Source organism: Prionailurus viverrinus, chromosome C1 (assembly GCF_022837055.1).
Source record: "Prionailurus viverrinus isolate Anna chromosome C1, UM_Priviv_1.0, whole genome shotgun sequence".
Classification (NCBI taxonomy): domain Eukaryota; kingdom Metazoa; phylum Chordata; class Mammalia; order Carnivora; family Felidae; genus Prionailurus; species Prionailurus viverrinus.
Genome location: NC_062568.1, coordinates 196,190,465 through 196,257,571, shown reverse-complemented (window position 1 = coordinate 196,257,571; position 67,107 = coordinate 196,190,465). Strand labels below are relative to the sequence as shown.

The 67,107-nt window shown below is 43.4% G+C and overlaps 1 protein-coding gene across 14 annotated transcripts; it reads left to right on the top strand.

Annotated features, from left to right (window-relative positions):
• Positions 1-19,603: 19,603 nt before the first annotated feature.
• SRRM1 (serine and arginine repetitive matrix 1) lies at positions 19,604-52,266 on the top strand. Of its 14 annotated transcripts, none has more exons than XM_047870579.1 (18): positions 19,604-19,622; positions 22,990-23,079; positions 23,333-23,455; positions 25,581-25,751; positions 26,345-26,460; positions 27,778-27,981; positions 28,611-28,805; positions 29,382-29,501; positions 31,358-31,632; positions 36,777-36,857; positions 38,115-38,201; positions 40,959-41,103; positions 41,494-41,535; positions 45,498-45,608; positions 47,669-48,133; positions 48,708-48,903; positions 50,408-50,617; positions 51,431-52,266. In XM_047870579.1, the coding sequence occupies exons 3-18, from the start codon at positions 23,339-23,341 to the stop codon at positions 51,533-51,535; spliced, it is 2,640 nt and encodes an 879-aa protein (XP_047726535.1). In that variant the 5' UTR covers positions 19,604-19,622; positions 22,990-23,079; positions 23,333-23,338; the 3' UTR covers positions 51,536-52,266. The 14 variants fall into 14 exon arrangements, with proteins under 14 accessions (XP_047726535.1, XP_047726527.1, XP_047726525.1 ...); XM_047870571.1 differs by lacking the exon at positions 19,604-19,622 and adding an exon at positions 19,963-20,114 and having other exon boundaries at positions 31,358-31,626; positions 38,118-38,201; XM_047870569.1 differs by lacking the exon at positions 19,604-19,622 and adding an exon at positions 19,963-20,114 and having other exon boundaries at positions 31,358-31,626.
• The last annotated feature ends 14,841 nt before the right edge of the window (positions 52,267-67,107 follow it).

The following is a 67,107-nucleotide window of genomic DNA, read 5'->3' as shown; positions in this document are numbered from 1 at the left end:
CTCCTCTGCTTACATCAGCACTCACTTCCTGCTGCTTGTACCTAAGTACTGTGTGGCTTACTCGTGGCCACCCACCTCGGAAGTGGCTGGCACGAGGACCCAGGTCTTCAGAGCTCTCGCTCCTTCCTTACACATGCTTCCGGCTGAGGCTAAGTGATCAAGGGGTCCACAGAGTGCTATGTAGACAGGGTAGAGTTGCCTCCGATTACACGTATCTCGGAGACTTTGTGACTATCAACGAGGAAGTATTTAAAAGGACCTGGAAGAATGGGTAGGATTTTTTAAAAAAATTTTTAATGTTTATTTATTGTTGAGAGAGGGGGAGAGAGAGCTGGAGCATGGGGAGAGGCAGAGAGACACAGAATCGGAAGCAGGCTCCAGGCTCTGGGCTGTCAGCCCAGAGCCCAACCCATGAGCCGTGAGATGGTGACCTGAGCCAAAGTTGGACGCTTACCTGCCTGAGCCACCCAGGTGCCCCCGTTACCATTTTTTAAATAACAGCTTTATTGAGATGTAAGTTGCATGCCATCAGGCTTACCCTTTAAAAATATACAAGTGGGTGGTTGTGAGTGTATTCACGGAGCTGTGCGGCCATCACCACGAATCAAATTCCAGAACATTTTCATCACAAGCTCCATACCCATTAGCAAATATTTCCCATTGTCCCCTCTCCCCAGACCCTGACAACCACTAATCTACGTTTTGTCCCTATGGACTTTCCTATTCTGGACATTTCACATAAATGGAGTCATATCATATGTGCCCTTTCATGACTGGCTTCTTTCACTCAGCTTAATGTTTTCGAGGTTCATCCATGTTGTGGCATGAAACAGGGCTCCATTCCTTGTGGTGGATGAATTTTATGCCATTATACGGCTATACCACAGTTTGTTTATCCATTCTCCAGTTGATGGACGTTTGGATTGTTTCTACTTTTTTTGCTATTGTGAATAATGCTGCTGTGAACATTCATTTACAAGTTTGGTGTAGACGTGTCATTTCTCTCGGGCATTTACCTTAGCGGTGGAATCGCTGCATTATGGGATAACTCTGTTTAATCTTTTAAGAGAATGCCAAACTTAGTTTCTGCAGTACGTTTCCACCGGCACTATGAGGGGTCCCACAGCTCCACATCCTTGCCAACATTTTATTGTCCATCTTTTTTTTATTTTACTACAGCCGTACTTGTGGTTGTGGAATGGTATCTCATTATGATTTCAACCTGAATTTCCCTAATGACTAATGATGTCTTAGTTTAGATTAATGGTGTCTTTTCATATGCACATTGGCCATTTTATATCACTTGTGAAGAAATGCCTCCTCAAATCCTTTGCCCATTTTTAAATTGGGTTATTTGGGGTTTTTAAATGAATATTGTTGACCTTTAAGAAATCTTTATATATTCTGGTTACAAATCCCTTACCAGATATATGATCCGCGATCGTTTTCTGCCATTTTGTGGGTTGCCTTTTCACTTTCTTTAACTTTCACGTTTGTAGCACAAAAGTTTTTCATTTTGATAAAACTCAATTTATCTTTTTTTCCTGTTGTCACTTGTGCTTTTGGTATCGTATTTAAGAAACCACTGCCTAACCCAAGGTCATGAATACTTACTCCTATGTTTTCTTAGAAGAGTTTTATGGTTTTAGTTCTTAAATTAATGATATGACCCAATTTGAATTAAGTTTTGTATATGGTGTGAGACAGGTATTCAATCTCATCTTTTGCACATGGCTGTACAATTGTTCCAACGCTATTTGTTGCAAAGACTATTGTAGCCCCATTTAATTGACTTGGTATCCTTGTCAAAAATTAATTGACCATAAATACAAGGGTTTATTTCTGGACTCTGAATTCTATTTCATTGATCTATATTTCCATTCTTCTGCCAGTACCACACTGTCTTGATATGTAGCAAGTTTTGGAATCTGGAAGGGTGAGTCCTCCAACTTTTTTTTTTTTTCTTGCCCAAGATATTTTGGCTATTTTTTTTTCTTGCTCAAGATATTTTGGCTATTCTGGGTCCCTTACATGTCTACATGAATTTTAGTATTAGCTTGTCAATTTTCCAAAAATGGCAGCTGAGATTTTGATAGGGACTGCATTGAGCTTGTAGATCATTTTGGGGAGTATTGCCATCTTAATACTATTAAATCTTCTGATCCATAAATATGGGATGCTTTTCCATTTATTTTGGTCTTCTTTAAATTTTTTCAATGAAATTTGTAGTTTTCGTTGGGTAAGTCTTACACTCATTTTGTTAAATTTATCCTAGTGTTTTATTGTTTTTGATGCTATTATAAATGAAATTGTTTTCTTAATTTCCTTTTTGGGTTGTTAATTGCCAGTGTGTAGAAATCCAACTGATTTTTTGCGTGTTGGTTTCATATCCTGCAACTTTGCTGAATTTGTTTATTAGCTCTGATAGTGTTTTGTGTGACACCTGTAGGGTTTCTACATATAAGATCATGCCATTGTGAATAGAGATCATTTTATTTCTCCCTTTACAATTTGGACGCTTTTCATCTCTTGTTCTTGCCTAACTGCTCTGGTTAAAACTTCCAGTACTATTTTGAATGTAGGGATTGGGAGCAGACATCTTTGTCTTCTTCCTGGTCTCAGGGGGAAAACAGCCAGCCTTTCACCATTAAGTATGATGTTAGCTGTGTTCATAGATGGCCGTCGTTACATTGAGGAAATTTACTCGTATTCCTAGCTTAAGTATTTTTATCAGGAAAGGGAGTTGAATTTTGTCAAATGATTTTCTGTATCTGTAAGATGACTATATTGTTTTTGTCCTTTATTGATATGGCATATATACTACATTGATGGATTTTCATATGTTAAACCAAACTCCCATTCCTGGAATAAATTTCAATCGTGGTGTAAGATCCTTTTTATATGTTTGTTGCTAGATCCTTTTTGCAGTATTTTGAGAATTTTTGCATCTGTATTCTAAGAGATGTTGTCTATAATTTTCTTCTGGTGTCTTTGTCTGTTTTGGGACCAGAATAATACTGTCCTCATAGAGTGAGTTGGCAGGTGTTTCCTCTTCTGTTTTTTGAAAGGGTTGATGTTAATTATTTAGACATTTGGTAGAATTTACCAGTGAGGACATCTGATTATTTGGGTCTGGGCTTTTCTTTGTTGGAAGTTGTTGCTGTCATTTTTTAATTACTATTACTAATTCAATCACTTTACTTGCAGATTTATTCAGATTTTCTATATCTTCTTCAGTTTGGTAATTCATGTCTTTTTAGGAATTTGTCCATTCCCTCCAGGTTAGCTAGTTTGTTGGCATACAATTTTTTATAGTATTCTAATTCTTTTTATTTCTGAAAGATCAATAGTGATGTTTCCTCTTTCGTTTCTGATTTTAGTAATTTGAGTCTTTTTTTTTTTCTTAGTCAGTTCATCTAAAGGTTTGTCAATTTTATTGATTGTTATAAAGAACTGACTTTTGGTTCTGTTGATTGTCTATTATTTCTCTATTGTGTCTGCCTTGCTAATTCCCTTACTGGTGTGTTTGAATGAAAATAAGTTTAAAAAAAAAATTTTAACGTTTATTATTGAGAGACAGAGGGACGCAGAGCATGAGCAGGGGAAGGGTAGAGAGATGGGGAGACACAGAACCTGAAGCAGGTTCCAGGCTCTGAGCTGTCAGCACAGAGCCCGACCCGGGGCTCGAACTCACAAACCGCGAGATCATGACCTGAGCCGAAGTCGGTCGCCTAAACAACTGTGCCACCCAGGCGCCCCTAATGAAAATGAGTTTTTAACGTGAATGATAATTTACCAGTGTTTTCCTTTTTTGTATCCTGTTTAAGGACCTTTTGTATCCTGTTTCAGAAATCGTTGCCTACCTAAAGGTTTTGAAGATTTTTTTTCCCCATACGTTTTCTTCCAAAAGTCTTAGTGCTTTACTTTTCCTATTTAAATATACAGTCCACCTGAAATTGATTTTGGTGTGTGTGCAAGGTAAAGTCAAGATTCACTTCTTCCATATAGACGTCCTGTTGACCCAGAAATGTTTTTTGAGAACACCATTCTTCCCGTGCTTTACTGCAGCATGAACTTTCTCATGAATCAAGGGACTGAGTACATGTGGTTTGGGTAGGAATTTTATGGACAGGAATGGTCAGGTAGGGGAAAGAAAAACTTGGGAGTCAAGGAAGACTGTTCAGTTCACTTGCTCTTTCTTGATTGCTTGCATTCATGAGTCCATAGCAGAGCCTGGAGATCCAGCGGTAAGCAAGGTGGATATGGTCCCTGACCTCCCAGAACTTACTGTGTAGCAGGGAAGACAAACAAGCAAACGAATACAATTTGGAACCACCAGTTTTGCGACAGGAGGAATTTCAGGGTTTTATAGAAGCCTCTCGCTGGAGTACCTAGTTCAGCTCGGAGTTTGGTAGGTAGGGAGCAGAGCTCCCCAGAAGAAATAACATGTAAACTAAGAGCGAAAGATTGAACTGGAGTGAGTCCAGGGAAGAGTGGAAATTTAGAAAGAGAGAGCGAGAACCCTGCTGCAGAGAAGCTTTAGCCTAGCACAGGTCCAAGCGAGCAGTGGGAGATGGGCGGGGAAGAGAAGAGAGGCTCCAGTATGAAGGATCTTCAATGCGTGGTTATTTTATTTTATTTTATTTTATTTTATTTTTAATTTTTTTCAACGTTTATTTATTTTTGGGACAGAGAGAGACAGAGCATGAACGGGGGAGGGGCAGAGAGAGAGGGAGACACAGAATCGGAAATAGGCTCCAGGCTCCGAGCCATCAGCCCAGAGCCTGATGCGGGGCTCGAACTCACGGACCGCGAGATTGTGACCTGAGCTGAAGTCGGATTGCGTGGTTATTTTAAAGGCAGTGGGGAGCCACTGAAGGTGCTCGAGCATTGGAGTGACAAGATCAGATCTGTGCTTTCGGGAGACTAATCCTGCTATAGTGTGCAGAATGGGTTGGCGTGGGAGAGACTGGAGGCCGGGAGAACAATTTCGAGCCCATTGCAAGAAGTAACAGGCGCATCTGTGTATCTGTTAGTTTTTAAATGCTTTTTCTAAATAGCCCTCTAATTGTAAAGCTTTGCGCTTTTCCCTTTTTTAAGTAGCTCTTCGTGGGTGTGCAGTAACCCAACAAAAATGTCTCCAGGAATTGCCTGGGGCCCACTGGATGGGAGCACACAGCAGGGGCATTGTGTCAGCTCTGTAGCCTTTTGTCCCAAGACACCCATTCCCTGCACAGAAAATTTCCTGGCAAAGAAGAAAAGTGCTGTGGTTGAGCAGATAGTACTGTCCCGGACTCTGACAGTCAGCCCACGTTCGGGTGAAGCAGGTAGAAACATGACTGACCTTCAGATCTCTAGTGATATGAACCCCTCGGTCTGGGGACAGCCCAGGTACTGTCAGAGAGCGTTTCCTCCCTGCTCAAAATCTCCTCTTGAATGAATTTTAGTGGGGCCCCTTCAAGAATGCTGTGATGCCTTAATGGATCTCCAAGAAATGTAATTACCAACTTATTCCTTCTTTGCAGCTTTCCAGTTCTTGCCTTGGTAGTCACTTGAAAGTAAAAGAGATTTACAAAAAATATTTTACACATTTATTTATTTCTGAGAGACAGAGAGAGACAGAGCACAAGCAGGGGAGGGGCAGAGAGAGAGAGGGAGACGCAGAATCCGAAGCAGGCTCCAGGCTCCGAGCTGTCGGCACAGAGCCTGAAGCCCACTTCAGAGTCTGTGCCTCCCTCTTTATCTGCCCCTTCCCCGCCCGTGCTCTCTCTCTCAAAAATAAATAAACATTAAAAAAAATTGTTTTAATAAAAACAGAAATTATCCTTGCCAGATCTACTCCTTGTTCATCTCCTCTACTCACAGCAGGATGAGGGATGGCCTATCACTCCTTCCTGCTGGAAATACTTTCTCACTTGGCCCCCAGGACCCTTCCCTCTCTTAGTTCTGCCCTCAGCGACCATTCCTTCCCCATCTCCCGTGCTGGCTCCTCATCACCTTCCTTCCTTCTTCTTCTTCTTCTTCTTCTTCTTCTTTTAATGTTTATTTATTCTTGAGAGAGAGAGAGACAGAGAGACAGAGACAGCACAAGTGGGGGAGGGGCAGAGAGAGAGGGACACACAGAGTCCGAGCAGGCCCCAGGCTCTGAGCCATTAGCACAGAGCCCGATGCAGGGCTTGAACCCACAAACCATGAGATCATGACCTGATCTGAAGTCAGGCGCCCAACCGACTGAGCCACCCAGGTGCCCCCACCTTCCTAACTTCTGAATGACGAGCGCCTCAGGGCTTGGTCTCAGACTTCTTTGCCGTCTGTCCTCACTCTCTTGGTGACTTCCTCTGATCCCGTGATGTAAGTACCATCTATATGCCGCAACTCTCAACTGAGCATCATCGGACCTCTCCCCAGATTCTAGACATAAATGGCCAACAAACCACGTAATAGCGCCACTTGGATATCTAACGCGTATCTCGAGCAGCCCAAAGCAAACTCTTGCTTTTCCACCTAAAGCTACTTCTCCCCAGTCTTTCCCATCCTGTGAAGAGCAACTCGGTTCTCCCAGTTGTTCAGGCCCAAACCCTCAGCCACATCCCTGATTCTTTTCTTTCTCTCACACCCACCCATTAATAAATCATCTGCTCTATTTTTAAATTGTGTATCTTTTCCCACTTTGCAACTTGTCTTTTTCCTCTTTGTGGTATCTTTTGATGAACAGACTGTAGTCATATTTATCAATGTCTTTTTTTTTTTTTTATGGCTAGCACTTTTAAAACCATCTTGTTTCAAGAGGTATTCCCTATCCCTAGTCCTTAAAGATACTCTCCTGAAGCTTTTTTTTTCTTTTCTCTTCTTTTTTTTCTCTTTCTTTTCTTCTCTTCTTCTGTTTCTTTTCTTTTCTTCTCTTTTCTTTTCCTTTCACCTTTGACATCTTTTCCATAACCCTACTCTAAATCACCATCACCTCTGTCCTGGGTCACTGTAATAGACTCCTCCCTGCTCTTCTGGCCTCTAGTCTTGCCTCTGCACAGTAACCACGATGATCTAAGCTGGATCACTTCAGTCCCCTGCTAAAAAGCCTCTAAGGGATTCTCATTTCATTCCAAGCAAAATCCCGGCCACCGTAACCTCTCTCACTTCCTGTAGCTCCCTCTCTCACTCCACTCCAGCCACACACTGATCTCCTTAATGCTTCTAAAACATGTCAACGGGGCGCCTGGGTGGCGCAGTCGGTTAAGCGTCCGACTTCGGCCAGGTCACGATCTCGCGGCCCGTGAGTTCGAGCCCCGCGTCGGGCTCTGGGCTGATGGCTCAGAGCCTGGAGCCTGTTTCCGATTCTGTGTCTCCCTCTCTCTCTGCCCCTCCCCCGTTCATGGTCTGTCTCTCTCTGTCCCCAAAATAAATAAACGTTGAAAAAAAAAATTAAAAATAAATAAATAAATAAATAAATAAATAAATAAAACATGTCAAACACACGCCCGTCTCAGGACCTTTGCACCTACTGTTCTCTTTGCCTGGAATTCTCCTCCTCCACATAGCCACAGTGTGGCTCCTCCTCTCAAAGCAGACTCAAAGGTCACTTTATCAGAGAGGACTTTCACGGCCACCCTTTGTCAAAACAGTACATCTTGTTCATCAACAGTGTACGTCTCGTGCACCTCATTAATTCTTCCTGATTATCTGTCTTCTTGCAATAGAAGCTCCATAAAAACCAGAATTTTGTTGTTTGCTGCTGTGTTCCCAATGTCAAGGGTGGTGCCTCACATAACAAATAATAAAAAAATACTTAACGAATCCATAATTGAATGAATGAATGTGCCTTAAAAAAAATACAATGTTCTTTTTTTTTTTTTAAGTTGTATGTATTTATTTTTTAAGAGAGACAGAGAGAGGAGCAGGGGAAGGGCAGAGAGACAGGGGACAGAAGATCTGAAGCAGGTTCCAGGCTCTGAGCTGTCAGCACAGACTCTGACACAGGGCTCGAACTCACGGACTGTGAGATCGTGACCTAAGCCGACCTCACGGACAGCGAGATCATGACCTGAGCTGAAGTCGGACGCTTAACCCACTGAGCCACCCAGGCGCCCCTTCTCATCCATCATCTACACAGTTTGCCTCCAGATCCAACTACACACACAAAATAAAAGAAACATTCTCAAATATACACCCTTACTCATCTGTATGTGAGGTCTTTTTGGTATGGGGGTGGAGAAGGGGGAACATTTTTATGCCTTGGCGTAGAATTGCTGAGTCATAGAACACACATTATATTTAATTTGACTAAGTACAGCCAGAAGGCCTTCCTTTTAGAAAGGCACACAGTTTATACCTCCAGGTATAAACAGGGAAAAAGCACACATAGTTTCTACCTCCATCAGCAACTAGTGGAAAACACCCTGTTTCCTCCATATCCTTATGGGCCCTTTGAATTATCTTGGGTTTCTAATTTTTTGGCAATATTATGGTTATAAAATATTATCTAATTGCTGCTTTAGTTTGGATTTCTCTGATTACCAAGAAAGGGCACTTAGAGTTTTAGTTCTAGAATCTGTGATATTTTAGATTTTGGGGGGGGTGGGTGGGTGGGGAGGAGTTCAAGTTTTTAGACACTAATAAAATTGTTTAAGTCATTTATTCACCTTTACCACCCCCCCGTATATGTCATTGATTTCTTCTGCATTCAGTTCTCTTCTTTAGGAGTGATTTCAAAGAAGGTTTTTATGTGGCAACATTTCTGAGGCCCTGAATAAATATTTATTTTACTCGAGTATTTAAATGACAGTATAACTAGAGATAAAATTCTAGTTTCAGAGTTCTTTTCCTCCATTACTTTGGAATATTACTCCATTGTCTTTTTGCATAGCAGCTCTTAAGAAGTCCTTCTGTCAACAATCTAACCATATTGCCAGGAGTTTCCCCCACCCCCGCCATACTGTGTTATATTTGTAAAATACCAAATAAAATATGTAACATTAAAAAAAAATGGCTCTGAACACACTCCACTCAACTCCAGAGTTGGAGCATTACCAATACGGTTTAATCATTTACTTCTGTGTTCTTTCCCTATCTCCTCCTCCATTCTGACCCCGGGGGGAACCACTTTCCTGAACGTTCTTCACCTTAAAAATAATTTTGTCGTAAGGGCATGCTTCCCTGAAACAATACGTTGTTGAATTTTGCTAGCTTTTTCTTTTCTTTTTTTTTTTTAATGTTTTTATTTATTTTTGCGACAGAGAGAGACAGAACATGAGCAGGGGAGGGCCAGAGAGAGAGGGAGACACAGAATCGGAAGCAGGCTCCAGGCTCTGAGCTGTCAGCACAGAGCCCGATGCGGGGCTCGAACCCACAGACTGTGAGATCAGGACCTGAGCCGAAGTCGGACGCTTAACCGACGAGCCACCCAGGTGCCCCTTGCTAGCTTTTTCTTTTCATTTTTTGATAAATGAGCTCACACTGTGCATAGTCTTTTGCAACTTGTTTTGTTTTTTTCAGTCTCAATTTAATTTTTTTAATGTTTATTTATTTTTGAGAGAGAGAGAGAGAGAACAAGCAGGGGAGGGGCAGGGAGAGAAGGGAACAGAGGATCTGAAGCCAGACACGGGCCTAGCGGAAGACGGACACGCGACCGACTGAGCCACCCAGGTGTCCCTTTCCAGTCAATTTTAAAGTTTTACCTATTTTGTGCCATGCACCTGTACTCCATTCCATTTCCTTTGAAATTCCATTTTAAAAACATACTGCCATCTATTTATCCATGATCCTGGTGACAGACACTTATGTGATATCCGGTTTGTTGCCAGTAGGAAAAATACCACTTTGCATATTTTGCACATGGCCCCGGTACACACATGCACTGTTTGGAGTGGAAATGCTGGGTCATGGGGTTTGCACATCTTTGATTTTATTCGATAATGCCAAATGACGGATAGTATTTCCCAGTGTGGGCACCGATTTACTCTCCTGCCTGTAGAATATGAGAGCTCCAGTTAATCTGCATCTTCGGTAACACTTCGTATTACCAGACTTCTTAACGTGGAAGTAGTCCAGTCCATATCAATTGGCATCGTGTGATCTTGATTTGCTTTTCCCAGATCGCTAAAGAGGTTGATAGACTCTTCTGTGGAACGCTGGCCGGTTCAAGACTTTGCCCATCTTTCCATTGGGTTGTCGGCTTTTTGCTTACTGGCGTGTGACCGTTTTGAAAGAGTGTATTCTACCTCCGAATCTTTTTTCAGTTACAGTGACATTGTCACAAATGTCTTCTCCCGGTTTGCAACTTGTCTTTTTTACTCTGTGGTGTCTTTGGACAAGCTTTAAAGTCAATGGACATTTTAAGAATTTAAGAACAAAAAGTTGGCTTTTAATTTTTTTGTAAATGCTTGTTTATTTTTCAGAGAGAGAGAGAAAGAGACAGAACGTGAGAGGAGAGAGGGAGAGGAGCAGAGAGAGAGAGGGAGACACAGAATCCAAAGCGGGCTCCAGGGTCTGGGCTGTCAGCGCAGAGCCCGATGCGGGGCTTGAACTCACGGGCCATGAGATCATGACCTGAGCCAAAGTCGGACGCTTAACTGAGTCAGCCACCCAGGCACCCCAAGTTGTTGCTCATTTTAAATGAAGTCAAGAATGATTTGAATCACTGATCGCTTAGGGCCACTACTGCCCTGATGGTCCAGGGCCCGACACAAAGAAAATTCACCCAAGCCCCTCTGGCTTTCCCTTCCTTTCACCCGGTTTGGGCGCAGACTGGGAGGCATTTGATGACCGGCTACATTCCCTCCTCCAGCTATTTGCTTAAACGCCTACAGATAGGCCATTAGTGATGTCGTGGTCCCAACTCTCAGCAGACAGAACAAACCCTAAAAGTGAGTTCTGTCGTATGCGGGCTGTGTGATTTTAGGTAACGCACTTCTCCTTCCTGGGTCTCCTTCTGCTCATTTCTACAATTGGGATAGCGATGTATTAATTTTCAAGAGCTGCTTTGAACCACAGAAATTTATTTTCTCACAATTCTGGAGGCTAGAAGTACAAGGTCAAGGTGTTAGCAGGGTTGGTTTCTTCCGAAGCCTGTCTCCTTGGCTTGTAGATGGCCGCGTTCTCCCTGCACCTTTGCATGGTGTTCCTGTCGTGTGTCTGTGTCCTGATCTCCTCATGTAAGGACCCAGTCGTATTGGATGAAGGCCCACCTAGTGACCTCACTTTAACTTAATTACCTCTCTAAAGACTCTATCTCCAAATACAGTTATGATGCACCAAGGGGTGAGGACTTCAACATGTGAATGTGGGGTAGGGGGACACAATTCAGCCCGCAACAGCCTACTAGGTATTATTGTTAGGACTGAGTTAGCTAATGCGTTTAAAGCGCTAATGATGGGGTTTTTGGGGTGATGGTGGGGGTTCGGAGCTGACGGCCAGGAAAGAATTCTTGAAGACGTCTTTGGTGCAAAAAGGTGATTTTATTAAAGCACAGGGGATTGGGGCGCCTGGGTGGCCCAGTCCATTGAGCGTCCGACTTCGGCTCAGATCATGATTTTGCAGTCTTTGAGTTCGAGCCCCGCATCGGGCCTTGTGCTGACAGCTCAGAGCCCAGAGCCTGCTTTGGATTCTATGTCTCCCTCTCTCTCTGCCCCTCCCCCGCTCATGCTCTGTCTCTCTCTCTCTCTCTCTCTCTGTCAAAAATAAACATTAAAAAAAAATTTTTTTTAAAAAGCACGGGGGACAGGACAGAAAGAGCTGCACCAAGGCTGTGAAGGGTGACTGACTACACACCTTCAGGTTGCGAGGCGGTTACGGATAGCATAAGTCTCAAAGGAATTTTGGAAACAAGGTTTCCAGGACCTTGAGGGGGTAGGTGTTGTTAGGAAAATGTCATTTATTACTGTTTAGTGAAACCTCAGTCATGAGACCCTTCAGATGTATATCAGGGGCCATATGCCTGGAGTATAATTGCCAATATATACTTGGGGGCTAACGATAAAGGAAGTTTGCAAAGGAATTTTTATGTGTTTAGGGACACTCACGGGATCCTGGGGGCATCAGGATAATGTTAAGCCAAGATTCCCTTTTGCCCATAGCAAGGTGTCATCATCGAGGCAGCTGAGCTCCTAGAGGGAGGTCACTCTGCCTGTTTCAAGGACTCCTCGATGGGCTGTAGGCAGTAAAGGAACTTAATTTTTCATTTGCCTTTGCTTCTCCCATCACCGTAGCAAGCACCTAAACCCCCTTCCATCTTGATGAGGGTGATATGAGGCCTCCAGGAAACGGAGTCTACAGGTTTCTGGAGAATAGGCTATGGATAAGATTGTCCTTTTCTTGCCGTTTACTAAGTTATCCATAAACTGAAGGAGACTTCCGTCCTGCGTGACTGTGATCTCTGACGCGGGATCGTGGGGCAAGCTGAGGGCAAAGTACAGGCTAAGAGCACCTCCCCGCCAACACCAGGTGGGATACATGTGATATTCCTCAGACACTCCTGGCTGCCCAAGGACAGGGGAAAGGAAAGAAAGTAAATGGTTGACTGACTCTTTTAAAAACATGCCAACACAGGGGCACTGGGTGGCTCAGTCCGACTTCGGCTCAGGTCATGACCTCACGGTTCATGAGTTCGGGCCCCGAGTCGGGCTCTGTGCTGACAGCTCGGAACTTGGAGCCTGCTTCAGATTCTGTGTCTTCCTCTTTGACCCTCGCCCACTCATGTCTGTCTCTCTCTGTCTCTCTCAAAAATAAACATTAAAAAAATTTTTTTAATAAAAAAATAAAAATAAAAATAAAAGTAAAAATTAAAATTAAAATTAAAATTAAAATTAAAATTAAAATTAAAAAAATATGCCAAGGGGCGCCTGGGTGGCGCAGTCGGTTAAGCGTCCGACTTCAGCCAGGTCACGATCTCGCGGTCCGTGAGTTCGAGCCCCGCGTCGGGCTCTGGGCTGATGGCTCAGAGCCTGGAGCCTGCTTCCGATTCTGTGTCTCCCTCTCTCTCTGCCCCTCCCCCATTCATGCTCTGTCTCAAAAATAAATAAAAAAAAAAAAAACGTTAAAAAAAAAAAATAAATAAATAAAAAAAAAAAAATGCCAACACAGGGGCACCTGGGTGGCTCAGTCGGTTAAGTGTCCGGCTTTGGCTCAGGTCATGATCTCACAGTTCGTGAGTTCGAGCCCCACCTCGGGCTCTGTGCTGACAGCTCCGAGCCTGGAGCCTGCTTCGGATTCTGTGTCTCCCTCTCTCTGCACCTCCCCCGCTCATTCTCTCCATCTCTCTCTCTCTCAAAAAATATATAAACATTAAACAATTTTTTTTTTTTAATATGCCAACACAGTGCCTGAATATAATATCTGTGGGGGAACTTTCTACGGGATGGAAAGCAAAGCAGGCAGTTACACTGTTTTTATTACATGTGCCTGTTGCTGTTATCTTTCTGGCTATATTATAAGCTCCCTGAGGACTATCTTAAAACTTCCCTTGTTATACCCACGAACTACATGGTGAGCACATAGTCAGGGCTCAGTAAAAACCAACCAAACCAGTTGTCTTTATGATAGTTTACTTCCTTCTGAGAGGATAGAACGCCATCTAGTGAATCTTGTATTAGACTCAGAAAGTGAGATTCAGAAAATCCCAGACTGTTGTTCCATGTCTTACATAGCTGATATTTATATATGCAAAAGCAACTAGAAATCTCTTATAGTTTGAGCTTGATATTTTTTCATTTATTAGTTTCCTAAAATTTACATCCAAATTAGTTAACATATAGTGCAATAATGATTTCAGGAATAGAATTTAGTGATTCATCACTCACATATAACACCGCGTGCTCATCCCAACAAGTGTTGGAATGCCCCTTGGCCATTTAGCCCATCCCCCCCACCCACAACCCCTCCAGCAACCCTCAGTTTGTTCTCTGTATTTAAGAGCCTGTTATGGTTTGTCCCCCTCCCTGTTTTCATATTATTATTGACAGCTTGATATATTAATGACAAATTCAAGTAAGCTTTTATTTTCCTTTATTGCCAAGAGATTTCTGGCTTTTGTAGAGTTAACCTCATAGTGAATCTGATTATTTATAGAATGGAATGCCATAAATAAAAGTGTCATGCAACTATGAATGACAATAAAATAAACATGGAGACGGCCATGAGAAATTCAGCAATCATAAAGTGTCCATTTAGTATTAAAAATGTGCAGCATAGGGGCACCCGACTGGCTCAGTCAGTGGAGCATTCAACTCTTGTTCTCAGGTTCATGAGTTTGAGTCCCACATTGGGTGTAGAGTTGTTTTTTGGTTTTTTTTTTTAATGTGCATTATAGTGAGTGCAGGAACACTATAGTGCCAAGAAGCTATTATTCCTGCCTGTACTATAATGCCAGACTTAATTTGACTACTAAAGACTTTAACAATAAAGTTGTAATTACAGCTGTTGTTAAAATTTTATACTTTCTTGATACAAGTTTATTCTGTATCCAAAAACTTGCTCTATGATGGCAATCTTCAGCTTTAGCAGAATATTGTTTTTAATACTCAACTATTGTGCATATGGCCAAAGTGTGTATTTTGTATAAGTATATGTGGCACATATACTTAGAACCTATTATTTGTCAAACTCTGTTTTGGGCACTGATGATAAAGAGAGGAGACATAGTTCCTATCTTCAAAGAGTTTTGTGTGGTGGTAGGGGGTCAATGGGGTAGGAGTAGAGATGAACACATACATGATTAGAATATAATGGAAAATATACTAATAGGTAGAATATGAGGAATCTGTTTGGGAAGGTCTACCATTGGGGTTTTGGGGGCTCAGCAACCCCCTAAAAGATACTCAGATGGAAAAAAAACAAAACAAAACAACTCAGATGGCAAGTACTAAGTCCCACTACCAGAAATGCTTCCTGGAAGAGATTACATCTAAATTAGAAGGGCGCCTGGGTGACTCAGACAGTTAAGCATCTGACTGACTTTGGCTCAGGTCATGATCTCGTGGTTTGTGGGTTCAAGCTCCCTGCCAGGCTCTGTGCTGACAGCTCAGAGCCTGGAGCCTGCTTCAGATTCTGGGTCTCCCTCTCTCTCTCTGCCCCTCCCCCACTCATGCTGTCTCTCTCTCTCTCTCAAAAATAAACATTAAAATTAATTAATTAATTAAACCCTAGAGGAAGAATTAGAGCTGGCTAGTTAAAAAGGATTAAACGTAGAGGGACAAGGTGGGGAGGGCAAGGCAAAGCCTGGAAGGGAGGGAACAGCGGTTCTGGATCAAGGGAACAGAATATGTGCAAAGGTTTCTGAGGAGAGAGAAAGAATGCAATCCTTTCTAAATCTAGAAGTATACAAACTCTTGTACTTACATATTCTTTTTTATTTTTATTTTATTTATTTAAGTAATCTTTACACCCAACGTGGGGCTCAAACTCATAACCCTGAGATCAAGAGTCGCATGCTCTTCTGACTGAGCCACCCAGGTGCCCCTACATTTGCAACTTACAAATACTTATCCCAGTAGCCAGCCTCCAAGATGGCCCCCAATGATCCACAGCTGCTAGTATCCACACTCTTGTGCTGTCCCCTCCAAAACTGATTACGAGTAACCTGTGTCACCAATAGGATAGTGTGGAAACTACGGTGTGTGTCTTCTGAAGTTAGGCATTAAAAGACACCATGGCTTCTGTCCTGCTCTCTTTTGGATCATTTGCTCTGGGGGGATGCTACCAGGTCATGAAGACACCCAAACAGCCTATGGAGAAGTCATTGTGGCAAGGAACTGGGGCCTCATGCCAATAGCCATGTGAGTGAACCTTCTTGGAAACACATTTTCCAGGCCCAGTTGACTGTAACCTAGGCCAATATCTTGACTACATTCTCTTAAAAGGCCTTGAGCCAGAACCATCCAAAGAAGCCACTCCGGATTCCTGATGCACAAAAATAGTGCATGATAGATAACAAATATTTAATGTTTCAAGTTGCTAAATTTGGGGAGTTATTCGGCAATAGATAACTAATACACTCACTGATGTGCTCAAAGACACCTTCCAGAGCAAAATGCATCAGCTTTTATCCATCAGGCATTTTCATTTCAGTTATGGGATTATTTTAGTCCGTGGCTTGTTTGCTAAATTTGCACTTGGTTTTTGAGATATTTTGTGAAGACTGTTCATCTGTTTTATCTAGGAAACACAAATGCAGAGCTGAAAGAAAGAAGCAAATGACAGAGACAGATGTAGAGACGAGAACAAAAGCTGAAAGGGGTGAGAAAATCACACAAGATGCACCTCCTGGAGGGATGGTTATCTTCAGGACCAGTGGCTTTAAAGGACAGAGGGAATAGGGACCAGGTGAAACACTTCTATCAGGAACAGCAATCAATGAACAATGAGGAAAAGTGGTTGATGAAATGAAGAAGTCTTGGACTCTGGGCCTAGAGGATCAACACTCAGGTTGGCTGCCCATTAGCTTTTAGAGGCTCAGAACATATTTGAGGACTTAAAGACCAGACCTAGCAAAGAACCACCAGAGGCTCACTGGGGATGGCTTCTTGCCTGTAAGACCCATTTTGATCTGCAGAGCATCAAAGTGAGCAGGAGATAGTGTCTGCAAATACCTTCACTGCCAAGTACTTCTACACTGCACTTGCTGGGAGAAGGCTTATTTGCCTCAGCAGAGTTTTCAATGTGGACTCCCCTTATAGAATCAAAGGTTACTATTTCCAAGAACAGACTCACTCATTGGTAGAAATGCCTGTCGTTACTGGTCCTGACTCTTACTCATGCATTTATTCACCAAATATTTACTGAGCTCTAAGAATGTGGCAGATACTCTTCTAGACACTAAGGCTTTGATGGTGAACAAGAAACTCATAGTTTCTTCTTCTTTTTTTTAATGGGGGCAAAACGGTAAGCATGTAAACAAAATAGATAACAATGTCAGATACTATTAATTGCTATGAAGAAAAAATAAAGCCAGGTATGATAGAGTGAGTGGGGAGAGGGTTCAGCTATTTTCAGAAGGCTGGTCAGAAAAGGCTCGTTTGAGGAAGTGATATGAGTCACCTCCTAGTAACTTTAGATTTACCAACATACAGACAAGAAACTGACTTTTGAAACCTAACCTGTTCGTAATTAGACCACATCTGTAGTTCGGTGTGGCTGCAGCTTAGAAGTGAAGGATGTGGCCAGAAAGAGGATTGGTCCATGTGATGAGTCTGAAGAAGGGAGCAATAAACAAATCATAAAGGGTTTTGTAGGCCACAATGACTAGCTTGGGCTTCATCTAGAGGACAATAGGGAGCCACAGAAAGGTTTTCAAATTGAAGGGTGAAAGGATTAAGACTATTACCTTAGAAAATCACTCTCAATATAGGGTGGAGACATCAACTCTGAAGGGAGGGGAAATCTTAATAGGTTGTGGCTGCAATGGCCCAGACAGTAATCCAAATTAAGGAGGCAATGGGCCAAGAAGGAAAGCAACAGAAATGAAAAGGCAGGAGTCTGAAGAGTATGAATGATGACAGATAGAAAGGTAGGCTCATTCATTGAAAAATGGGAAAAAAAGGGTTGAGGCAAGTGAAAGGAGATGAAGACATTTTGGGACATGTTGAGTGTGAGGTACCTATAGGACGTCCCAAGTGATTGTCAACAAGAAGTTGCAGGGGCAAGAAGTTCTGGGGCAGAAATTTGTCTCAAATATATAGGCTTGGAAGATGAAATGGTCATGGAACCAAGAGAAGACAGATAGGTCATCTTTGCTGAGTAAAAAGTAAAAAGGGTCAATGGCAGGACTGTAAGAAAGCAACATTTATGGGATTGGCAGCACAAGAGCAGAGATAGTAAAGATAGAACACAATGACTGATCAGAACCACAGATCACAGTGAGATTTCATAGTTCCAGCTGGTCAACTGGCTTGTTCTGTGGAAGCCAGTTAGCTCCCCATCTTTGATGCTTTGACAATGCTGTCATTCATTCAATAAATTTTATGCAGGGGTGCCTGGGTGGCTCAGTGGGTTAAACGTCTGACTTTGGCTCAGGTCATGATTTAATGACTCATGGGTTCCAGCCCCCACATCCGGCTCTGTGCTGAGAGCTCAGAGCCTGCATCCGATTCTGTCTCTGTCTCTCTCTGCCCTATTCTGCTCGTGGTCTGTCTCCTTCTCTCAAAAATAAATAAACATTAACAACAAGTTTAAAAAGTAAATCTTATTGAGCCTCTACGACCTGCCAGACATTGTCCTAGGTGCTAGGGACGCATCAGTGAGCAAGAAAGACAAATGCCCTGACTTTAAGGAGTTTACGTTCTAGTGTGGGGAACACACAATAAACGTTAACGATAGGTAAATAAATATTTCAGGGTGGTAAAAGCCATGGGAAAAAGCAAAGTAGATTAGAGGCATCAGGGTTCTGGAGAGTGTGTAAGCAATTTCCAGGAGGATAGTCAAGGTAGACCTCATTGACTAGGTGATACTTGAGTAAAACCCTGAAATTTACCAAGGAGATATCTGATGGTAGAGCGTTCTAGGCAGAAGTTACAACCAGTGCAAAGGTTGTGAGGCAATAGCAAGCTTTTAGAAAGTTCAAGCAGTGAGCAGTGTTAGGGCCCCAGGAAGAGGATCACAGAAATAGGGGAGCCATCAGGTAGGATTTTAACCTTTGTTCTGAGAAAAATGAGGGACTTTGGGGAGGCTTGGGGCTTAAGAGCGACATGACTAAGGGTTTCTAATAGGATCACTCTGCTGCATTTAGAAAAGATGCTCAGCGACAAGGGTAGAAGAAGGGAGACCAGTTAGGAAGCCGGTGCGGAGGTTCGGGCAAAAGATGACGGCACCTCGAGCCAGGATCATAGCTGAGTGGGTTTCCCGGCAGTCTGGAAGTGGGGTGAAAGAGAAAGAGAAGTCGGGAGTAACACCAAGGCTCGTGGCCTCAACACAGGAAAGATGTTGCCATCGACGGAGGCGGGGGGACCTTGGGAGGGGCAGGTCGGTTTTCTGGGGCGCGTGAGGGGTGAGGGGGAGAGAAGGGTGGGCATCAGGGGTTCGGTTCCGGGACACGTTAAGTTGGGGATGTCTCTCCAAGTGGAAATGCCAAGCAGGAAGCTGCCTGTACCAGCTGGAAGACCGGGAGAGGAGCCTGAGCTCGACTTTGTTAGCACAGAACTCGTATTCAGAGCCGCGGGAACGACATCCACACGGTGCGGGGCGTGATGCGGGCCATGGCAGGGCGGGCAAGGAGAGCGTGAGCGCGCAGGGAGAGCTAACTTTATAAAATGTGGCCAGAGGGACACGCGCCTTCCCGCGCTGGGCGGCGAGCCGGCGGAGCCCTGCCCGACCCGCAGCCCCGGGCCCGGGCGCTCTCGTCCGCTTCCTGCCCGTCGGCGTGGTTACCGGGCGGCCGGAGCCGAAACTCCTCCGACGGGCGTTTGCATTTTCGGCCAGCTCCCCAAAACGAGGCAGCTGTGCGCCGACCGGGGTTGGAAGCCCAGGAGACTGGGGCCACGGGGCGGACTTCATTCAGACTACACAGCTCCACTACGTTAGAGCCGATCTTAGTCACCCGTGGACTCGTAAAACCAACACAGTCACAACTTTCAGGATGACAGGAGAGGCCGGCAGGCTTCTCTTCCGCGCGCGGGCCGCGCCGCCCGCGTCACTCTGAGGTAACAGCCTTTCTCTTCAATCGCTCCACGGAGCCCCCAGGGCGGGAGGCCTCCTCCACTACGGGTCGAAGGATGGGTCAAGTGGCGCTGCGCGAACAAGGCTGATCCAGTGCCACAAAAGGATTCGCAGGGCGGGGCTACCCAACTCTCTCTCTCTCTCTCTCTCTCTTTCTCTGTCTCCCTCTCTCTCTTTTTCTCTCGTTCTTATTGGCTGCGGTCGCGAGACTCTCCTCCCCGGCCTGGCTACTCGGGAGTCTCGGAGTCCGGCAGCGGCTCGCCCCTTGGGCGCGCATGCGCACGCGTGGCGGGTGCTCCCCGCACTGAGCAGGCGCGGCCTCGTGTCGGCCGAAGGGGCGGGTGGAACGGCGCGCGCTGCGTCCCGGCGCTCGGCTTTCCCTGCCGGTCCCGCCCTCCGTCGCGGCGGCGCGGTGTATCTTGGGATAGGGAGCGATCTCCGAGCGAGGCAGCAAGATGGACGCGGGATTCTTCCGCGTAAGTAGAAGCGCGGGGATCTGGGGCGAGGTGAGGGCCTCATCGGTGAGGGCCGACAGGAGGCCTAAACTCGGGACGGTGTGGCCACCGAGGGGAGGCTTCGAAGATCCTGACGGCCCTCCGTGCCGGCGGACGCTCCCCCCTGCCCTGCGGCGGAGACCGGTGCGCCCCTGCGCAGTCTCCTCCTCCGGGATCGTCCCCCCTACGCGGCAGCGACGGTCGCCGGAAAATGGCGGCGGGAGTGGGCCAGAGCCGTACCTCGGCGCTCGCCTGCCTAGTGGGGCCTGCAGGCCGAGCCGCGCGCGCCGCCGGGTCCTGGGGCCTAGTTGGGCCGCGAGGAGGAAGTCCCTGGGGGGAGGCCGGAGGGAAGCCCTGAGGTGACTGGCGGCGGGAGGATTCTGGAGCGTACGGGCTAGGGGTACCGCCCCAGGAGAGCGTGTTAGCGAGAGGAGAGGACAGGAAACGGCGTTCAGCGGCTTCTCTCTCGAGAGCGGCGCCAACCACCCCCTCCCCCGTCGTCCCTCCTGGTCCTAAGTCTTCGCGAAGGCGCGGGGTCAGAGTTCGCGGGAACTCCCGCCCAATTTGATATCCCTTTAGGGAGGGGAACTCAGATAATAACGCCGTTGGAACGTTTGAATCTGAGACTCTAAGGGCAGCGGGTGCAACAAAAAGTGTGCACGTGTATGGAGGCAGGGGCACGGGGTAGAGCCCCTCTCCCTCCCGCACGCCGCTCCCCACCCCCCACCCCCGTTTGTTTCTTTCTTTTGAAGTCCGCTGGAGAAAAGGGGCCCCTTACCTACCTAGATTGTCCCAGGGCCACGCTCCCAGCACCTGCGGGCGGGGGAGCTACCTCGTCGAAGTTGGTGCTCAGGGCCCAGACTTCATCCGGCTGGTACTGCAGGGCCTGTTTGCCCCGTATTCCGCCTCTGTAGGAAACGAGTACCCAGGAGAGACCTAGATGGATTGGGAAGTGACACTGATAGGACTAGAGTTTGCAAATGCTTTTCAGTGCAGAACCGACCCTATAGAGACCGGTGGTTTTGGTCAAAATCCATACTTTGTGTAACATACGTTGGGCCTCGCTACTCCCTGGGGCGTATAATCAGTTTGCATGTTTTTAAAGGGAAAGTGGAAAGAGGGGACGACCAGGACTTGAGAGAGCATAACTCTGGACACTCTGAAGCCGACGTTGAGATTCTTGAATTGGCTTTAAATGTGCCAATGAGTTTTTCATCAAAAGTTGCAGTATTATTCCCAGCCAGTTATTTGATTTCTTAGGTTGTGCGAAGGATAACTGTAGTTATTTCCATAATGATAGTTTGAATTGAATTTACCACATTTTCATGCTGTTAATGAACTCTATTTTCTAATTTTCATGAAAGTATTTTGTAGTAAGTACTCAATATTTCCTGTGATCCAGTGTAATATTTTGATACAAAAGCCTATTTTGATTTTTTTTTTCTTGTTGTTATGACCTTTAGTGGAAAGGAGTTCCAACAGAAAAAGAACAAGGTGGTTCATAAATAAAAAAAAATTTTTTTTTAACGTTTGTCCATTTTTTGAGAGAGAGCCTGAGTGGGGGAGGGGCAAAGAGAGAGGGAGACACAATCCAAAGCAGCCTCCAGGCTTGGAACTGACAGCACAGCCCCCCACCCCCCCAATGTGAGGCTTGAACTCATGGACCGTCACTACCTGAGCCAAAGTCGGATGTTTAACCACCCAGGCACCCCGGTGGTTGATAAATTTTAAGACAAAGTTTGCTTTTGGTGTTACTAAAAACCTGGACGAAAGGAGGGGGAGTTATATACTACCTATAATTTCTTCAAGGAGTTGACTGGATTTAAACTGAGTTGCAAGAATTTAGGGCAATTACTTTTTAGTACACTGCCAACAAGATAGTAAACTGAATTTTTCATTTAAGATCAAAATGATGGCTTTCATTTGTTGAACTTCTGGCACATGCCAGTTACTTTACATATATTATTTTGAGTTATACGGCCCTGCAAAGTAGATTTTAGCAAGTAAGAAAGCATTGTAAAAGAGGTTAAGTAATGGGCTTTGAGTCATGTGGCTTAAGTAGTGGCAGAATTGGGATTCCAATCCAGGTTCTTTACCTTCCTAAACAAAATTTTCCCGATCACTTTCCAAGGGACAGTGGCCAACTCCGTGAACCAATCAGTAGATTTCACATCACATAGCCAGCTATTTTTTTATTTGGTCCACTTGGAATGAGAAAATGCAGATTAACTAGTGATCACTTGATAATCTCATGTAGTATTTGTAAGCTCTCATTTTTCCAAATTTATTGCTGAAATTAAGTTAATTATTAGGGTAGACCTGTAACAGATTCCATGTTCTCAAAGTTATGAAAACCAACATACAGTCCCAGGGTGTTTTCTTTTTCCTTTTCCGCTTGTTCATAGGCATGACCATAATTTGCAAGCATGCTACTGGTTTTCAGAAGAGGATGAAATTTAATGGTGTTGTTTGGAAGTATATTAAGTATAGTAAATATTTCAGTGTGTTCTTATTTACACAAAAAAGCCTTAAATGTCTTTTAGCATAGAAAAAGGTGTAAAAAGATACACATCAAACTTAACTTGGTTGTGGGGGAGGTGCTAGCTTTATGCAATATTGCCATATTGACCTGTTACAACAAGTTTATGTTTTGTAATTTTTAAATACAGTCAAATTTTTAAAATGTCAGCTTCATTGGGAAAAAAGTATGCATTCTGCACCTATGAATATTAGCTGTGGTGTTTTCTATTTACTTGATTACCCTATTTCTACTGTAAAGGTCATGGCCATGATTAACTGACAAAAATCAGGAATTTAACTTTGAACTCTTAATTAAAATGTGTTTCTCTTCCCACAGGGAACAAGTGCAGAACAGGATAATCGGTTCAGCAACAAACAGAAGAAGTTACTGAAGCAGCTGAAATTTGCAGAATGCCTAGAAAAAAAGGTATTCTTCTAGATAAAACTGTTTTTGCACCTTTATAGCACAGTTGGTTCATTTTGGGACTGTTAAACATTTTCCACCTTTTAGCAACAACAACACAGAATAGCACAGCCACATAAGAATGAGCCATATTGTAGCGTGTTACACCAAAAAAATTTCATAGGTTAAAAGGAATTTTGTTGGGCAAAACTCTTCAGTGAGCTTTCTTTTAGGTTTGTGAACCCTGTACTCAGTCATTTCTTGTATGCTTTATCAGGTGGATATGAGCAAAGTAAATTTGGAGGTTATAAAGCCTTGGATAACAAAACGAGTAACGGAAATCCTTGGGTTTGAAGATGATGTTGTGATTGAGTTTATATTCAACCAGCTGGAAGTGAAGGTAATAATACACAAATGGCTCTTATTTCTGAATATGTGACATAATTTTGTGAATCTATGGAAACTGAATTTTTCTATGGAGTGCAAATATAGGAGGGTTGTTTTACAATGTTTGTTGTGAAAAGAATTCACTTTGTAAACAACTATTAAGGCTGGAAGTTTAGTGAAGGTACATAGTTTTGAAAGCTACACAGGTGAAAAATCAAACTTATTGTTTGTAATTTTGCTGTTACATGTTAAGTTACTTTGACAGCAATTTTCTAATGATAATGTGATTTATGATTTAAAAGGCCTGAACCAAAATGGAAGTTATTCCTTGCGTCTGAAGTATAGCACCATCACCTTATTAGGTCACAGCAGAGTGAGTGTCCCAATGTCGCTCTGACCCAACTCCCTTGATGATGCAGTGTGTGTTTGGAGGTGAGTTGTGTAAAGTGGCCGAACATCAACAACAACAACAAAAACACAAACAGGAAAGAGCAATTGGGTAAATCTATACACTGCTCTTTAAAAATACTATTATGAGATGGACGTTTATGTGAAGCATGAGGGGCAATTCTGATTTGATTGGATATTGTTTTTAAAATAATCAAGTAACTGAAGTCTTTAGTTGTAGCTGCATGTCAGCTAGTCATCGATTAACATTTTAGGCACAGACTTTTTGTTTACATTATGCTTAAACTTCAGACTGAAATAAATTGGCAGCATTATTAGAACCAGTTAATATAATCATTCCTTTCTTCATACGTGAGATAATATGAGATGATGATAGAACTGATGTTTAAAAACGATTTTATCATAAGATAGTTTGTTATTTTGCCACAACAACCCAAAGGATAGTAAGATGTACCATATGACCTTTTGGCAAATATACCAATGTGAATTTACCTTTACGTTAATCCTTTTCCCAAAGAGTTCGCCCTTGTGTTTTGACAGAACAGTTGGCATTTCAACTGATAAGGTATTTCTATTTTAAAAATAATTTGGTAATTACATTTTGTTGTGAATATTTTTAAAGATTAATTTTAAGAAAGCACTTCTTTTAAAATGTATACATTTTACTTAGAAAACCAGGAACATGGGAAAACGTTTTTAAAATGATGATTAAAGATAGATTTTATTGGAGAAATGCTTTACTGATTTGTATTTTAGTGCATTTTTAAAACCTAAGTATCTGGTAGTATTCCCCTTGTAGTGAGCATGAGATTAAAGTTTAGAACTTTTTTAAACAATCTTTTCTTTTTTTGTGGTTGTGTACTCATTATTGCTTGTTCGTCTTTTGCAATTTAGATAAATGATATAACATTAAACTCAAGGTGGTTGAGTTGCAGTAGGGAGTCGGAAGCAAGCCAAGGGAACATCTTTCTCTACAGGGGACTTGGCGATTCCAAACCCCCAAGGTTCCAAGAAGAAACTGAAGACACCTGGAATCTGTACTTGCTTTGTGCTATTGAGCTGTGCTTGTTATATGGACCTTGTTGCTTGACCAACAGATTTAGCATTTAAAAACCCAGTTATTTTTGAGAAAACTTGACCTCTTAGCCCTTTGTGGACAGTTGAGAATTCGAGGCATTGTTATAGTAGATTTTCCTTATGTAGAAGTCAGGCTTTCAGCTTAGTCTTCAAAAGTTACAGAGTGCATGCATAACTTGTTAGTTTTCATAACTGGACGGTAGATACTTTATAGAAAGCTATCTTATAGTGGTAGAGAAGTGAATAGTTTATGTACTTTTTCAGTTTCTCATTGGGGGAAAATTTCCAGGCAGGCAAACACTTTCCTTGTTAGTAAATGCAGGAATTTGTGGATGTTCATGATGGTTTTTAAAGTTAATAAATGTAAGGCCCACTAACAGCCACATAGTCTAAAAATACTTACGAAATCCACAAAGGATTAACAGGCTGCTCTGATGCTTTTGGTAGAGTGAGAGAGAATTTGGTAATCTGTGCTAGAGATTATATTGCTGAAAAGCTATTAGAGAAAACTATTTTTTAAGTAGTAAAGAATATATATATGTATTTAAGCCCCTATGGTAGACTTAAAAAATACTAATTTATATGAGTTTTAGGTTGGTTGGTTGGCCTGTTTTGAAGTAACCTGTTTCTCTTCCTGTCATGTCTTTTTGCAGAATCCAGACTCCAAAATGATGCAAATCAACCTGACTGGGTTTTTGAATGGAAAAAATGCTAGAGAATTTATGGGAGAACTGTGGCCCCTGCTCTTAAGTGCACAAGAAAACATCGCTGGAATCCCTTCTGCTTTTCTAGAACTGAAGAAAGAAGAAATAAAACAAAGACAAGTAATAGCCTTTCTGTTTTGTAATGTTGATTTGAGGGCATGGTATCCAGACTGCTAACACACTTTAAATCTTATGTGACCTGGCTAGGATTAGCATGTTGTTTTGCTTTGCTGTAATATATTTGGACATTCAGTTTTGGTTCTCCACTCCTTCTCCCCAACCCTAATCCAAACACTGAAGTTAAAGATGTCATTTTCCCAGAGTCAGATACGTGTGTGTGTGTGTGTGTGTGTGTGTGTGTGTGTGTGTGTGTGTGTACATTTTTTTTAATGTGAGTACTTCTAGCTTAAGAAAATTGAACTTTAGTAACAGTGTAAAAGTGTAAGCATGGCTTCTTCGTATGGGCAGTGTATGTTAAATCACAAAAGAATAAGTTGAACATGAAAATTATTTTTTTAAGTAAACTTGAAAATAACTATTCTCTTTCAGCTGTTAGGGATTAATTTTCAGCGAGAATAGTCTTGTTGAAAAGCAGGAGGCTGATGAAATGATTTATACGGCATTGGTGTTTATCAGAGGTGCAAAGTCTTCCTCAATTTGTTTAGTGATCTCAGATGTTCAGCTATGTTTCTTTGAAAACTTGATCTTTGCAGATTGAACAAGAAAAGTTGGCATCTATGAAAAAGCAAGATGAAGACAAGGATAAGAGGGATAAGGAAGAAAAAGAAAGCAGCAGAGAAAAAAGGGAGAGGTCTCGGAGCCCAAGAAGGTATAATATAACGGATGCATATGTTTTACAAATACTTCAGATAGTATTCTGTGTAGAAAGTTACACAGTTAAAAAGGAAGCTACCAGCACTATTCAGAATTTATTCCATCATGTAGTTTTCATGATGAACTAAGGCTGGTCTCTGGCCCAAAATATTAAAGTTTTGTTTGAGGCAGATCATTGGACTATAATAATTGTCTCTTAAATCTTGGTGAATTGTACAACTCTCAATTTCTAAATCAGAATCTAGACTTGCTTTCCATATTGCTTTTCTTTAAATATAGCATTTAATTATTTTAATCTTCTCCAGTTCTTTTTCTTTCCTTTTAACTAGAAATCTGTACCCATTAGCCATTCATGTTATGCTTCTCTAATGCCCTTTTCTGCTTTTCTTAGATGGTTGTATTGAACCCAAAACAGATCATTTATTTGTTTTCTTCTTCCTTCCAATGAGACTATGGTTAGGTTTCCATTTTTAAACCCATGACTCAGCTTCTACTGTATTTGTGGTGAAAGGTGAGAATTCTACTAGGGTTTTCATTTTTAGAGTTCTGCTAATTTTTTCACAAATCTTCTGGAATTAAAGGGCAGAGGTAATTTCTTTATCCATTTTAATTTGTATATTTGGTATTAAAACCTCCTTACTAGGGAAACAGTATTATTTCTAGTGTTAAGCACATCACAGTGGTAACTAGGCTATTGATGAACGAGGTCTGCTGTTTTACTTTTACGTTAGGGAAACTATTATTGAAAAGGAAAGGGGACTTCTCCTTTTCCTAAAAGGCTATGCAAATATGACATGTTTCTTTTTTCTTCCAAAGAGCACATTAATTGCACTAGTCATTTTTCTGGAATACCTAGATTACCTGACAAACTCTATGGTGGGATCTGTCTGCACCCCAACTCTTGTTTTGTTGGGGTTTTTTGGATTTGTTGTTAGGGAATATCTCTTTACTTTTAAGCATTCTCTTCCTCTGAAAAGTTAGTCTTTGGTCTCTTCATCTCTGGGAATGATTGAGAATCTAAATCTAGAGTTCCAGGTCAATGCTTTCCTCTTATAACTGGTATACCAGACAGTGTTGTTACCTTTTGTTTGCTTACCTTTCTGGTTTTCTTTTGGCCTTTCCCATATTAAGTAAATATGACCTATCTTCTTTTCATAAGGAATCTCTCACCTATAAAGAACAGTGGTATAATTAAAAAGATTAATTTCTCACTTTGCCCTTGACCCTCTCCCCCAACCAACATTATTCAAAAACCTGAAAAAAATTGCTTTTATCCTAGACACAAACCTGAAAAAAATTGCTTTTATCCTAGACGCAAATCCAGATCTCCTTCCCCTAGAAGACGATCTTCCCCTGTCAGGAGAGAGAGAAAGCGCAGTCATTCTCGGTCTCCCCGCCACAGAACCAAGAGCCGGAGTCCTTCCCCTGCTCCAGAAAAGAAGGAAAAAACTCCAGAGCTCCCAGAACCATCAGTGAAAGTAAAAGAACCTTCAGTACAAGAGGCCACTTCTACTAGGCAAGTAGATAAAAATTTATTTATAAATAAGAATTTTAGGCTGTTGCTAACTGCCAGTATAATCCTGAGTTACAAACATAAAATTACTTGGTTATTTCCCTTTTGTATTTTTTAAATCATAAGATCAGCTTGTTGACAGATTCAGATTCTATAGGAGAGTGTAAATAAAATGCCCCAAGGGCACCTGGGTGGCTCAGTTGGCTAAGCGTCTGACTTCAGCTCAGGTCATGATCTCACAGTTTGAGGGTTTGTGAGTTTGGGGCTCTGTGCTGTCATCGCCGAGCCTGCTTTTGTTCCTGTCTCTGCCCCTCCCCAGTTCATGCTCTCAGCTCTCTGTCTCGAAGATAAAAACACCAAAAAAATTTTAAAAAGTGAAATGCCCCAAAGGTGACCACTGGTATTGGTTGGTTGTATTGTTTCAGATATCTTATATCCTGTAACTTGCTTTTTTCGCTAGTATTGTGGACAACTTTGTACTCTTAAGAATGTATGTGGTTAGAATTGTTAGTTGCATTTTGGCTTTCACTGACGTGTATATATCTTTTGGAGCTGGGGAGAAGTCCTCGTGGATTTTGGCACCATCTTAAAAAGAGAAATAACCATATTGCATCAACATTTTGTTTCTACAGTGACATCCTGAAAGTTCCCAAACCTGAACCTGTACCAGAACCTAAAGAACCTTCTCCAGAGAAGAATTCCAAAAAAGAAAAGGAGAAGGAGAAGACCCGACCAAGATCTCGGTCACGTTCCAAATCAAGATCCCGGACACGGTCTCGCTCTCCTTCTCATACTCGACCTAGACGGCGTCATAGATCCCGATCAAGGTGAGTTAGGGCTGTAGGAGTGACATAGATCTTAGGTTTTATGTGCTCCTCTGCTGAGTGGAATTAGGTAGATAATTTCAGAGCAGTAGAGAGCATTTAATTAGTACAAATGTTATTCTTTGGACCTACAGAGAGAATTCGAGGTCACTTTTGTGTGCTGTAGAAATTTGTGTGCACACTCTTTGCCATAAAAATCTCTACATAAATGGAAAATCGAATCCTTTGAAGTCGGTTTTTATTTTTTTTATTTTTTTTATTTTTTTTTAATTTTTTTTCAACGTTTATTTATTTTTGGGACAGAGAGAGACAGCATGAACCGGGGAGGGGCAGAGAGAGAGGGAGACACAGAATCGGAAACAGGCTCCAGGCTCTGAGCCATCAGCCCAGAGCCTGACGCGGGGCTCGAACCCACAGACCGCGAAATCGTGACTTGGCTGAAGTCGGACGCTTAACCGACTGCGCCACCCAGGCGCCCCCTGAAGTCGGTTTTTAAAATGTAGGTGTTGAGAAAGCTGTCTCAGGGACTTCGTTCCTTGTTCTTGTTTATTCAGGCCCTAATTCTGTTTGTTATGGCAGATCATACTCCCCGAGAAGGCGGCCAAGCCCGAGAAGGCGGCCATCTCCTCGAAGAAGGACTCCACCAAGACGAATGCCACCTCCACCCAGGCATAGAAGAAGTAGATCTCCAGTGAGACGGTGAGGGTTTTCTTTTTTCTTATACTTTTTTCTTTATTTTCTTTTCCTCCTCCTCCTTCTTCTTTTTTTTTTTTTTTTTTTTTTTTATTTGGAAGTGTCAGTATATGAAAATGCAGCACGTGTTAGCTTTAGGCTCATGTTTGTATTTGTGTTCCCCTGAAGAAAGCTCAGGAGTGTTACGAGGTGATGCCTAAAGAGCCTCTCATTTGAGGTTTAATTATGTCACAAAAACCACGCTAGTGCAGTGTTGGGGGTGGGAAACAAGAAATTCACATTTTACTGATACTTGACGTTAACTTTTACCCTTTGAGACCCCACCCAGATCTCCTAGCAATGAGGGAATCTGCGGCCCTCCCACTTTCCTTGGATTTAAATTATCACTGGCTTCTAAAAAGCAGATAACTACAGAGGCAGTAAGCTACTTTCACCAATATTAGAATAACCTATTTGCCTTACATTTTTGTTTGAAGTGTTTTTTTCCCATTACAGAAATGAGTGCTTATAAAATTTCAAACAAATAAGTTAAAAATTACCCATAATCCTATTCCATGGATATAGCCATTTTTAGCAGTTCGGCATCTAGTCATTTTTGAAGAGATCAGTCAGAAAACTAACCCTGTCAGTACCAATGTTCTTTTTTAAAGAGTCATTTTAAAATTGGCATACGGCAGAACATTTGGGTCTATCCCTTTTAACAAAAAGATTGTTGCTAAATCTGCCCAAAGTAGAGGTTTGGTGCACCGATAGAGTTTTCTGCCTTCTTGACCTCCTTGGAAAGAGCTATGATGATTGTGTTTCAGATTATAGTTAGCACAGAAGTTTTTTGTGTTTGAGTCTTTAAGTTATTTGCGGGAAAATGAATCCACTTGGGGAAAAGGGGGAAATAATAAGGTCCATAGTTGTTTGTTTCTGTAGTCGGGTTTTTCGGAGTCCCATATTGTTTTAAAAGAAAATATTTGGGGGGAGGAGGTGGTTGTTGTGAACTCTTTATGACTATTGCTAAAAACGATAGACTTGATGTTACTGCTGATAAATGAGACTGATGATGTAAATGGTCAGTTGATTAGGCATCCCACTTTTCTAAAATTGGCTATATTCTTTTCTAGGAGAAAATTAATGCCGGTGCTCTCTAGTACGAGATTAGCGGAAACAGCTATTTCTTATATTGGAGTTTTGCAAACAGCGTGTTTTAATTGTGCTTACTGAGCCATTTAGCAGTCAAAATATTTTGCAGATTGTGTAAGATTCCCTTTCAGCCAGCTTTTATCTCACACTTAAGGTAGGGTTTCTTTTTTTCAGGTTCTCAGGAATTCTTCTGCCAAAGGTGAATTCTGCAGGTACACGTAATTGCAACAGAACTTACCACAGTTTTTGCCGCAGAATTCGAGAGGCCCCTGCTTCTAAGTTTATGTAGCTAAATGAATTCCTAACTGCTGCACATCTTTTTTTAAAAACGCAGCCTAAAGGTTGTTTGACTTTGTGCTCTTAAACGGAAAATACTTCGCCACCCAAATTTTGTATGCAAACTCCAAACAATGATATCACTCCTAAGGAAGAAAGAGACTGGCTAGTTACTGTACTAATAGCTTTCAACATGACATATTTTATAACTGGACAGACAACTCAAACAGAAGCATTCATCAGAATAAGTTATTCATATTTAGTCTCAGAACTAGCTGTTTCCTGTCCTAGGTCATGGTTTTGTTTCCCATTTTTTTTGTTAAACTTAATTCTGTGCTTAGCTACATAAACTCAAAAGTTGGATAAAAATAGCTGTTTTTGTGTAAACTGTACATACCTGTAAGGTCGTTTTTGACAAGTATGCGGTTAACGAACGTGAATCCTTTATTCCACAGAAGAAGGCGTTCATCAGCGTCCTTGTCTGGAAGTAGTTCGTCATCTTCTTCGTCTCGTTCCCGGTCACCGCCAAAGAAGCCTCCTAAGAGGACATCCAGCCCCCCTCGGAAAACTCGTAGGTTATCTCCTTCAGCAAGTCCTCCGAGGCGAAGGCATAGGCCATCACCTCCAGCAACTCCACCGCCAAAAACTCGTCATTCCCCAACACCCCAGCAGTCAAACCGTACAAGAAAAAGTCGTGTTTCTGTCTCTCCAGGGAGAACTTCAGGTAAAGGTAAAAATCAAACACACAAAAACAGCGTATGTTCGTTCTTTCTCTGTTTGGCTACAAAGTGCCTAGTCAGTTGTCGCTCCTGCCCCTTCCCCCTTCACAGTAAGAAGGAGCTGGGTAATATTTGTGGGTGATATTCTTTGTAAATTTGCTTTTCACCTTTTCTTTCCTCTGTGAGTTCTTGGGGTTTGTTGAAGCAGAGTTTACGTGTAAACTTGTTTTTAGCAGTTGCCCTCTGGCATTGAGTAAGTGGAGAAATACATTACCAGCCCCAATATTTGCATGTGATATTCTTTGTAAATTTGCTTTTCACCCTTTCCTCTTTAAGTTCTTGGGGTTTGTTGAAACAGAGTTTATGTGTAAACTTGTTTTTAGCAGTTGCCTTTGGCATTGAGTAGGTGGAGAAATACATTCGTTAGCAGCCGTGGGCTGAGTTGGGGAACTTATCAAAGTCCCTGTTGTCATGATAAGGGATCATTTTATTACTATGAGACCAGTTAATTTTTTTCCCCTGAAGATTTTTTTGTTTGATATCTTATTTGAGGACTCCATATTCTGTTTGAGTCTTTCTTGGCCACATTGTACTCGCTAGGGAAGAACATGGTGTCCCCTTAAAAGCCTATTTGTTTTTTAATTTAGGCTCTAGGCAGGGTTCTTCTGAGTGTTGTCCTTGCTTTATTCTGCAGATTGATTTCTGAGGAATTTATGATCTGTGATCTGGCCAGGCAAGTAGAATGCCGTATTAGTCTGAGTGAAGGTTGTGGTGTATTGGGGTTTGTTCTTTTGGGTTAAATACACATGGAGAAAGGCGGTAGGATCTATTTGAATTGGGCCTCTGATGCTGAGGGCTGAGATGATAGCCTGAAGGGTGAGTAGTGGGGCAGGGGAAATCCTAAAAGCTGCTGTAGTAATTGATTTTTAAGAAGCAGCCTGTAGGTTAATATATACTGGGCTTGCTCTGATCACATCTAAATTTTCAGGTTAGAACAAAGAAAATGGGGATGGGCAAAATTTTGACTTTGAGGTATAGACAAGCTAGCAGAGTGACAGGGGGACTGACAGGTAATGCTGTCACCTATAACAAGTAATGTGTAGATTATTTTCTGGATCTTAATTGGGTAATTAATTATTCTATGGTCATTTTTATTGCTTTGGCTCTTTAGAGCTAGACGGACACCTGGATAAGAACAGAAAAACATTTGAGTCTTCCAGGTTTAGACCTAATTTAAGTATGGGAGGGGGCCTTAGGATCACTTATTTTCATAACCTCGTGTCCCGTATTACCTTCAGTTCATACCTTTTGACAAGTGTGACAAATAGGAAAATTTCAGTGGTTTCTAGCAACTGTGTCCAGTATGTTAAGTATTTGTACTTCTGCATATTTTTTTGTCCTTCCTTTGGAGCCAGAAAGCTCTCTAGTGAAAAAGTATTATAAAAGTTCCCACCTGTTCCTTTGCAAAAAACATAGCAAGGAGTGATATAGCCAAAGAGTAATAAAAGTATCTGAACGGGAGGATTGAGTCTTTGTTAAAGTAGATAAGAGTTCACTTTTTGCAGAGGGCATAGGCACTAACCTCTTGTGTCCTGATACATTGTCAAGGGAGTGGGCCAGTACTTTAAAAAAAAAAAAAAAAATTCATGGTAGATACACACGTTGGAGAGAAATAAAATAAGTCCTGGTGAAGACGAAGAGCTAGTTATGTTCCTATGGATTCTGGGGCAGGTCTTCCATGTGCAAACAAAACACAACCAAAGAAAGGCACTGTGGGCAGTAGAGTCAGAGACTGCCTCGTGTCCTTAAGCTGAATTTGGCTCTGACTACTTGGAGGTAACTTTTTATGGTAAGATGATCCCAGTCCCCTGTGATGAAATTTCAGAGGTAGAACAAATTTTTGAGATTGTCATCCAGAAACAGGTTCTCAGGTTAAGTGATTTGGTCAAAGTCAACCAGCCAGGTCTAAAATTTGGGTTCTCATTTCCCAGTTGAAAAATGTATACTTTGCCCAGCTTTCCTACCTCAAAAAGCTTGTTTTGATGTCTGGAGTGGGGAGATGGAGGGCAAGGTGCAACTTTAACTTTAGATTCTGTACCTGGTAGGATGATTTCAGAAATTCCTTTCTTGCAACACTCCACTGCTTATAAGATCAGTGACACCATTGAAATATAATAGGTTTTACTGTAGTAGTTACCAATCGGGACTTTTAATATTGAGCAAATGGAGTGGGAGGGAGGCAGGCAAAGTATTTGGGGGAATTTAAAGGTGAATAATTTGTGGAGTACATTGTACATTCTCATCCGAAAGGGTCTTCAGGAAGCATTTTGTAATCAGTGGCATGTTAGTTAAACTGGCATTATCTTAGTACATAAAGCAGTGTGTTGAAATCAGAGAGATATTTAATGAAATATGTTTACAGAGGATCTATATCTATTGTGATTTTAGGATGAGATCCATTTAGCCATATAAACTGTATTCTGCAGACAAAATTATTTTACCAGTTCTAGTAACAGTAACTTTACAAGTGATCTTTTGGACAAGTCTGGGAGATTAATAATTAATAGGACTATTGAAGTAAACTTAAAGTTCTGGTTTTACAGTTGACTTAGAAGATTTCTGACTTTATGCTAGAATGATTTTGCCCCTTGAATACTAAAAATAAAACATTAACATAATAAACTATCAGATCTTCTTTAGATCAACAAACTCTGATGAAACATTAACTATGTTAATAATGCAATGATTCAGTCATATTAAGCCAGAGTAGGCATATATAATAGATACTTATTTTAATGGTATAAATATATTGATAATAGACTTTAAACCATTAGCTAAAGAGATTGGATCAAGATAAAACTCCAAATGTGTATTTCTGTGGGGGGAAAATGTGTATGTTCTAGTTCAGTGGTGTTTATTCAGTTGGCATTTGCCAACTATCTTGCAGATATAACCACATTTTTAGTGTATCATAGGGGAAAATGCATTCTGACATTTAGACAGCTTCTAAACACATTTTAGAACCCAGTTCTTTTAGGAAGTAACTTAGACATGGGGGGGGGGTATAAGTAACTGGATGCCTCTAATAATTTTTCAAGAATTGAAGATTAACTGACACTTTGAAGTGGAGAATACAGACCAGAAAAATAGCCTCAAGTCCTTAAAAGTTTTATTTAAAAGCATGTGTATTTTATGTCTTTGGATTTGTTAAAATACACGTTTTGAGTACACTTTTGCTGCTGTGGTTTTTAAAGTATTTTTTAATAGTTTTTTTATGTTTATTTTTGCAAGAGAGCGTGCACACACACATGCACACACGCGCAAGCGGGGGAAGGGCAGAGATCGTGAGAGACACAGAATTTGGAGCAGGCTCCAGGTTCCAAGCTGTCATCACAAAGCCCAACATGGGGCTCGAACTTGTGAACTGTAGGATCGTGACCTGAGCCAAAGTTGGGACACTTAACCAACTGAGCCACCCAGGCACCCCCTTTTTAAATATTTTTTTAAGTTTATTTATTTAGATGGAGAGCGAGTGAGCAGGGAGGGGCAGAGAGAGAAGGAGAGAGAGAATTTCAAGCAGGCTCCACATTGCCAGCACAGAGCCTGACCATGGGTCTCGAACTCTCGAACCATGAGATCATGATCTGAAATCAAGAGTCAGATGCCTTGACTGAGCCACTTAAGCACCCCTTGCTGCTATATTTCATGATAACTGATTAGATATTAACCATTTTTTACCCAATCCAGTAGTTTGTCCAAAACACTAGTTAGAATAATTAGTCAAATGCACATCATTTTTGAAGTATTGTGGTAAATTCTTCAGTTTCAGTACTTTAGCAAAGATGAGCTTTCTGTTTTAGATCACTAGCTCTCTAAGTTACTGCCCCTTAGACTAAGCCTTTACAGCATTCTGAAGAAGAGTGTTAAATGAAATGTATTTGCATTCTAGGTCAACATCCCATGGTAATTGCTTTAGTCAAACAAAACAGATGTGAGGGTCCTTAGGGGATCATATCTGTCTTCAAATTTAGTTTTTAGCAGGATGCTCTCAAATGATATTTCAGGTTAATCTGTGGTAAGCTTACTGGTTATATCTGTGTATACTTTTGATTTTAGTTGAAGGCGTGGACGGATATTATAAATAGGGCAGAAATTATAAATTGGTGGAAATTAAAGCCTATGCTCTAGAAATAGAGTCTTGGGTTCAGATCCTAGTTCACTTTAATTATCTATGTGACTGTGGTTGAAGTGACTGCTTTTTAAGCCTCACATTTCTCCTCTTGTAAATTGGGCAGGGGGGTGGGGGGAGGTGGTATTACTAGCAACAGCAACAACTGCTTAATACAGCAAGCATACAAAAGATTGTTGCATAATAATTTTCCATGCAACTTGGAAAAGAGAGGTTGGGTTACTTAAAAGGTGCTCACAGCTCTCTTACTACCTTAGGTATATTTCAGAGCTCCTGCCCCCTCCCCCCCTTTTTAAGCTTTGGCAAGAATCCTTCAGCCCTAGTGTTTAATTATTTTTGTTATTGTGAGGGCTTACTTTTTTTATAGGTAGTTTAAATCTCTCATGCTATTATGAAGGTTGTATTTCTACATAGAGTCTTTAGTCTCTTGGTAGCCAACTCCTACCTCTTCTCCGGAACAAATTTCTTTCTCTGAAGATTTCATCAAATCTTATTTCTTAACCATGTATCATTTTTTACTACTTTTCTGAACCCACCTATAGCAGATGCTTGAAAGCTCTTGTGCTGATGGGGCCTGTGTAGTTGAGCGCATGTGATTTAGGTTGTGGGGTGGAACCTAGAGGTTTATTGAGTTGAAGGTTACACAGATCTTCTATGCAGAGCTTTTGTTGCTGAGAAACAGCAACTCCTGATTTCTCTTAACTGGCGTTTCTCTTGGGAGAATCTTAAGATTCAAAAATCATTATGGAACCTTTTAAGCTTTTCACCAAACGTCTAAAAATGCTTGCTTCCCTTCAGGTAGTGTTGAGATAATGACAAGGTCTCGTGGAATTATGTAATTAGCAATAAATTCTTTATAAGAATAGTCTTTCTGCCATTAAGACAGTGTCTTGTGAGGTAGCTTTGTTTTTTTGTTGTTTTGCTATTCCTTATATGTAAGATGGTTTTTTTTCTCATTATTTTTAGTGACAAAACACAAAGGTACTGAGAAAAGAGAGTCCCCTTCACCAGCACCTAAGCCTAGAAAAGTAGAGTTATCTGAATCGGGTAAGTTTTCGTGTGTTTTTTTGTTTGAGCCGAATTATTTTTTGCACATTTGGTCAGCCCCTCTGGTTAAAGATTAATTATAGAATATGACTTAGTGGTTAAGAGCTATGGTTCTGAAGTCAGACCAACCTGGGTTGAATCCCCAGCTTCACTACTTAACTACTTTTTTTTTTTTACATTTATTTATTTAAAAAAAAATTTTTTTTTTTTTCAACGTTTATTTATTTTTGGGACAGAGAGAGACAGAGCATGAACGGGGGAGGGGCAGAGAGAGAGGGAGACACAGAATCGGAAACAGGCTCCAGGCTCTGAGCCATCAGCCCAGAGCCTGACGCGGGGCTCGAACTCCCGGACCGCGAGATCGTGACCTGGCTGAAGTCGGACGCTTAACCGACTGCGCCACCCAGGCGCCCCTACGTTTATTTATTTTTTGAGAGATATAGAGAGAAAGAGCACAAGTTGGGGAGGGGCAGAGAGAGGAGACACAGAGTCCGAAGCAGGCTCCAGGCTCTGAGCTGTCAGCACAGAGCCTGACGTGGGGCTTGAACTCACAAACCTTGAGATCATGACCTGAGCCGAAGTCAGAGGCTTAACCCACAGAGCCACCCAGCTGCCCCACTACTTAACTACTTTTTTTGTTTAATTACTTAATTTATTTGAGTCTCCTTTCTTAAATCTGAAATGCAGGTAACAGTATCATCCTTTAGGCTTTTGACAATTAACTGAAATAATGCTTATAAAGTTCTTAGTGCTTAACTTCACCTATAGTAAATAAGTTTATTTTTACTATATTTAGTGAACATAGTCTAAAGTCAGCTTTTTATTTATTTTTACTTATTTGTTTGTATTTTTAATGCTTATTTTTGAGAGAGAGAGAGAGAGTGTGTGAGTGGGGGAGGGACAGAGATGGGGAGACACAGAATTCGAAGCAGTCTCCAGGCTCTGAGCTGTCAGCACAAAGCCAGACGGGCTCGAACCCACAGGCCATGAGATCATGACCTGACACAAAGTTGGATGTTCAACCACCCAGGCACCCTTAAAGTCAGCATTTTAAATTGGGATTTTAAGCTTTTTGTGGTGGTTGTTAAAAATGTGTGTGTGTGTGTGTGTGTGTGTGTGTGTGTGTGTGTGTGTGTGTGGTTGTATTGCTTGACCCAATCGGATAAAAGTTTAAGAGACCATTTTCCATTTCAAGTATGTTACGTGTTCTGTATGTGTAACTAAAGAAACACTTTTCTAAATGCATCCATCTTTCAGAAGAAGATAAAGGTGGCAAAATGGCTGCAGCAGATTCTGTGCAGCAGAGACGTCAGTACAGACGACAGAACCAGCAGTCTTCATCTGGTATGGACATGGATTCATCTGTTTTCTACCTGTATTTCCTGATGAAAACTACTTAAAATATAAATATCCATCAGTGTAGTGAGTGTACTTAGGAAAAATACGTGCTTACATGGAAATCTCTTTAAGGGGAGGAAGTATTAGTTTTTGGTTTTTAGTTTTCAGTCTTAAAGTTTAATTTTCTTTTAAGTTGTTATGAACATAGTAGACCTTTATAGTACAAAAGTAAAAACAGAGGTATAAAATTTGGGAAAGTAGATTTTTTTTTAATGTTTTTTTTTTAAACATTTTTATTTATTTTTGAGAGATAGAGACAGAGCATGAGCAAGGAAGGGGCAGAGAGAGAGGGAGACACAGAATTCAAAGCAGGCTTCAGGCTTTAAGCTGTCAGCACAGAGCCCAATGTGGGGCTCATACCCACAAACTGTAAGATCATGACCTGAGCTGAAGTCAGATGGCTTGACCAACTGAGCCACCCAGGTGCCCAGGAAAAGTGGATTTCTTTTCCCAATCTCTAGTGTTACTCCTTAAAGCTTTTTTTTTTTTTTTTTTATGTTTGTTTATTTTTGAGAGAGAGAGTACGCCTACATGCGTAAATGGGGCAGAGACAGGGGCAACAGAGGATCCAAAGTAGGCTCTACGTTGTCAGCACAGAGGGTGAGGCAGGGCTCGAACCCATGAACCTCGAGATCACGACCTGAGCTGAAATTAAGAGTCAGACGCTCAACTGACTGAGCCACCCAGGTGCCCCTCCCTAAAGTCTTCGTTCAGAAATTTTCTGTGCCACGTATGCGGATCTGTGGTTTAAATTGGCAAAAAACGGGCACCTGGGTTAGGCGGTTAACCCAATCGGTTAAGCGACCCAACTTCGGCTCAGGTCATGATCTCACAGTTTGTGGGTTCGAGCCCCACATCAGCTCTGGGCTGACAGGTCAGAGCCCGGAGCCTGCTTTGGATTCTGTGTCTTCCTCCCTCTCTCTGCCCCTCCCCTACTCACACTCTGTCTCTCTTCAAAAATAAACATTTAAAAAAATAGGCAAAAAACAAAACAACAAAAAAATTACGTAAGCTCAAACTTTAGATTATGTTGTCTCCCTTTTTAACTTAATAGAGATATTTTTCCCTGTTCATAGATCTAATTTTTTAAATCACCAAAACTTTTTTTATTATAATAACATACTATGATTTATTGAGTCAGTCACCTACTTAGACATTTAGGTTGTTTCTGGGTTTTTCTGTGTGTGTGTATTTTGTAAATAATTGAGTAAATAATATTTGTTATTTAATTAATAAAAATTAATTATATTAGCTCAGTGGGTCTTTGTGACCAAGTCTAGATGTGCTATTTTTGCTTCTCAATTATAAGATAGAGACAAAAACACCCCACAGCGGCATTGGGTCTGTTAAAAGCCATAGAGCTTTTGCAGTTCTTTTAACATGAAGTTAATCATAGAAAGGTTTTAAAATGCATGTAGGTCTTGGGTGTTTTTTGGTGCTTGGGACTTTACTTTAAATGTAAGTTTTGATATTTGGGAATAATTGTTATTTTAAGTTCAGGAAACCCTGTGCAAACAGTTGGAAGTTTTTCTCTTTGCAGTCCTGGACGTTTGCTACCAGGTCTGTAAGGAAAGGCTTGTTACATACATTTTTTTTTTGTTTGTATGATAAGTGCTAGGGATGTGGAAATAAGTTCTTCAGACCCTAAGATGACTTTCAGTAGCTTTAAAAGTGCCTTAAAAAAAAAATTTTTTTTTTTAAATAAGTGCTCAGGGCACCTGGGTGACTCAGTTGGTTAAGTATCCGACATCAGCTCAGGTCATGATCTCACAGTTCGTGGGTTAAAGCCCCGCGTCAGGTTCTGTGCTGACAACTCAGAGCCTGGAGCCTGCTTCAGATTCTGTGTCTCCCTCTTCTCTGCCCCTCCCCCACTCACACTATGTCTCTCTCTCTCTCAAAAATGAATAAACATTAAAAATTAAAAATAAGTGCTTAAAGTAAAAGAATCAAGTAATTGCTTGAAGTGCTTTTTTTTTTTTTAATTTTTTTTTTTTTCAACGTTTATTTATTTTTGGGACAGAGAGAGACCGAGCATGAACGGGGGAGGGGCAGAGAGAGAGGGAGACACAGAATCGGAACCAGGCTCCAGGCTCTGAGCCATCAGCCCAGAGCCTGACGCGGGGCTCGAACTCACGGACCGCAAGATCGTGACCTGGCTGAAGTCGGACGCTTAACCAACTGCGCCACCCAGGCGCCCCTGAAGTGCTTTTTTTAATGTTTGTTAATTTTGAGAGAGCACATGAGTGGGGAAGGGGCAGAGAGAGAGGGAGAGAGAGAATCCCAAGCAGAGAGATCCCCGATGGCAGGACTTGAACTCACAAACCATGAGATCATGACCTGAGCCAAAATCAAGAATCAGATGCTCAACTGACTGAGCCACCCAGGTGCCCCACTTGAAATGCTTTTTAAGCTTAGTTATTTGGCAGATCACTAGATTCTTAAGGGATGCTTATGTCTTGTTGGAGTGTGCTATGGGAATGATTTATATAATTGTATAATAATATATGTTTATGCTTGGCTTTCAAGTCATTGACCATATATTGATAGTAACCTTTATTTAGAACTGATGGCTTACATACGTGCTCGCTACATTAGGGACTTAACTTGCTAATTTGGACACTCCTATCTACTTAGATTCATAAAATGTGGGCAGACTCTTAAGCATAGGTGTAATGTGGTTTTTTCTTTATTGTGTAATTATAGATTCTGGCTCCTCTTCTTCCTCAGAAGATGAGCGACCCAAAAGGTCCCATGTGAAGAATGGTGAGGTAGGCAGGCGGCGGAGACATTCCCCTTCCCGGAGTGCCTCTCCATCACCTCGAAAGCGCCAGAAAGAGACTTCCCCTCGGTAATGTCTTTTCTTCAGTAGTCTTCACTGGTGTTCTGTGTAGTTGTGATGAAACTTCGTAACTTATGGGATGGGCTACAGGTTTATTTTAGAAATTGGTTAATTCCTTCATTTCAAGGGCTCCTAGAAGGAGGTGGTCAGATTTGGGAGGTTTTGGAATTTTTCTTTGCTTTATTTGGTGGTTACCACTAGTAATGAGATGTTAAGTTTTGTACCACCATGTCATATGTCTGCATGACTAGATCAGTTAAATCATAGCATTAACTTCTGAATATCTTTGAACATGTAAAAAAAAAAAAAATGAATCTTCATTAGTGATACTTAACTCCATTGAAGTAAATAATTTGGTGAATGGAATTCTTGACCTTTGTTTTTCTCCACTGCTCTCAGGATGCAAATGGGAAAGCGATGGCAATCGCCAATGACTAAAAGGTTGGTTAGACGCTACTTTGTAAATTAGGGTTACATGTCAAAGTTTTAGTGACTTTATTTGCTGTTTAGGTAACCTGATGCCATTCCTAGGTATACAGTGGGTATGGTTGTGGAGAAGTTCCTCAGATGTTTAAGTTTATTAAAAGTGTATTTCTTTACATGTCAAATTAATGATAGACTTACACAGTGTTCATTTTAGAGTACCATTTGAGCTTAGATTTTTGTGCAATTACAGTACTTGGATATTTTCCAAGAGATAGGATAATAATAATTGCTCCTTAGATTTAGTGGGGAGGGACTTTGTGATGACTTTAGGGTAGACAAGAAAAATTTGGGAAAGACTAGAAAGACTAAAGATGAAAGTGAGGCTCTGGCTCTGTTGAGTGTTTCCCACAGTAGGAAAGTAGGTTGCATATTTTTATTGAACCTTTTTGATCAGGTATCTGTGGGATTGTAAAACGTAACATTTTAGAGCTTAAATAGAAATAGAAATCTCTAATTGTAGCTTATCCCATTAAGTGAGAAAAAGAAAACAGGCCCAGAAGTGGTAAAATGAGTTTGTTAGGGTAGTAAGTAAAGTGACAAAGCCAGATCTTCGACCCGTGCTATTGGCATTATACCATTATACTGTCTTCACTGGTCTTCTGCTTGGGGGGAAGGGGGGGTCTTAGCTGCTGCTGAATTTCTGAGTATCTTTCCTGAAATGATCACATTGTCCTGTTTATGGCTCACTTTTTGAAACTGTTTTGTTTTAGGTAGTCTCAATTAGTAAGAGTTCTCTTGGAAAGATTCTTTGGAACTAGTCAGCAATGTTTGCGATGGAACAAAGTAGTGTATTTGTGCTGCAGAATACTTGACAATAAAAAATAAAAAACCTTTAAGAGAAAGATAAACTTAGATGCTAAGGTATTCTGTTTCCAGCCATAATTACCCCTGACTTCTGTGAAAAGTCTAGTACAGCAGCTAAAAAGTTGCTTTACAAAATCAGGTTAGTGGTAAGATTTCTTTTTTCCACCTGTTCGGGAACTACTTTCTATATTGGAAAGCAATTTCTCCGCAACACTGATGTTCATTATCCTGCTCCAGGGTGTTTTGGTTTTCCTCTTTAAAAAGGCCTTGAGTTTTAGTGATGTTAGAAATTGGCTATCAGGTGTCCAGGATTTAAAGATGGAGGAAGAATTCTTTGGAATCATGCTTCAGTATTTATTCTGTTTATTTTTAAGATTTTATTTTTTTAAGTAATCTCTACACTCAACACGGGGCTTAATCACAACCCCTTGATCAAGAGTCACACGCTCCACTGACTGAGCCAGCCAGGCATCTCAGTAGTTACTGTATTTTTAAGAGGGGACATACAGCCTGGGTTTTTTTTATTATTTCCTACGTTAAGTTTAAATTTTGACAAAGTAACATTTTCCATGTTTGAAACACATGTCTCTGGGAGTGTCTCTGGGATCGAACACTCCTCAACTTAAAGGATAACGAGGTACATTGATCATAGTATTAAGAGGTTGGCATCACATCTCTATTTCTTTTTTTTTTTTTTTTTTTTTAATTTTTTTTTTTCAACGTTTATTTATTTTTGGGACAGAGAGAGACAGAGCATGAACGGGGGAGGGGCAGAGAGAGAGGGAGACACAGAATTGGAAACAGGCTCCAGGCTCCGAGCCATTAGCCCAGAGCCCGACGCGGGGCTCGAACTCACGGACCGCGAGATCGCGACCTGGCTGAAGTCGGACACTTAACCGACTGCGCCACCCAGGCGCCCCTCTATTTCTTGTCTTCATTACCAGCATGGCTAGTGAAGTGAGGTTGTTCTGAGAGCAGGCTGGCCCCTTCTGATAAAACCTGTCTTCCTGCATACTTGAGGGTTAGTGACATCACATATTGAGACTTACTGAAACCGGTTCTCACGCAATTTGAGGGCACACTTTCCTACTCAATTTCTGCACGCAGTTGAAAGCTTAGCTTGGCATCATTCAGAGTAACACTAGAAAATGCTTAGCTTTCTGTTGTTAGATTAAGCGGATGAAATCTATTAAGGATTCAGAATTTCGAATAATACAGTGAACAAGCTTGACCAAATCTTGGAAATATATTAAACCTGGCATTTATGTCTTTTTTCTTCTTCTTTTTTTTTTTTTTTTTTTTTTAGTGTACACAGAAAAATTGAAATAGATTGATCTCAAAGAAATCAGCTTTTTGTTTTAACTCGTAAAATGTGTGCCTTACCAGCTCAGGTAGAACCCTGTAGCCTTCGGATCATAGAGCCGTGTGGTGTCAAGACTCCAGTCTTAAGCGATTATTAGATTTTTCTGGCATTCCTTAAGTTATGCTAGTTTGGTTATGGTGTTATTTGTTCTTTTTGGTTATTTTCCTACATAGAAACAGGACATCGAAGGTCCTCACTGGAAGGGACCTTTTGGTTCCTCTGAGCCTTTCATTTTACAAGTGAAGATGAGGCACAAAATAAATATCTCAGGCCATTAGTGTATCATAATAGATTCTAATCTGAGTCCCAATTTTTTAATGAGAGTTTCTGGTTAGATTTAAAGAGAAGTTACATAATCAACAGTAATAGCCTCTTAGGTTATTATATTTACTGATAACATTGGGAGTTCTTTATATCACTTCATTTTCTAAGTTTGCACCTGTAAACTTTTCTTTCTTCTTTTTAAGTTAAAACCCAAATGTCTTCTCCTATTTGAAATCTTGCTTACCTGTTGAATCAGTACTGTGGTCATCTTGTCTCCCCAGGTCCTGTAATTCTCAGGTTAACCCCGCTAGTAAAGTGGTTTCTCCTTTACTGTATTTTCGTATAATTAGTAGTTCGGTATCTACATTTCATTTCATCCAAAGCTTTTCTGTCTAGATAGATTGCCTTTTGTAGTTTATTATAAATCTGTTCCAAGTGAAGTCTTAGTCCCCACGAGGCATAAACAAATTGAAATTGAAAATTAAATTGTGAAAATAAAATTTAAATGAATTTCAGAATTTTTTCTGTTCTGTTAGTAACAGAGCACTCTTTAGTTTTAAAGGGAGATCAAGACTAGTAAACTGTAGAAAATATTTCCAGATTCACAGGAAACCTCAGTCCTATGCTGGGCAAGAATTTGAAAACTACATTATGTGATTATGGCAAACTGGCTTGGTGTATATTTTAATATAAATCTGGGGAGATTGCTATGAGTTAGTCCAGTTGATACAATTTTATTTTTCATGTGTGCATTTGTGTTTGTTAAGTGTGTAACAGCTCAGAATTAAGGTTCCTAAGATTGTGTTTCAACCACACTGCTCCCAGTGATAGCTTTAGTGCTCAATTTTTAATCCTTTGTTTTTGAGATAGTGTTTTTAGTTAATAGTGAGCCAACTCTTGAATACTGGAAATACATTTTTAAAAATCGAGAACTTGGAACAGTGACATATAGATCTGGGGCCATAAGTCCCCAAATTTAAAATTTCTGAGTTAGAACATTGAACTTTTCTGGGTTTTAAAGCAGTTCTGTTTCTGATAAGGAAACAATCACCTAGAGAGCCTTTTTAGCACATACTGGCTAGACCATACGTAGTCTGGGCCTGGTGAGCACAGACTCAGATTAGTCTCCTAGGTAACTGATGTGCATTCCAATGCTTTCAGGCAGTGTTTTCGAACTTTTTTTTACCCTGTGTCATGTTGAGAATTTCTATATCATGACCCAGACTCTGCATATGTATATACTGAAACAAAAATTTTATAAAACAAAATTTACCGTTAACAAGTAAAATTATGATTTTCTAAAATGCTGGTTCTCAGACAGAGCCTTGCTAATGATCCTGTTTACTATGAAAAACATTGCTCTGAGGGATAGTGGAACAGTTGACTGCACTTTTGGTTAACAATGATTAAAACTATATCATCTGGATCACTTAATTGTAAATGCTGCTGACTCCAAATAACTTGTAATTTTTTTTTTTTTTTTTAGTGGTAGACGGAGGAGGACCCCCTCCCCACCACCCACCAGAAGGCGCCGTTCTCCTTCTCCTGCCCCTCCTCCTCGAAGGCGCAGGTCTCCCACACCGCCACCTCGACGAAGGTATTTTATCGGATTTGCTAGTTGTAGCTGATGGGAACAACTTAACTTTTTTTTTTTCTTTTTTAATGTTTATTTTTGAGAAAGAGAGACAGACTACAAGCAGGGGAGGGGCAGGGAGAGGGAGACATAGAATCGGAAGCAGGCTCCAGGCTCCGAGCTGTCAGCACAGAGCCTGACGCAGGGCTCAAATGAGCCATGACATCATGACCTGAGCTAAAGTCAGATGCTTACCTAACTGAGCCACCCAGGCGCCCCTAAAATGGTTATATTTTAAGGTGTGTGAATCACATGTCAACAAAGATGTTAAATTAAAAGGTGAAGTCACTCTATTTTGTGATTATAAAGGGAAAAATACTAAGTTTTACAGTGCGGAATTCTGTCAGATACCTCCTTAAGTAAGGATTCAAAGTTAGCAGTAACACATAGTGGTATTATATAATTCCCAGATACCTCTGTAGCAGCCTTACCAATTCTACAGAACCTCAGTCAAATTTATTAGGATATATCAGACAAACCCAATTGAAGGATATTCTACAAGGTAACCGACTAGTACTCTTTAAAAACACCAGTCACGTAAGACAGGAATGGTTATGTATTGGCAGAAACTAAGGACGCATGATAACTAAATATAATGTAGAATTCTGATTTTTAGAACCTGGAACAGAAAAGAGGCATTAGTGGGAAACTGTGGAGTTGTATTTTAGTTAATACCAAGTTAGTGCTAGGATTAATTTCATAATTTGGATAATTTTTTTGTGGTTATGTGAGCTGTTAAGTGGCAACTCTCCATTATTTTTGTAACTCTTCCGTAAATCGAAATGGTTTCAAAATAAAGGGGGGAAAAGATTTGTAATGATATTACTCAAATACGTTACCAAGCAATATGAGTGCCCGTTATATGCCAGGTAAAGTGCTGTAGGTGTTTTATATACTTCATTTCTAGTCCTTGAGGTGAACTTACTTGGTAGGTGGTATTGTTCCCATTTTTCAGGTGAGGAAATGGAGGTTCCCATTACCATGTTGAACAAAAAGTGGTCTATTGTAAAGTTGAAGATACTTTTAGCTTAAGGTCTGAACATTTCAGGAGCAAATTAGGCAGTTGGAACTGAATGTTCTATTCAGGTCTAATTTTTAAAGAGGCATGTGAGGATTATGGAGGAAATAAGCATTAAGAGGAAGTCCAGCTTGGACTTCCTCAGCGAAGCATTGTTCTAGTAGGTAGACTTACAGTCAAAAGTGGTTTTTGAGACATAAAATGCAAGTCTGTCCTTGGCAGGGTGGTGTGGGTGTAGAGATATCTTTTAAAACTTGTGCAAGTGAACTCTTGTTATTAATACTAAGTCTAAATGCCAGCTCAAGAGAGCACCACATAGAAGAGCTCTTTAAAGTACAGATTTCCTGGGGCTCCTAGGTGGCTCAGTCGGTTGGGCGGCTGACTTTGGCTCAGGTCATGTTCTCACAGCTTGTGAGTTCAAGCCCCGTGTCGGGCTCTGTGCTGACAGCTCAGAGCCTGGAGCCTGCTTCGGATTGTGTGTCTCTGCCCTCTGCCCCTCCCCCGCTCGCTCTCTCTCTCTCTCTCTCTCAAAAATAAGTAAACACCAAAAAAATAAAATAAAGTCCAGATATCCTAAGTTGCCCATAGTAAGAGTCCTGCTAATGTATTTGGCTAGCTATTGCATGATGATAAGGATGTTCAGTTTATGCAAGATTCTCTTCTCAGAAAAACATTCAGATTCCATATGGATTACGTTAAATGACATAATAAACTTTAATTCCAAAAACTTCAGATTTCTCCATTAAGCAGAATGTCCTCTTTTATAGTCATCTAGGATAAATCCACTAAGTGATTTCTTTTCCTTTAAATGAGGATAAAGGCATAGTGTTTCCAATTAAATATTTTTTTAATTAATTAATTAATTTTTAATTAATTCCAATTTTTAATTGGAAACACTTTCTGCCTGGTGCTAACTACAGTGGCGCCATAACTGCTGGTTAGTTTTCTGTGCATCCTGTTGCCTTATTCTACTGGACCTTCCGACTTAATGGTGTATTTTTCCTAGGACTCCTTCTCCTCCCCCCCGGCGCCGCTCACCTTCCCCAAGAAGATACTCTCCTCCAATACAGAGGAGATACTCTCCTTCTCCGCCTCCAAAGAGAAGAACGGCTTCTCCACCTCCCCCTCCTAAACGTAGGGCCTCGCCATCTCCACCACCAAAGCGCCGGGTCTCCCATTCTCCACCTCCCAAACAAAGAAGCTCCCCGGTCACCAAGAGACGTTCGCCTTCGTTATCATCAAAGCATAGGAAAGGGTCTTCCCCGAGCCGATCTACCCGGGAGCCCCGGTCACCACAACCAAACAAACGGCATTCGCCCTCACCACGGCCTCGAGCTCCTCAGACCTCCTCAAGTCCTCCACCTGTTCGAAGAGGAGCGTCATCATCACCCCAAAGAAGGCAGTCCCCATCTCCAAGTACTAGGCCCATTAGGAGAGTCTCCAGGACTCCGGAACCCAAAAAGACAAAGAAGTAAAAATATTTTATGCTTTTTTGGTTGGGAACACTAATTTGCATAGCCTTTTATGTTTGGAAGCCTTTTTTACCTTTACTGAGAAATTACAGAAAATTAGCTGGTGGGAAAACAGGCTTGTGAGGCAGGTTAAAGGTACTACTTGCAGATTCATTTTCTGTTTTCAGGGTAGTTCCTTTTGGCACACACTAAATGCCATAGGATTTTACTTGGTTCTTAGGGGTTGTCTGGTTTATTGAGGGATGTGTGTTTCCAAAACTGAACTCTGAAGTAATGCATAGAACATTTTCTTGCACGGCTATGTATGACTGATAAAAGCAGTCTTGATTACAAGGAATTGGGCATTCTTAATTTCATATAGGAAGTATTAACAATGGATAGAGGATTATGGGACTTAAACTACTCTCCAGGAGACTTAGATGATATGTGTTAGTAGAATCAGCTAGCAAACTAAGTACTCTAAAATACTTAAAAGTGTGTGACTTCATTATATAATGGAAGTGGGTTATTTTCTCTTGGGAAAGACCTTTGTTCTTGGATATTAAATGTTTTGTTCTTCCCCTCTATTTCTAGGGCTGCCTCACCAAGCCCTCAGTCTGTAAGGAGGGTTTCATCCTCCCGATCTGTCTCAGGATCTCCTGAGCCGGCAGTTAAAAAACCCCCAGCACCTCAGTCTCCTGTCCAGTCTCAGTCACCCTCTACCAACTGGTCACCAGCGGTACCGGTCAAAAAGGCTAAAAGCCCAACACCAAGCCCATCTCCGGCAAGGGTATGTGTCTGCCCTGTTTTATCTTTATAATTTTATGTGGTCACTTGGAAGCAAAGACAGTTTTTTTTTGTTTTTTGTGGCTCAGAGCAGCAGCATTTTCTTTAGTTCAGATGGACTTCAAGGAAGCACAGATTAAGTGGTGGTGGTTGCATCATAGTCCATGCTTAATATTCTAGCCACCCACTAATTGACATTATGTCTAATACTGTAAATTGTATAACCTTGGTGGTTAAAGTTGGACTGTATTTCTGCTTTTCGACACATTTGGGGACTGTTAAGATCACAGAATCAGTAAAACTTTCAAAATTAGATCGTGTGTGTTAGTATGGCTCCTTTGTCATAAAGGAAAAAATTCTAATGTTAACAGTGGTTATATGTTAGAAAGAGAAACGATGAGTAATCTTAATTTTTCTTTACATGTAGTGCTCTTCTTTTTTCTTCAATAGGAAATACATTTACTTCTTTAACAAAAAATGAGTTGTAAAGCCTGAGAATTACTGGCTGAAATGGGAAACAGCTGACCTTTGAGCAACGTGGGGCAGGGCCACTTCTCTGTGGAGTCTTTTTGATCAGTACAGAACAGCACTGTGCATGTGTTTCCTCTTCCTTACGCTTTTCTTAATATTTACTTTTCTCTAGTTCACTGTATTGTAAGAATGCAGTGTATGTTTAACATTCAAAATACGTGTTAATCAACTTACCAATAAGGCGTCTGGTCTACATAGGCTGTTAAGTTTGGGGACGGGGAGTCCAAAGTTACTGCAGATTTTCAAAACTATGTGGGGGATTTACCTCTTATGCCCCACATTGTTCAAGGGTCAACCGTATGCATTGACAAGCACACTACCTCCATTCTAGAGATAAGAGAAGTCATACGGTGGCTAGAGACCTGGCATTCATACAAGCGTATATTTAGAATAATAGCTGTATTTCTTCAAATCCTGCTACCTTTTGGGCTCTTATTGTGGATGGTTTACAGATACACCCATTTGATTCTTCTAACAGCTTTATCAGGGATTGCTGAACCAATTTTAGGTTGACAAAAGGGGCTCAGAAAAAGGGGATTTGTCTGAGGTCAGATGATTAACAGGTTCGGGAGCCAGAATTCACCTCAGACCCAGTTGAGTTCAGAGACATCTTTTCCTTTGCACGTGCTGCTTTTCCTTACATCTGGAGGTGTCCCCGGATCCTGGAGCCCTGACTTGCAGCTTGTGGCTTGGAGACCTGGTGTAATGTGAAGTTAGTTGGGGAAAATCATATAGAATCCGTTCCTTCGGGGTCCATTCTGACTCTTAAAATCCACGAAGAGCATCTTTGCTTTCATTGTGGTTCTCCTCTCCAGAAATCGTTTTCCTGGTAGGAATTGGCCTTGGGCTTTTCCACTCCCCGAGGCCTTAAGAAATCCTGGGATTTGTCCATTTAGTTATTATCTTGAAGGAATAAAATGTTAAGTTGGCCAAAATTTTAGGGTGATTTTATTTTTGTTACTTTTCTGGATTTTTAGAACTCAGACCCAGAAGGAGGTGGAAAGAAAAAGAAGAAAAAGAAGGACAAGAAACACAAAAAGGATAAGAAGCACAAGAAGCACAAAAAACACAAGAAGGAAAAGGCCGTGGCTGCAGCCGCTGCGGCTGCTGTAACCCCTGCAGCCATTGCTGCTCCCACAACCACATCAGCACAGGAGGAACCAGAAGCGGAGCCCGAGCCTAAGAAGGTGCGTATGGATGTTGTCTTGCCGTTTATACAGATGGCCAGATATTTGATTTTGAGAGAGGGCACAAGTGGGCGAGGGACAGAGAAGTGGGGCTCAAGCTCACGAACTGTGAGATCACGACCTGAGCCGAAGTCAGATGCTTAACTGACTGAGCCACCCAGGCATCCTAACTAATTTTTTACAGTAATTGACTCCTCGGCTGTTAGCTGTCTTCTGGTCTATTCCTTGATGATCTACCAAGAACAGGAATTTGCCAAGGCTAAGGAAAAGAGTATGAATGACTACCAAAAGCTTAATGTGTATTTAAAAAATAACGTTAAGGTATAATTAACATGCCATCTACCCATTGACGGTGCGTGATTCAGAAGCACCTGGTTGGCTTAGTTGGTAGAGTATGCAACTCTTGGTCTTGAGGGTCGTGAGTTTGACCCCCACGTTGTGGGTGGAGATTACTTAAAAATAACGCTTTTAACATTTTTTTAGTTTAGTTTTGAGAGGGAGAGCACGAGCAGGGGAGGGACAGAGAAGGGGGAAGAGAGGATGCAAAGTGGGTTCTGTGCCAACAGCAGCAAACCCGATGCGGGGCTTGAACTCACCACGAGACCGTGACCCGAGCAGAAGTTGGACGCTCAACCGACTGACCCACCCTGGCGCCCCAAAAATAAAACTTAAAAAAAAAGAAACTATATGATTCAGGGGTTTTTAGTGTATTCATAGAGTTGTGCAGCTGCTGCCACGATGTGGCTCTGCCCTGCACCCCACACCTTTTCGCCAGTTTCTCAAGACTCACCAGTGTGACTCCTCTGGTTTTAGGAGACCGAAAGCGAGCCCGAAGACAACCTCGATGACTTAGAAAAGCACCTGCGTGAAAAGGCGCTGAGGTCGATGCGGAAGGCTCAAGTGTCCCCACAGTCTTAGGTGGGAATGTGTGTTACGATGTACATTTTATTTGGTTTGTACGCAATTCAATTTCAAAATTGCTAAAATGTGTTTGAGCTTTAGACTATAACATTTGTTGTAATAATTGCTAGGTTGAAGTTCACCATGTAAAAAAAAAAGGGCATGGATTTACATTGCAAAAGGTGTCCACAGTGTATTAGTGACATTCTTTCATTGACAGCTGACATAAATTTCATTTAGAGTGAAATATTTTAAGCCAAAAAAAATCCCCTTTTTAAAAAAGGGGGTTTCAATATTGTTGGCATTCTTATGGTTTCTTTAAAGGCCTTGGCTATTCCCAGAGGTTTTCCTTTCTTTTCGGTTTTTTGGTTTTTTTCCCCTTTATTTTTTCTCATTTGAGTCTTAGCACCCATTTAAGTTATGATGCTTCCAACCTTGTATGGTTTGCAAGCTAGCCCAGAAATAAGACCACTGTTGAACTACCACAAAAGTATAAATGAACATTTTGATGCCACAATCTTTCCTGTTGCCTGTGGAGTCTCTGCTGAAATGAATCCAGATTCGAGCTCTAGGATGAGACGGAAAATGAAAGCATGTTGTTTGCCAGGACACTGTGGGTTTATATGGATGTGTAACAAGTTGATTTGGAACACTGGAATTTCATTCTATTCTGTTGTGTTTTTTTTGTAAAGGCAATTAACTAGTCCCAGGAAGGATCCTTCAGTTATATAAAAGTTTGTTTTATGAAATGTCACGGCTCCATTCATAATTTTGTCTTGTTCTTCCAACTGGTATATACAACTTTCAGAGCTCTCTCATATTTGGAAGGCTGGAAGGGCCCAGACTTTGAAATAGTGTCTTGTTTTCACTGTTTTTGTTTTGTTTTTGTTTTGTTTTTTTTTTTTTTTAAACTAAAGCTATATAAAGCTTGTGGATTAAACAGAATAAATTTCTAAATTTAAAAACGTTTGCCACTCACTTTTACTTAATCGTCTCCATACTGTGGGAACCCACCTTTTTTAAAAAATGTTACAGTTAAGCCTATATTTTTACCCTCTTGGCACCTTTGACACAGTAAAGATTGAGCAAGGAAAGTAAAAGGTGGTGAAATTATTCTGCCGTCTTTATTTTAATTGATGTGGTACGTGCTATGAAGGGCGAGTGTATGGTAATAACATAATGGACAGGGCAGAGTCGACTCGGCACCTCAAGCAGAGCAGTATCTATGTATATGCCTACACACAGAAAATGCCTACACATCTTAACTTCAGGAAACCTCGGTGGGATGGTTTTTACCTGAAGGACATGGTCATAAAGGGGCTGTTTTTACCGTGGGTTTTTAGAGTGATTTGTAAAAAGGCAGAAGCTCAGTTAATGAAGCTGCTTCTATAGTGAACTAGAATCTATGATCGATAACAGAATCTTATGTGTGTGCTGTAACTTGAGTCTAAGCATCTTTCACGTGACTTCCTTTCGATTTTATAATTCTGTTATTTAAGGAAAGCGCAGAATGTGCAGTTTCTAAAATGGTCGTTGATGACTTAATCCCTTCCAGTGTGAGCTAACCAGTGAGCATCACTGGGTACTTGGACCTATCTAGCCAGTCATTCAGTCGGTCGGTCCATTTATTTACTTTTCCCGTTCATTCAGTATGCCTTCATTCTCCACTTGAGATTGCTCGGTAGGGTTAGCAGTAGCCTCCATTCTGCCAAACTGAACGATCGGTTCTTGATCCTTTACTGGCCCTTGGCTGGATTTGGCTCAGTCGCTCATGCCTCCTTTGAAACACTGCACTTGGGTGCTAGGAGATGCCACTGGTTTCAACCCTGGTTTCCCTCCTGTCTCATCAGTTGGTCCTTTTATATCTAATGGCTTCTTTCAAACGTAACGTGATGGAAGTTTGTCTTAGTCCTTGGTGGATTTCCCTGCATTTAATTCCTCATCCCTTGACTTTGAATGTCCTCTTTCTGTTAGTTTGTCGGTTACTTTCTAGTCTGAACTTCCCCCTCACCTAGACCCTGTCCAGCCACCTACTGGTTACCTCTCTTCGGGGGTCTAAAAGAGATACTGAACGTATCCAAAGTAGAGTATTTTTGATGCCGCCCTCTGGTCTTCTCCCCATCTTCTTCTTTCGGTCCACGTCGACTTCACTTACTCAGAGTTGGAGTGAGTACTGTTAGGAGCAGTGTCGTCTACGCTCCAGCACTTAGGCACCGAGGCCATCCCGTTCCCAAGTCCCAAGTCAGATCACAGTACTGCTCAAAACCCTCTGATAGCTTCCTGCCCCTGAGGAAAATCCACATTTTTTACTGTGGCCTCCCAGACCTGACACACCGGGTTGAGTCTGCTTTGGCAGCCGCCTCCATCCTTCAGTCTCGCGCCGAACCTGCTACCTTGCTCTCCCTGTGACCCGTCAAAGTTGGTTGCTCTTTCAGGACCTTCACACCCACTGTTCCTTCCTCCTGGGAGACACTGCTCCTGACCTTGTGGCTTATTTCCTTCCTTGGCTTTCCTCAGTCTTCCTGAGCTCCCCTTCTTTGTCTTCATATATAGCAATTATTAGTATCTGAAACGATCGTGTTTTTGGTCCCTAGGAACTCTGGTCTTGTTCGTGACCGTGTTCCCAGTGCCTGCTACACAGTAGAAGCACAAATACTTGACAAATGGATGAATGCATTTAACTGACTTGTCTCTGCACTTGCCAGGTGCAGCTAGGGTTTGAGGTAAAGAAAATGAAAAGACCGAGGTTGCTGCCACCAAGGAGTATTTGCCCGCTGGGGCTGTAACCATGCAGACACTTCGTAGTGGACAGAACGTCGTACAGACTCTGGTAGACCAAGGTTTCTACCGTAGCCTTCTGTGTAACCTCCATCAAGTTGTACTTGACCTAAGTCCTGCCATTTCCTCTTCTATAAGGGAAATAATGGTGGAATCTACCTCAAGAGTGGTTTCAGGGTTTTTTTAATGTGTTAGTTGATATGTATAATCCACTGATAGCACAAAGAAAGGTTCCCAACTTTGTAGCTAAGGACATGGATCCATTTTAGTAATGCAAATTTTAGTTTACACGTCTACAAAAGATTTTAACCAATCATCGCCCTATTCAATGCAATTTTCTTCCTTTTTGTTGTAACTCAGCCTAAAATTTCCTATTTTAAAGTATACAACTCATTGGTATTTAGTATATTCACGAGGTTGTGCAACTATCACCACTGTCTATTCCAGAACATTTTCATTGTCCTAAAAAGAAACCTGCTGCCCAGTAGCATTCACTTCTCATTCTCTTGACAGTCCCCTCAGCCCCAGCCCCTGACAACTACTTCCCGTCTATAGATCCATCTATTCTGGACATTTCATTGGAATCACACAAGATGTGGCCTTTTGTATCTGGCTTCTTTCATTTAGCATAATGTTTTAAGGTTCAACCATGGTGGTACTTTTTTTTTTTTTTTTTTAAGTTTGTTTATTTATTTCGAGAGAGCGAGAACTCCAAGCAGGCTTTGCATTGTCAGTACGCAGAGCCAGACGCGGGGCTCGATTCCACAACCGTGAGATCATGACCAAAATCAAGAGTCGGACGTTCAATCGACTGAGCCACCCAGGCACCTCAGGACTTCATTTCTTTAATTCCCAAATAGTATTCCCTTATGTGGTTATATCACATTTTGTTTGTCCCTCCATCAGCTGGACATTTGGGCTGTTTCCACTTTCAGGCTATTAAGAATAAAGGTGCTAAGAACATTTGCGTGTAAGTTTTTATGTGGACATGTTTTCTCTTGGGTATATACACCTAGGAGTGGAATTGCTGGGTCATACCGTAATTTAACTTTTTTAGAAACTGCTAGACCTTCCCAAAGCAGCTCACCATCTTACATTCCTACTGGGAGTGTATAAGGGTTCTAATTTTTCCGCATTCTTACCAGCACTTGTTATGTATCAATTTATTATCACCAGCCTAGTTGGTGTCACTGTGGTTTGATTTGCATTTCCCTGATGGCTGGTGATGTTGAGCATCTCTTCATTTGTCGGTACACCATAGCACTGTTTTAAGCTGGTTTGTATCTACATGAAGATTTTTCTGAAATTTCTGTAGGTTGGATCCAGGTCTCTCAGGGTCTGTAGAGGAGAGCTAATGATTCATTTGTAAAGTGCTTTGACATGTGCTCATACTCCCTGCACAGGTTGGGGCTAAACAAAAATTAGTTCCCTTCTTACAAAGAAGATCAGAAGACTCAGACAGTGTGACTTGCTTAAGGTAAGGGGTAGATGCAGGTCTAGTTAATACTGTCCTTCCTCTGGCGCCTGGGTGGTTCAGCTGGTTAGGCATCCAACTCTTGATTTCAGCTCAGGTCATGATCTCACGGTTTGTGGGTTCAAGTTCCATGTCGGGCTCCGCACTGGCAGTGCAGAGCCTGCTTGGGACTCTTTCTCTCCCCCTCTGTCTCTGCCCCTCCCCTGCTCGCTCGCTCGCTCGCTCTCTCTCTCTCTCTCTCTCTCTCTCAAGATAAATTAAAAACAAAGTACTGTCCCGGGGCACCTGGGTGGCTCAGTCGGTTGGGCGTCCGACTTCAGCTTGGGTCATGACCTCACAGTCTGGGTTTGAGCCCCGCGTAGGGCTGTGTGCTGACAGCTCAGAGCCTGGAGCCTGCTTCACATTCTGTGTCTCCCTCTCTCCCTGCCCCTCCCCTGCTCATGCTCTGTTTCTCTCTGTCTCAAATAAAGACACTAAAAAAAAAAATACTGTCCCTCCTACCATCTGATAAAGAACCCAATCTTTTTCTCAGTAGGTCTGTCTAGTATATCATAAAAGGTTTTTGCCAAGATCCCCTTTTATTTCAGGTGTATCAGAGGGGAGGGGCAGCCAGCATGCTCCCAAGATCCCGGAGAGTGGCAGCATCCGTGCAGAGGGCTGTGGACTCTGCTAACCAGAGGAAGCAGTCATAATCTCTTCGGGTAGGAGCTACTTTAAGGAAGTGTTTTAGAGTCTGCACGTTGAGAGCCAGTAGGGGATTATAATTTTACGATTACTGGATCACAACCAGCATTAAAGGAAAAAAAGTGAAATAGTAAATTTGGCTGTGAATTGTAGCAGGCTAAGTATCGTTTCGTGACGTGTCTATTCCCACGCGCACATGTGTAAGTGGGCTACTATGTAAAATGTAGTCTAATTCATAGTCAAAGTGGAAAGCCACTGCCGCACGCGCCGATCATCTGGTCCACCAGTGTTTAAACTGCCCTGCAGCACCCTAAGTGGGGGGGGGTGGGGGGTGGTTACGGTTCAGATTTTCTCTGTAAACCAGGGCTGCTGGTCGTACCTACCTTTGTGGAAGGACAGAGAGATGATAAAGGTAAGCCTTGGAGGTGCTTGACTCTGATACGTAGGTATCTAGGTACATACAAACACGTATTTTTTTCTTTCAACTTTGGGCTTTTCCTGTAGTGTTCTGTCTGAATAAAGGGATCTGCAACCAAACACCGTGTGAAAACCACCCATCTAGCCTAGCCCGTGTCTTCTACAGAAAAAGTACAAAGAGGAACAGACTGCCCCAAGGCCCTACACATCATAGTAAATAATACTCCCCCAGGTACTTTCCCACTTCATCGCCCTGCCTCGGCTGGGGGCTGTGAATGGCACCCAACCTTACGCTGTGGTGGGAGGAAGCAGACCCACTGAGATCTGCCAAGTGCCTCGGGAGCAGGGGTGAAGCAGCTTTCCGTGGGTATCGGTAATATGGAAGGAGAAACCCCATCTAGACACATGCAAGTTGGTGGATCCAAGAGTCCGACATCTGTTCTTTCAAGATCCTCCCTAGTGCACAACCAGGCAGGGACCCTTCTGGCATTTTAAGCACAGAGGCTTTGGCCTACACAGCCGACATGACCAGTGGGGGGTAACAAGTCTAACTGGGCTCAGCCCCACCAGGAGGGAGAAGCCCACCCAGACCGGCAGGATCTACCCAAGCAGCCAGGGTTTGCTGAGCACCTGGCAGGTGCTCAAGGCCGGTTCGGGGCTCCTATCCTGTGATTCCCCCGCTTCAATTCTCTTGTTTTTCTCTTGCCATTCTCTGGAATGTTCTCTCAATGTCCAAATCCTTTTTGGACTTAGGAATGTATATAAGACGATATTTTCTAATTATAAGGAAAATATATGCTGACTTTCAGAGAATTTGGGAAACAAAAATATAGAGAAAAAAATTGTTGGCAATCATACCGTCCTAATATAACCAAGGGCACCTGTGTCAGGTCAAGTTCTCTACCTGACTACGCCCAGTGCCCACTGAGCTCCCCCACGTCTAATATATGGAACAAACCAGGTCTTTTTCTTACCTATTTAGAAGTACATATCAGGCTCATACCGTATATATACAATAATGTTTAATAATTCTTTTTTTCATTGGGCATATCCTAAACTAAAATCGCAGAGTACATTGTAAGTGTTTTCTATAACCAGGACATTTGGAAATTCGATAAATCACCCCATGCCATTAGCAAACCACAGCTACAGTTCTCCCTTTTGTATACGTCTTACCTAGTGATTTAAAAAGATTTTTAGGGGCGCCTGGGTGGCGCAGTCGGTTGAGCGTCCGACTTCAGCCAGGTCACGATCTCGCGGTCCGGGAGTTCGAGTCCCGCGTCGGGCTCTGGGCTGATGGCTCAGAGCCTGGAGCCTGTTTCCGATTCTGTGTCTCCCTCTCTCTCTGCCCCTCCCCCGTTCATGCTCTGTCTCTCCCTGTCCCAAAAATAAATAAACGTTGAAAAAATAAATAAAAATATTTTTAGATGGTTCTCTATTGAAACCCTTATCTCTGTAGGAAAATTAGTAACGATGGTATGCCCCTCATAGGGCTTGGGGGAGGACTAACATGGACAAAACGTAGTCCCTGCCCCATTGGCGCTCACGGCATTTGACGGGAAAGGGGTGGGAACAGAGGGCCAGTCAGGCAATGATAAAACCATATGACTGGAGGCATAGGATCGAGACAGCAAGGCCGTGCAGAAATGAACAAGGACAATGTTCTGCGGCCAGCTTTTCAACCACGGACGCTGGGACCGGGCAGGTAACTTCACCTCCCTCAGCCTCCCTTTCCTCTCCCGTCAGTTGGGCACGGATTCAGTTAAGACGATGAAGGGCTTGGCTTGTGCCCGGCACGTCAGGAGGACCCCACCGACGGGAGTTGCGACCATGTTTCGTCAATTCCCGGGGGCCAGCCGTCGTAGGCTGCAATGCCATCCATTGCGCTCTGCATCCCACTCATTTGTAAAGACGCGTCGCGATTTCAGAGAATTTACAACGTAGAGGGGAAAAAAGGCCTTACGCTGTGTCACGTTCAACACAGTATTGTGCACAGAAGGGTCTGCCACGCCGAGGAAGGGCTCCTGACCCAGCCCTGCGACACACTCGTGTGGCGCTCCACCTCTCATCCCTCCATCTCGGGGTCTCTAACGCCTGTTTCAGCGGCTTTCTAACATTCTTCCACCAGGTGGCGCCCCGACCCCGGCTGCCTGCAGCGGGAGCTGCCGCCCTGCAAGGGAGTCCTCGGTGGGCTTCCCCCGCTTCTCTTTTCCCTTTCCCTCCATCCCTGTCTTGCTTCCTGGCCGCGGGAGGCCCCAGTGCTCAGAGGCTGCCCGCAGGGTTCCAGAGCTTGACAGCCACAGGGGCCCTCGCAGCCCCCTGACTCCAGTACATCCCAAACTGAAATTTCTTCCCGGCTACCCCCCAGCTCTCTCCAGTCCTGACCCCGCACACCTTTGGTGGCTGGAAACGCACTACTCTAGGAGGATCCTCTTCTGGAAGGAAGCCATGTAATGGTCATGCACTTGGGCTCCAACGTCCCAGCTTTGCCCCTGGTTTAGCAGGTGTCACTTAAACCCCGTCTGTTTTGTTTATGAGTGAATCCCCGGGGCCTGGCACAGGCGGGGCACCCATTTGGTGAACGAGTTAGTGAACAAGCTCCATTGTTCTGAGCATCAGTTTCCTCACCTGGGAAATGGGGCTAATCAGAGTAGTTACCTCATAAGGTTGTGAGGAGCGAAGGAGACGACGTGCAAACAGGCTTAGTCTCAGCAAATACGTCTTTCATTTTGGGTTCTTGTATACCTATGGATAGCTCCACTCTTATTTGAGAGTTCTCCTTTAGGGGCGCCTGGGTGGTTCAGTCCGTTAAGTGTCCCGTCTTTGGCTCAGGTCAGGATCTCACGGTTTATGGGTTCGACCCCCGCATTGGGCTCTGTGCCGACAGCTCGGAGTCTGGAGCCTGCTTCGGAGTCTGTGTCTCCCTCTCTCTCTGCCCCTCCCCCGCTCGCACTCTCTCTCTCTCTCTCTCTTTCTCTCTCTCTCTCTCTCAAAGATCGAGACATTAAAAAAAAAAAAAAAGTTTTCTAGAGCAAATTGCATCCTGATTCCCAAAACTTGCATGCACTGGCCTTGGGCTGAGCTCTGTCCCTCTGTCCCTCGGAGGCACAAAGAACATTTACTCCCTTTTCCAAATGATTCATCTCGGCCATGCACACATGCACTGCCTGTGTGCCAAGCCCTGGGGTTACCGAGACAAAGACACAACCCCATAGTTTCTTCCTTTGGGGATGCCTCTCGGTCTGGCCGGGACAAGAGACAATTGAGCGGTAGTGAGCCCTCGGTGAATATTTTGAATAATAGGACTTATCTATCGAACCTTCACTGCACCTCATTTCCTCCTTCCACCTGTGTTCCTGGGCGCGCCAGCCCCATTTTACAGATGAAGGAACCGAGGCACAGAGACGTCACATAAGCTGGTGAGCGGTAGAACCAGGATTTGGATCCTGTCTGACTCCAGAGCTCACACCTTAACTTCTAAGCCCCGCTATCCCCATACCCTGGAGGATGCTGTGGGGCCGGTGAGGACCCTCCTGTTCCTGATCATTCCACCACCACTACCTTGATGTCATGGCGATTTCGCGGCTTCCCAGCATCGGTTCCCCATCTCCCCCGCCATCAGAGCCGTGTTCGGCCCTCTTGGGAGCCCGTGTGATTGGGTGATGGTGGTAGCTCTGGCTCCAGAGTGGGCTCAGAGGGCTTAGGCCAAGCATCGCATCACCACACTCCCAGGGACAACAGTGGACACTTAAGTCAGAGCCAGCGATTTGTCCGGAGAAGCAGCAGGGCTTTCTTCCCTGGACAACCTGGGCCGGGGATAGGAGGGCAGAAGCACGGCAGCCATTGCCAAAAGAGAATTCCTTTCGAGGATGAGGCCCACGTACAGAGGAAGGCAGCACCCAGAGACTCTGTAGAGACATAGAAGCCAGTCCATGGTTTTATTAACTATTGTTGTGCAACGAATCACTCCACACGGTCGAAGAGGCCTAGACGGGTGGTTCCGGCTCGGGGTCTCTCACGAGCTCGTAGGGAGAGGTCGGCGAGGGCCGCACTCATCCGCGGTCTTGACTGGGCCCAGAGGATCCGCTTCCAAGATGGCGCACTCATGTGGCCACGGGCGGGAGGCCTCAGTCCCTCGCTAGGTGGTCCTTTCCGTGGCGGACGGTTTCCACCGGAGTGAGTGAGGAGAAAGAACGAGGCAAGGAACCAACGGTCTAGTCTCCGAAGCGGTGTGCTGTCATTTCCACTTTTTTTCTAGGCTCTGGTGACTAAGACCCACAATTCAAGGGGGAGGATAATGAGGCTTCCTGTGAAGGGAGTGTCAAAGAACCTGTAGACTAGTTTTAAGCTCATCGTTGTGGAGCCATCACTCGAGCTTCTGGAGCAGCTCATACCTCAGGACCCTTCTCTGAACTCTCTGATACGTTATGAGTTAGGTAGGTGGTTTGTTAGTGTTGGTTAAGTCCCCTTATCGTTTAAGCTAGTTTGAGCTGGGTTTTCTGATCCACGCAAATGAACGAACCCTAATTAATGCCCCCAGTGCCTCACGGGGAGTGGTTTTATCTTTATTATCTCCTCTAGATCTGCCTGGTTTGACTGTGTCCCTCTGAAGTGCGGTGCTGAGCGCCGGGCCCAGGCTCCAGGAGACGCAGGACAGGCCCTCTGTGCCTTTGGTCCTTTATCCTACACCAAAGTATGTGCCCCGGCTCCGTGGCCACCGGTGAAGACGGCCGTGGGAAACCCCCACTGCTCCTGACTCCTGACCCAGCACGTTCTTCTCTCCACTTGCTGCTTCTGTTAAGACACGACCTTTACATCCTGGATTTGCCCTTAAACATTGGGCAACAATTTGCAGGCTTCTCCTGGGCAGTCCTCCTTTAGGGGACGGGGACGGAAGAATCACAAGAATTCTAGGTCAGTCTCCCACCCTGCCTTGCTGTGTGCCCTTGAGCAAGTCCCCGCTCCTCTCCGGGCCTCGGGGTTCTCTCCGTATGAAAGCAGCAGATTGGACTTCACGTGTCTGAGATGCTTCGGGATCTTCCTAGTTCCCTTCTGTCCAAAGGAGACCGGAAATTTAAGGAGGAAGCCTCACTTCAGTCGGGTCTTGGGTGGTGGTTTCACATGACGGCGGAGATAAATCGACACGCTGCCATCCCGCTGGATCCTCCCGGCCGCCAGTGAGGAGCCGGGACAAGGCAGAGAGCCGCAGGCCCGACATGGTTTCACCTCCAGGGCCCGTGACAAAACAGCCACTGTCATTTACTGAGTGCTCTCTGCCCACCATGTGCCGAGTACCTCATGTGTGACCGTCGTGTTCATTCTCACGTCAACCCTAATGGGTGGTTCCTATTATTACCCCCTTTTACAGATAAGGAAACTGAAACCCGGAGGGTGAAGGAACTATAGAAGATGCAGCAAAAGTCAGCAGTAGAGTTGGGACTCGACGCAGCTTGAATGTCTCAGAGCCTGTCCGTGCTTTTCATCACGCGACGCCCCCTCTTGGTATTTACAGGGGCGTGAGGGTAGGAATTGGCTGGAGCAAAGCTGGGCCGGAGCCTTGGGTTCTTGAACAAACTCTGAGCCCTTACTCATTCCGCGGCCGGGGAAAACCACGCATCTCTGCGGGCCTCTGTTTCCTTGTCTGTGAAATGGGGATAATGATTCTCCCCTGCATTGTGAGGATTGGGGAGGAACGTTTTTAGTGAAGAAGGATGTGAGCATTCCTTGTGGGCTGCAAAGCGTTGTCTAAATGTAAGCGATCGTCATTTTCCTTAATCCCAGCACAGGAGGTGGGGCAGGAAGTGGGCAGGCTCACGAGGCCGGGCCGCGGGTCCCAGAGGGGCTCTTTCCGCCCCCGCACACTCGAAGTCCCCGGGAGAGAGGAGGCAGGGCAGGATGAAAGGCCAAAGCCCTGGGTGCTTATCTAGAACTTTCCCTCCATTCCAGGGCCCTCTAGGGGAAGGGAAACTTCTGGACTGTCACCACTGAGTTCCAAGCATTCCAGAGGGCTCACTGGCGAGGAAGTCTGTCATCGCCTGACCCAGCATCAGCCCTAGAAAGGCCTAGATGGGTTGGCTATACTCCTCCCCTCTCAGGCCCTGTCTTTGCACTGCCCTGGTCTGACTGACCAGGACCCAGCCTGAGGTCCAGCCCCCACCATCCATCCTACGGAGAGAAACACCAGACTCCAGGAGGGAAGACCCACTTCCCAGCCCTCCTGAGGGGCAGCAGCTTTGGAGTGAGGACGCCGGGGTTCTAGTTCTGGTTCAGCCCCTTCCCCTCTCTGGGCCTCAGTGTCTGCACTTTGAAATAAGGAACTTTAGCTTGAGGGGACTGACCTACTGCGGTCCTGGGGCCTGAGTCTCGTCCTGGGTTCACACAATAGCCACCTCCCACACCTGTCACAAAGTGCTGCCCCTCGGTCCCTCTTCCTGGGCTGCTAGAGAAACAGTGTTTGTTTTTATTAAAAAATTTATTTTAATGTTTATTTTTGAGAGAGGGAGAGAGAGCGTGAGCAGGGGAGGGGCAGAGAGAGAGAGAGAGAGGGAGGGAGAGACAATCCGAAGCGGGCTCCAGGCTCTGGGCTGTCAGCCCGGAGTCCGATGCGGGGCTCGAACCCACAAGCTGGGAGATCATGACCTGAACCGAACTCGGACGCTTAACCGACTGAGCCTCCCAGGCGCCCCAAGAAAGTTTCCTCTACACACGCTGTCCTCCCGGTTGGCCGTCACCAGTGCTCCAGCCTGGGGATTCGACACCAAGCCATCTTTATAATTTTGTGTCTCTGATTCCTCCTGAATTCCAGGTCTTTCTTGCCTCCAGCGAGACTTGAGTGCTCGTTTAAGCACAAGAGACCAGGGCCCGCTTGCTTCTGTGCTCCCCTCAGAGCCCAGGGTAGGGCTGAGCACAGAGGATAGCAGACCAGTAACTGACGGTGTCGCCGGCTCCTCCCTGAGGTCTTTGACGAACACCCACCGGACCCCCAGCGTCTAGTGGAAAGAGTCCGGCTGCACAGGAAGGAAACCCGGCTTCTGCCCCTGGCTGCACCCGGCTCGGTCTGCATGACTTCGGTCAAGGCCCTTTCTCGGAAGCCTTTGTGGTTTTTCAGATTGCGCTCAGTGGAGGCCAGGCGTGCCGTGGATATTCCTGAGTGGTGGGGAGAGGCCAAGGGCACGAGCTGGCATTCCAGGCCCGGCTCCCACCGCCCAGAGGGGCTCCGTTCTTCACTTTCAATGTTTACACGCTCGGCTTTCACCTGAGATGTCTGTTTGGGTTTTTTTCTACAGCTTCACTGGGGGGAAACTGATAGGCAATAAACTGACATATTTAAAGCGTACAATTTGAAAAGCATTGTCTGTCAACACAATCAAGATAGTGAACATATGCATCCCCCTCAGGAGTTGCCTCATGCCCTTTAATTCCTCCCGTGACCCAAGAACCACTGATCTGCCTTCTCTCATTGTATACCAGTTTGCCTTTTCTTTTCTTTTTTTTATGTTTATTATTATTTTTGAGAGAGAGAGAGAGCGTGAGCGGGGAAGGGGCAGAGAGACAGGGATACAGAGGATCCAAAGCGGGCTCTGCGCTGACAGCAGGGAGCCCGACACGGGGATCCAACTCACAAACTACAAGATCATGACCTGAGCCAAAGTTGAACGCTTAACGGACTGAGCCACGCAGGCATCCCGGTTTGCATTTTCTAGAATTTTACGTAAACGGAGGCCTGCGGTACGTGCTCTCTTCTGTCTGACTTCTTGTACTCAGCGTAATTACTTTGAGATTCATCTCTGTTGGCACATGTATCCGTGGTGCATCCCTTTGTAATGCCGAGTAGTATTCTGTCGCGTGGAAATGCCAGTTTCTTCATCCATTGACCTGTTGAGGGCAGTTTGCGTTGTTTCAGTTTTTAGCTATTATAAATGAAGAGCTATGAATGTTCCTTCACATAAGATTTTATCTGAAGACGTTGCACTACTGAAAGGAAGGAGGGAAGAAAGAAAGAAGAAAAAGAAAGAAGAAAGAAAGAAAAAGGAAGGAAGGAAAGAAGGAAGGAAGGAAGGAAGGCACAAAGATAGGAAGAAAGAGAAAGACTGGAAAAAAGACAGAAAGAAAGAAGACAGGAAGAAAGAAAAAGAAAAAGAAAGAAGAAAGAAAGAAAAAGGAAGGAAGGAAAGAAGGAAGGAAGGAAGGAAGGCACAAAGATAGGAAGAAAGAGAAAGACTGGAAAAAAGACAGAAAGAAAGAAGACAGGAAGAAAGAAAAAGAAAAAGAAAGAAAGGACAAAGTTGGACCAGATGACCGCTGAAGTCACAGGCTTTTAAGGACCTGGAAGCTGGACGCGGGCCAAGCTAGGGAATCAAGGATGAAGGGAACTGCCGTTTTGAAGCTGCTCACTGGTTCCAAGCATCTGACCACATTTGTTCATTCAATCGCATCTGTGAGGCAGGTGCCACTGTTATTCCCAGTTTACAGACCAAACAGCTGAGCCATAAGGCGGTGAATGTAACCGATGACACATCTTGGCCGTGACACCGCTGTGACTCAGACCGGAGGTCTGGCTGCCCCGGAGTCCGGGCCCCTAGCCACCACGTGTCTGTGGAGAGAAGCAGCACCGGCCCCCTGGCTTACTTCGATTCACCGTGTGGTTGGGGGTGATATTTGCGTTGGCGCTCCCCGTGCTGGACCCACGGGGAACACCCAGTCAGCCTGGGACGCCCGCTGGGGAGCTGGGGCCAGCCCAGCGGGAGCAAGTGAGTCAGCCGTGCTACCCAGGGGCACCTGGTCCTGGCCTCACGGAAGAAAAACAAGAGGGAGCCCCTGCTTATGCAGAGGCCACTGGACTTTCCACACGTGTGCCCTCCTATCATGTTTACAGCAACCGTGAGGTGGGAATCATCTCCACTTTCCAGAGAAGAAGACTGAGGCTCAGGAGCGTCTATCTGTTAGGATTCTGTCAGCTTCAAGCAACAGATAAGCCAACCCCAAGTGGCTTAAACGATAAAGACATTTATCTGACAAACCCCCCAAAGTTCTAGATTTGGCGAATTCCAACTCGGTAATCCAGGGACTCCACGGGCCACCAGGACAGGGCTCTTACCCTCTTCGTGAGCTCCTTTCTTGGCACCTTGGCGCATCCCTCTCTCACAGTCCCCAAATGGCCGCAAAGGTGTCAGGGACCCACAGTGGCGGTCCGGAGGCAAGCAGCGAACTCTCTCTTCCCTGTGACACACTGTAAGAGAGGGGAGACCCTCCCAGGGCGCCCCGCAGACTTCCTCTTGCCTCCCATTGGCCAGGGTTGCCTGAACCAACCATTGGGTAAGGGGACAAGACCTCTTCTGGAGCAGGGGTGGAGGTGGGAGGTAAGGGCGTAGGGTGGTGGGGGCTCTCCTGGGGCGGGGCTTTCCTTGGATGGGTCCTCCTGGGGCAGGTTCTCCTAGAGGGGAGCTCTCCCGGGGCGGGGCTCTCCTGGAGTCCCCTTGGGGGGGGGGGAAGGAGGAGGGGAAGGAGGGGAGAAGGTAGGGGGGAAGGAAGAGGGGAAGGAAGGGTCTGCCTCAGAAGAGACGAGACTCGCTCAAAGTGATCCATCTGGTTCAAGGCAGAGCTGAATTCTAAAACACGCAGAGGCATTTTGCCTTGCCTGTTATCCAAAGATGTTATCTTTGTTATCCTCATTCCATAGAGGACAAAATTGAGGCTCCTGTTGTGGAACCCGGGCCAGCGCCACCGCTCCATTAGGAGCCTGTGTGTCATAAAACGTGAACACTTCATGTGCCAGCCACGTATGATTCCATCACCTATGACGTAAGGTACTATTATTATCCCCATTTCACAGAGGGAAACACAGAGGCGAGGAGAGGAGAAGAAGCTTGCCTGAGGTAACACGGCCAGAAAGTGGTGGGGCAGGTATTTTAACCGCCTGGTGTTCCAGGATCCCACCCCACCAAAAGGTCAAGGGTGGAGTGTGAGGGAAGCCCGGGTAGGTGAGTCAGAGAGGGTGGGTGGGGCAGCCCCTGGGCCAAATAGGGAGAGCTGAGCAGTAACAGGGGAAGGGTGGCCAGGAATGGGGCTAGGGCAAGGCCAGCTGGCAGGCCCGGCGGAGTCTGCAACCTGAGCCCAGGAGCCATCACCGCCCACCCGCCTCCCTCTCGGGTTCCAGGTCCCCTGCCCAACCCCCTCCAGGAGCCTGAAGTACAGATTCGGGTTTTATAGGCGGGGGCAGGAGCGTTTTGTAGACAGA

Excerpts from the sequence above, each read along its gene's own strand:
- SRRM1 (XM_047870567.1), top strand. The coding sequence starts at position 20,094 with ATGGACGCGGGATTCTTCCGC. Across the intron at positions 29,502-31,357 it reads AGTAGATCTCCAGTGAGACG|AAGAAGGCGTTCATCAGCGT; the intron begins GTGAGGGTTTTC and ends TTTATTCCACAG. Across the intron at positions 45,609-47,668 it reads ACACCGCCACCTCGACGAAG|GACTCCTTCTCCTCCCCCCC; the intron begins GTATTTTATCGG and ends TATTTTTCCTAG.